At 35.6% G+C, this 72,089-nt stretch overlaps 2 protein-coding genes across 2 annotated transcripts; both read left to right on the top strand.

Annotated features, from left to right (window-relative positions):
* The first annotated feature begins 7,463 nt into the window (after positions 1-7,463).
* Positions 7,464-7,910, top strand: LOC140815594 (secreted RxLR effector protein 161-like). The gene has a single exon (XM_073174671.1). It carries the CDS (start codon positions 7,464-7,466, stop codon positions 7,908-7,910), a length of 447 nt encoding a protein of 148 aa, XP_073030772.1.
* An 8,726-nt stretch (positions 7,911-16,636) lies between these two features.
* Positions 16,637-59,541, top strand: LOC140815730 (DNA-directed RNA polymerase III subunit 1-like). Its single transcript, XM_073174788.1, has 29 exons — positions 16,637-16,945; positions 18,820-18,887; positions 19,329-19,405; positions 22,921-23,050; positions 24,022-24,171; positions 24,936-25,113; positions 27,177-27,352; positions 27,504-27,616; positions 32,278-32,377; positions 32,905-33,120; positions 33,192-33,340; positions 33,416-33,557; positions 33,637-33,782; positions 39,367-39,550; positions 43,359-43,554; positions 44,130-44,223; positions 45,150-45,384; positions 47,712-47,903; positions 48,462-48,560; positions 49,485-49,688; positions 49,801-50,106; positions 55,522-55,669; positions 55,757-55,908; positions 56,379-56,534; positions 56,614-56,727; positions 56,796-56,875; positions 57,134-57,338; positions 58,666-58,868; positions 59,050-59,541. The coding sequence occupies exons 3-29, from the start codon at positions 19,335-19,337 to the stop codon at positions 59,096-59,098; spliced, it is 4,188 nt and encodes a 1,395-aa protein (XP_073030889.1). The 5' UTR covers positions 16,637-16,945; positions 18,820-18,887; positions 19,329-19,334; the 3' UTR covers positions 59,099-59,541.
* The last annotated feature ends 12,548 nt before the right edge of the window (positions 59,542-72,089 follow it).

Genomic DNA, 72,089 nt, shown 5'->3' with positions numbered 1-72,089 from the left:
AACGGTCAGAAAAATAAGAGTAACGTAAACCTGTAATATTGGAATGATGTGTCACTATCAGCTGTAACTTCATTAATGTTGTCTTTGCTAGCACAACTTTGAATCTGTTCCTTGAAGAGTTACTGCTGGGTAATATTTTATGGCAACTGTTTTTTACCATCAGAACTTGTAGGACAAAAGGTTATCTTTCTCTTCTGGGATAGTGACTTAAATTCTTATCAATATTGAGACTTGTGCATAACATGGTTGACTTGTAGTGGTGCAAAGCCCTTTGAATGATCTGAACTTTTCAGAGAATGTTTTTTATTAAGTGAGCATTAATTGGCTCTTTAATGACTTTAACATAAGGTTCTTCGAACAACCAGTTGAGAATATTGAAATTCTTTTACTTTAAACGGTTGAGCTGATTGGCGGTCTAAACTCTTTAAACGGTTGAAGTTCCGTTCAAGCAATTTAAGTTCAAGCAGTTGAATCCTCACAGTGCCTAAAACATAAAAAATACAATAATCATATCAAGAAGTGGTAGAAACAGATTAACGGTGCTCGACCAAAACTTTCAAAAACGAAATAATTTATATACAAAATATTTTAAAACAAGCCCATTTACCTTAGACTGGAATAAAACGTGAAGAAATCGGAAACCATAGAATAATCATGCAAACGATACTTCGAAAACGCAGCAACACATCTACCGAAAAATCAGCCGCCTTATAAAATTCCTTACGCCTTATTGAACCGTTGGATGAGGCTCAAATGTTTACAGTACGTTCACAAGTATGTCAAATAAATTATGGATGGTGGAGATCGAGTTTGGAAGTTATTTTAACTTTCGTATGGACGAAAAATCATAGGTATGTTGTTCCCGTCTAAAATCTGAGCAGTTGTTTTGCGAAAGTTATAAACAAAACATTAACCGTTGGATTTTGCTGCAATTTGGGTATGTTATTTAAAACATATGAAAGCATATTCTAAATGGTTGAGATCAGATTCAGAGCATTTGGACTATAGAAATAATTTTCTGAATTTGGACAGATCTTTGATGGCTGCAGCAGAATTTTGGAGAGGAAATTTCGAAAAAATGGAGAGAAAACTCGAAAATTGATGTGTAAATTTTGAATGAAATCTTCTATTGTTTATAGAGGGGTGGTAAAAATCTTACCATAATTCGATTGATATCCTTCCATAATTTGGATATGCTCTTTCCATAAATTTCGAGATACTCCTTTCATAAAAATTGAGATGTTTCCTTGTTGCAAAAAACTTTCTTGTATGTAATATTTTCTTCCTATTAGGTGGATATCCAGCATTAATTTATCGTGTATCTTGTACTGTATTTCGAATTCCATGTATTTATTGGCTTGGAATTTCCGATACCGTGTATTATTTAATATTTTTGAATTTATTATTTTTACATTAATACCATAACTTGAAAGTAAATTCTTATACATGTCTATATTTAAAAATTTCCCTCCCAAAATTTTGGTTTCTCACAGGTACCTGTTATACATAAACATCGCAGCTGTTTCCTGAAACAGTCAGGTGTTGTTTTGATTTTGTCGATCACCAAAACTTCTTGGGTAATAATAATTTATTAACAATAAGTATAATAAATAATTACTAATAAGTATTACAGATGAATACTAATAAGGATTAAGGATGATATCAAATAAAGTATTCTATTGTTATTTAATGAATATTAATGATTATTATAAATGAACACTCATAAGTATAATGAAATAATACTGATAAGTATAATCAATTATTACCAATATTTATTATGGACTAATACTAATAAGATATCATCTTGTTATTTCATGATTGTCAAATAAGTCATTCAATGAATATAAAAAAGTATTGTAAATTAATATTGATGAGTACTTTATAAATCATTAATTTTATAAATGACAAAATAATTTGACGCATGTTAGTATTTAAAATGCCACATTAAATATCACCTGACAAAAATTAGGTACTTTATGTAGCAATTTAGGTATCCTTTTGTTGTTTCATGAACGCCAAATAAGTCATCAAATAAATAACAATAAGTATTGTGAATTAAACACCCTGATTATTTTATAAATGCCAATAATTTTGACAAATTTTAGAATTTAAAAAGTCACGTGAAGTGTTAGGATCGGTTGTGAGTGAAAAAGTGTTTAGCAGGGGGTTGAATAAACAATTTACAATGTTGCCACAGGTCTCCCTGAGGAATGTTGCTCTGACTAGGAGTTATATATTTAAAGGGCCTTAGCACTACCTCTCTTTCCTGGGAGCACTCTTGGAAAGTGTTGATTGCGTTACTAGATAATTATTACATAAAGCATTAAGTAAAGCCAAAATTTTGTTCAGTACACTGTATAATTTTAAATGATTGAGGAATAGCGACAACATATTTAATTATGAAAAATTATACATTAAGTGGATTTGAATCACATAATGTATATCAATTGTAATTAATAATATAAACATAATAAATTTTACCAACGTAGATTTTTGTTATATTTATATAACTAATTAAGTTAAAATATCAAAATTATATTTTTCTTAATTTACTCACATGAGTTAAAGAAAAATATATTTTGATAGTTTTATCACAAAGTTCCAGAAAAATTTTCTTGAATTAAAATTTTACCCCACATGCAAATTTTATGTCAATAGATTTTTAAAACATGATTTATATTGGTAAAACATGATATTACCTCAAAAGTTTAAAAATGATAAGTGTATTATATTTTATGTAGTTAGGCAACCTGTGAGTTTTTCTGATATGAAATGTGACATTCCCGAACTGAAGGGCGATAATATAAAATATGGAAAGAAATAATTCTTCTTCAATTAGAGTTGATGGATATCGATTATGCTATATGGAAAGACGAATCATATGTTATTACTGAAAACAACATTCCAGATTGTGAAGAACCAAAATTTTGCATTACAAAGAGACAAAGTACCAAGTTGATTTTAGTTTTGCATTGAAGATGGATTATGTCATGGAGGAGAATAAAATTACATGCAACTTTTGGTATGGAGGGGGAAGGCCTAAAGTCACATTGGTCCATAAATCACGCAACCTTTGGTATGGAGGGGGAATTCCAAGAGTCACATTGGTGATTAATGTCATAAATCATGCAACCTTTGGTATGGAGGAGGAAGACCTAAAGTCACATTGATGTCTATAAATAGTGGAAAATGAATGAGTGAAATCACACCAAAACAACATCAAAAATTCTCTCCAAAAGTTGTAATTTTCGATTACCAAAAATTCTGCCCAATTTCAGAAAGTTTTGCTAATTGTTTCACACGACCAAATCCGATCTCCACCGTTCAGAATGTACCTACACGTGTTTGGAGCAACATATCCAAAATTCAGATCGATCCAACGGTTCAATTAGGCGCAAATATTTTTGCAAAGTGATTGGTTTTTCAGTGTCAAGCTCCAACTTGTTCATTCCAAGAGTTTTGGAACAATCTTTCAAGTAAGTGGGTTTATATGTTTTAAGAGTATGTATGTTTTAAAATTTGATCGTCTACTGCATGTTGTGTATTAGTGATGATTTCGAAATTCTAAGTTGCTTCAAAATCGTTTCGTTCCGTCTGTTGTTTCGTTCATACCCTCTGCTTCGTTCTGTATTGGTGTCGCTCTGTTCGAACCAATCCGTCTCTGAATGATAAGTTATAAGTATAATCTGCTAATGATGCATAGGGAAAGACTGTGAGGGAAAAGGCCCCAGAGGGATCCTGTCTATGAGAGAAGACCCAGAGGGATCCTGGATGCGGGAAAGGCCCCAGAGGGAGCCCATTTACAAGAGAAGACCCCAGAGGGAGCCCAAGATCAAGGATAGCTCATTATCATTATAATCTGTTTGTCTGATAAGTTCTGTTATGAAATGTTCTGATTCGAAGTTCTGATTTGTCCTAAGTCTGATTTTTGTTCATCGAACTATGAAGCTCTGATTTATTCAATGTTTGAATTTTGTTCCTTCAACTTTGATATACTATGCTACGTAAAAAAATAATGTTTTAAAATTATTATGTATCAAATGTTTTCTGGTATTCGATCGGCCCCGCTTGCGGAGTGTTTCCCAAAACGCTCACCTCCCTTATGTCCATCTCCAGATGAGAATGAAGAACATGTAGAACATAAGGAGTAGGAGCAGTTCTGGGGCTGGTAAAGAATTAGAAGGAAGGAATTCAAGTTCTGGATGTTCAAGCCCATTAGTGTTCCTTTGTCTTTCTTAGTAATGTTTGTATTTTTCGCTTCTGCAACCTCTGTATTTTTCTTCATTTGTAAAGACAATGGAAAATTTATGAAATAGACTGGTATTTGGCTATTTGCTACGAGGCTTATTGTTATTTTATTAACAATGCCGGATGTCACCGACGCCGCGGTCCCGGGGCGTGACACAGATGATGTTGATCTTTATGAAAAATGGGAGCGATCTAATCGACTCTGCGTAATGTTCATAAAAACCAAAATCTCTGCTGGTATGCGTGGTTATGTTGATCAGCATATAATGTCAAAGAATTACTGAAGGCTATTGATGAACAGTTCCGGTCTTCATATAAGGCACTTGCAAGCACCTTAATTATGGAATTCTCTTCATTAAGGCTCACCAGTGTGAAGAATGTGCGAGAGCACATCATGAAAATGTGGGACATTGTGGCTCGACTAAAAACACTTGAAGTGGAAATGTCTGAAACTATTCTCGTGCACTACATTTTATGCACTCTTCCGCAATAATATGGACCCTTCAAAATTTCCTACAACACACATAAGCATAATTGATCAATCAATGAATTAACGGCCATGTGTGTTCAAGAGGAAAGAAGGTTGTTGATGGAAACAAGTGATAATGTATTTATGACTACACAAGGAAAATATAAAAAGCAAGCCAAATTCAAGGGAAAAAGGGAAGGAATAATTCCACCTCAACCTGACATCAAGAAAAAAATCCAAGTGTTTCTTCTGTAAAAAGACGGGACACATGAAGAAGGATTGCAATCAATTCAAGGATTGTCTTGAAAAGAAAGGTATTCCAATTTCATTTGTCTGTTATGAATCTAATATGATTGATATGATTTATAACACATGGTGGATTGATTCTGGTTCTAAAATCCAAGTTACAAATACCTTGCAGGGTATGCAAAGCCTAAGGAAACCTCAAGGAAATGAGCATAACATTTATTCAGGAAACAAGATGTCTTCGCATGTGGAGGTTATTGGGACTTGTTGCCTTATATTGGATAGTTGTTTTATTTAAAATTGAAAATACATTTTATGTTCTTAGTTTTCTAGGAATTTAATTTCAGTTTCAAAACTTGTACCTCTTGGTTGTTCCTTTCAGTTTTTGGATAAATCAATAAATTTGTTTATAAATCAAATCTTATTGGAAATAGTACAATGATTGATGGTCTTTTCTCTACAAAATAATAACACCACTATGCATATTCAAGGATGTATTAAAAGATGTGTTATAAATGAAGATTCCTCTTTACTATGACATCGGAAATTGGGACACATCTCCATAGAGAGAATTAAAAGATTAGTAAATGATGGAATACTCAATACTTTAGATTTTAATGATTTTGAGTCTTGTGTGGACTACATTAAAGGAAAGAAGAACAATAAGTCTAAAAAAATGCCAAGAAGAGTACATAAATATTAGAAATCATACATTCAGATACTTGTTGTCCAGATATGGACATGCAAAGTCCGAAATACTTCATCTCCTTCATTGATGATTATTCACGATACATGTATATCTACATGCTTCATAATAAAAACGAAGCACTTGAAGCCTTTAAGGTTTTTAAGGCTGAAGTGGAGAAACAATGTGATAAACAAATTAAGATCGTGAGAACCGATAGAGGTGGAGAATATTACGGTAAATACACTGAGAATGGACAAGCACCGTTTGTGAAGTTTCTCCAGGAACATGAGATTGTTTCCCGATATACTATGCCTGGTTCTTTGGACCAAAATGGCGTAGCTGAAAGGAGAAACCGAACATTTTTGGACATGGTAAGGAGCATGTTTAGTAGCTCCAAACTTCCTAAATCCTTGTGGAATGAAGCTCTTAAGACATTTGTGTATATATTAAGCCGAGTTCCAACTAAGACTGTCCCAAAGAAGTCATTTGAATTATTTAAAAGTTGGAAACCGAGTTTGCAACATGTACGCATTTGGGGTTGTCCTTCAGAAATAAGAGTTTACAACCCACATGAAAAGAAACTGAACGCAAGAACTATAAGTGGATATTTTATCGGGTATGCCAAAAAATCCAAAGGGTACAAATATTGTCCATCTCACAACACTAGAATTGTGGAATCAAGAAATGAAAAATTTCTTGAGAATGATTTGATTAGTGGGAGTGATTATTCAGAAGACATAGTTTTTGAGAAAAATCACATTAATTCACAACCCTCATATTCAAAAGATAGATTTATCGTTATTCACACCCCTAAAGACCAAACGGGTGTTAGACAACTGATTACTGAAGTTCCACAAATCGCTGATGAAAATCCTGTAGATCAAGTTGTTATGAAGAACAACAAGAACTTGTTGATCAACCAAACAACCTAAGGAGATATAATAGAATAAAAAGATCAGCTATATCAAATGATTATGTTGTGTAATTACAAGAATCAGACCTTACCATCAGAGCGGAAAATGATCCTGAAACATTGTTACAAGCTATGAGTTGTGATGAATCAAAATTATGGTTTAATGATATGAAAGAAGAGTTGAATTCTATGGCATTTAATGGAGTTTGAGATCTTGTTCAGTTGCTCGACGGTGTAAAATCCGTTGGATGTAAATGGATCTTCAAAACAAAGAAAGACTCATTAGGCAACATTGAAAGATATAAAACAAGAATCGTAGCTAAAGGATTCACTCAGCAGAAAGGAATCGGCTATAAGGAGACTTTTTCTCCTGTATCTAAGAAAGATTTTTTTCGTATCATTCTAGCATTAGTTGCACATTTTGATTTAGATTTACAACAAATGCATGTGAAAACGACATTTCTCAGTGAAGAATTAGAAGAAGAGGTTTATACGAAACAACTGAAGGATTCTTCTCTAGTAATGGTGAACATTTGGTATGTAAGCTTAAGAAATCTATATATGGATTGAAACAAGTTTCTCATCAATGGTATTTGAAATATCATGATGTTATCTCTTCATTCGAATTCGTAGAGAACATCATGGATCAATGTATATACCAGAAGGCCAGTGGGAGTAAGATTTGTTTCCTTATTCTATATGTAGATGATATATTACTTGCAACCAATGACAAGGGTTTTTTTACATGAGGTGAAACAATTTCTTTCTAAAAACTTTGATATGAATGGTATGGGCGATGCATCTTATGTCATTGGCATTAAGATACATAGAGACCGAATTAGAGATATTCTAGGTCTGTCACAAGAAATTATATCAACAAAGTTTTAGAGAGATTTCAAATGAAAGATTTTTCACCAAGTATAGCTCTCATTATGAAAGAAGATAAGTTCAATTTAAGCCAATACCCAAAGAATGATCTAGAGCGGGAACAAATGAAAAACATTCCTTATGCTTCTGCTGTCGGAAGCTTGATGTATGCTCAGGTTTACACTAGACCTGACATTGCATTTGTTGTTGGGATGTTGGGAAGATATCAGAGTAATCCATGTTTAGGACATTGGAAAGTTGTAAAGAAAGTGATGAGGTACCTTGAAGGAACCAAAGATTATATTCTTATGTTCAAACGAACTGAGAATTTGGAAGTAATTGGCTACTCTCATTCATACTATGCTGGCTGCATTGATTCACGAAAATCCACTTCAGGATATATTTTTATGCTAGCTGGTGGAGCTGTATCTTGGAGGAGTGCAAAGCAGGCTGACTGCTACTTCCACTATGGAAGCTGAGTTCGTAGCTTGTTTTGAGGCAACCTTACATGGTGTATGGTTGAAGAGTTTCATTTCGAGGCTTAGAATAATGGATTCTATATCTAGCCCATTAAGAATATATTGTGAATTCATCTACGGTTTTTATGGCTAAAAATAACAAAAGTGGTAGTCGAAGCATGCACATCGACATTAAGTATTTAGCCATACGAGAACTATGTTAAAGATAAGAAGTTACTTATTGAACATGCACTGAATTGATGATTGCGGATCCTTTGACTAAAGGCATGCCACCATTGAAATTCAAGGATCATACAGAAAAATGGAACTTGGTTCCTTTATGTAATTTTGTTGTAAGAAGAAAGTTAATGAAACTGTGATGTGATATTTTCTCATATTTATAGTGCACACATTCATTAATTTGAGAAATATCGATAAAGTTGGATCTCGAATAAACATATGGTTTATTCATTAAGTTATTTGAGAGATATAATACATTGTGATACATGGAAGATAATAATCGTTTTTATATGACATATCGTCTGGTAAATGAGATATATGTGTCAAGTGGGAGAATAATAATAATAATTTTTATTTACACACAGTCAATATGAAAAAAATTCACAATGACATTGTTCGTTAAAAACTTGAAAAACGTAATGTAAAAAAAGTGTATTTTATTATATCTTTTTAGTAAAATTATATTTTTTATAGATTTATAAAAACAAACTTATATAAAATTACAAAGACCAAAAATCTTAAAAGTTCTTTGCGAATTGAGAAACACATGACAGTTTTTCAAGAGTCCTAATAGACGAGACAAGAAATTCCTCTTTAAGAAATATGACACATATTAAAAGAAATAGACTGTAGGAATTGACGACATCCAAGAATCCTAGCATTTTTGACGAACAGTACATGCATCCTCAAATTTTAGACAATTGAGACGGCATGCGCCTCTTCTTTTGACATTCAGACTCCCGACTTTTCTCGTTGATGTTATGAGAAACGTCTATAAATAGAGGTTATTGAGGTACCTAAGCACAGATTTCATAAGAAATATACACCATCTACAGAGAGCGTGAAGTACTTAGAAGGCTTCAATTGGAGAAAAATCAGAAGAATTACAAATTATTCAATGACCGGAGGTAATGCTCGATCTATTTCCGAATATTGATTATCATGTTTATATATGTGCATAAACATGATTTTTGAGAAAAAATTCTGACATCCTCATCATTTGTTAGATCAATGATATTTGAGACATTTGTATTTGAGCTACTAGGTATTGAAGAAGCATCTATGTTCATTCGGCTTGATAAGTTAGCTGCACAAACTAATTTTAAAAAGAAATAAAACAAATAATAAATATTAGACAAAAATGAAAGAAAAGTATTTCATTTAATTATAAATGTAGCGACCCGTAACATGTCACCTACTTCAAATATGAATGGCATGCAGTATAACTTAATTAAAGCTTAAAACATGAAACTTAGATAGAGGAAACAAAAACAAGAATTAATCATTATACAAATCACGGACTCGAAAAAATAATAAACCCAAATATTATTCAATCATATCGAAAAGTAATGAAAATTGAAAACTGAAATAAACCTCCTCCTTTTATCACTGCTGGCTCATTGCTTTCCCCCACGGGGTTTGTTCAATCTAAGACCTGCCCTGTGTAATTGATGTCCAAGAACATAAAACCGAGGACGTGAGCGATAAATTGCCCTATATAAAAGTATGAGCATAAATTTCTATATGATACATGTATGCAGAGTGTATTGGATACCAAGGATCACGCCAAAAGCCAACATGCTTAGTTTAGACTCCGTATTGTCACACCAGTGGGTGGCTCCCACACCAATCCAGATTGAGGACAACAGATGCCCCTAACCACTGCAGTCAAACAAAGCAACTCCTGATGCCCGATCACCAGATGAAACAAAGGGTTGATTGACCCTCACCTACAGGGATATATCGATGGTATCATAAGTTCAAAGTGATATGCATGAAGCATAATAATCGTGACACAAGATATGCACTAGAATAGCATGCCAAGTAAAATGCATCACATAAAAATTCACAATCAGCCATTGTAACGTACCGTACTTTTACTACTCCAAATTTGCGGAAAAATTTAAAATTTATGTTAGTATGCGCAGTAGCGGCCCCAAGTGAGATCCAACAAATCCCTCGACACCAAGTAAGTATGTTGATGTGCAAGGAAAATATTTTAAATTTTTTTAGGTATGTTAAATGTCTTGTGACCAAACTACGTTTAGGATTGAAAAGAGTTAAATTATGAACAGCGACCAATCCGTCCGTTAAATTATGAACGTGTTTAGATTGTGATTGGAAAGCGTTAAATTATGAACGTGGACCAATCAGCCCGTTAAATTATGAACGGGGATCTCATGTATGTGGCAGTGGATACGTCCCTGTCATCCCTGTATTGTGGTTTAGTCTGATCAGGCGAATTATGTTATGTGTCATTTGCTTTGAAACATGCCTCTACGCAAAATTGACTTTTCTATCCTCGACAACAAGCACTTTATGGTCCTAGTTCTTTTTGAATTACTTCTTGGCATCCCTAGACCTCCTTCTCAAAAGATTTTTTCTTACCTTTATTGGGCTTGTTACTTTATGCAATAAAACGACATTTCTTGCCACATTTAAAACAAGTCTGAGCTTGGTCTTTTTATGATGAGATTTAATTATTTTTGACTTGTTCTTTCTCATAAAATTTCCAAAGTTCATAACAAAAAGAGACATGACATGACTATTTATCTTCTCAGCAGGATTTTTACTTGATGATTCTTCTCCAACGATTGAAACGACATTAGTAGCAGCTAGAGCTTTGGTTGGTTGTGGAGTAGGAGGATCTCCTCAATTCTGATGTCCAACTCGAAATCATAGATTTTAAGATCATCAAAGATATCATGCAGCTCGAGTTTGTTGAGATCTTTGGACTCCTTCATTGCTAATGTCTTGACGTTCATTTCCTTGGATAAAACTCTCTAAAACTTCAGAGAAAGTTCACAGTTAGAATACACTTTGCCAAGAGCAACAAGTTCAAAAAAAATATTACTATATCGTTCATCAAATTCATTTAATGTTTATCCATGTTTCATTTTAGCATTATCAAATTTTTTATATGAACAATGAGCTTATTCTCTTTAGTTTGATAATTTTCCTCGCACAACTGTGTTATTTTTCTCATACATCTTTAGCAGTGGAACACATTTTTATCTTGATAAGCATATTCTTATCCAAAGTTTTGTAAAGAGTATCATTATCCACAATGTCGAGGTTGGCCTTTTTCTTGTCCTCGATGGTCCACTCAAACCAATGCTTTTCCACCATTTGCTATCCACCCTCAGAGATAACAACAATATTAGCTTTGAGGATCTTCATGGGACCATCGGTGATGATATACCATATGTCATTATCTTGAGTAGCCAAATGTGCCTTCATAAGTATTTTTCAGTCATCATAATCTTCTTTAGAAAATATTTAAATTTTGTTAAATGAATCTATGCAATATATAGATAAAGGTCAAGAAAAATCGAGGATCTTCATGGGACCATCAAGGATGACATACCAAATGTCATCATCTTGAGCAGTCATATGTGTCTGCATACATAATTTTCAATCATCATAATATTTTTTAGAAAAAATTAGAATTTTGTTAAAAGAAGTTATTCAAATATATAGATGAAAGGAACCTTCTATAATACCACTTGTCAGGATTAGGGAAAAAGTATAGAGGTGGATGAGTGAATAGACTCTCAATATTTTGTAATAAACTTGAGCTGGCCTTAATAGATGTCAACTATTAATGAATTTTTCTCGACCAACTAGATTCACTTAATTTCTTGAAAATGATTTTTTCACAACGTCAAAATAGCGGGTTGGAACTACTGAACCAATGTGTTCACTTGGCTGAATCTTTTAACAAGTTAAATATATAAACAAATGCAGTAGATAGATAATAGAATGCTTAAAATAAATAACACAAGATATTATGGATTACAGAATCCAAAATACTTCTACTTCTCCCCTTTGTCCAATTAAATAAGGAATTTACTAGAAGACTCTAGTTTTACAATATTTTGTAACGTAACACTTCAGTTACGACTTTTCACTGCCTAAAATAAAACTCCAAGTTTCGTTTGAACCCTAGGTTCAACATTAGTACACCACTAAATACCTAAACTTAGATAGAACAACTTGAGTGGTTGTGTAGCACGAAGTGATCCTAGTTGATTGAATAATGCTTTAATCTGGTGCAAAGATGAAACATCTTGAGTGTTGTTGAGATTAGAGTGCTTGTGATCTTTGTTTTTCAGTAGTCCTTGATGAAGGTAAAACTTGTATTTTATAAATAGATGAACCTATCCAGTGTTCGGATTTCTTCAACGTACAACAAAGGACATTAGCATATATAAAAGCAACATGTCTTTTGTCTCATTTTCCTTCATAGGACGTGCAACGTCTGCTTTTTAAAATACTACTGAAATATTTTTTTTAAAGCTGTGACCTAAAATACGCATTCATAAACATATAAATAAGTTAATAATGCGTATTAAAATTCATCCAATCACTGAATAAAAATAATTACAGTTACAAAAAATCTTAAAATATAACTTCATCGGGGAGTTACTGCATAAAAATGAACACCATCGAATATCTATAATTCTGACAATCGCCAGATCATAAAAATCATGAACATGTGAAACTACTGTTTAAAACCCCTGACTCCTTATCATAATATGTGGAAGAAATGCAAGGTCCTCGGTTATCAAGTGCACCACCAGCTTCAGCTACTCAGTCTTCAGTACCTCCAGTCTCCACATCCTCATGATCACCTGTACCAATCACACTTAATGTAACGTACCGTACTTTTAAACTATTTTAAAATTTACGGAAAAATAAAATTTTTCTTAACTTAAATAATCACCTTTCAATTGCGATAAAATAAACTGTTCATTTAAAATATTAGAAATGAAAACATTCACAAACAAAGTTTGCCAAAAAGTTACTCGTTTAAACAACTGGAAATAGTCTCATAAAATCAGAGTATTTGATCATGCATAAAATTCTTAAAACATGGGCGGTCCTCGAGTTTAGCCTCCCGCGCAGTCCAAGCCGGCTCACTGGTCCCCACCCCTCATCTCCTCAAGATCATCCTCACCTGCATCGATCAAGTCTAGTAAGTCTAAAGACTCAACATGTATAAACTGGATATAAAGTAATACGTAATAAAACCACATGCATCTTTAAAGTAGAACGTACATAGTTAAACTTGAACGTAATAACATAACATAAACGTGCCATCATATCATAAAGCTTTTCGTAAACAAGGCATCCTACATACTTGAGCATACATAAAATCATCATTTTGCGTAGAGATATGTTTCAAAGCAAGTGACCCACACATAAATGTGCTTAATCAGACTAAACTGAAGTATTGGGCTGGCAGAGAAAATCCACTACCACATACATGAGATCCCTGGTCATGCTTTATCAGGTGGATTGGTCCCTGGTCATGCTTTACCGCTTTCCAATCCTGATCTAAACCCGATCATGCTTTACCGGGGTGGAGAGGTCCTCGGCCACGTTCACCGACTTCCGAACTCGTTCATAATTGGTCACAAGACATTTAGGATACCTCAAAAATAAAATATTTTATTTTGCACGTCGAACATACTTACATAGTGTTGAGGGGTCTGTTGGATCTCGTTTGGGGCTACTGCTGTCTGCTGCACATACTAATATGAGTTCAAACACTTATCTTTCATAACTTAGACGTATTAGTAGTGCTCACACCCAAAAATGACAATTCTCCTTATGACGTTCTAATTCTATCGGGACTCGACCTCGTTTAATCATCATACTAAACCATGACAACGAACCCCAAAACAATCCCTACATTTTTTTCCCAAACATGGAAGACACGGACCCCGTGTAGACATCCGGGCGCGGGTCCGGGTCTGGGTCTGTGTAGCCTCGGAAAACTCCACCTACGAGATGAACTAAGGTACGCACCCCGTGTCAGGGTCCGGGTCCAGGTCCGTGTAGACTCTGAAAATTCACACTTCAAAAGAAACAAGGACACAGACCTCGTGTCAGGGTCTGGCTGCGGGTCCGTGTACCTACTGGAATGGTAAACTAACGGAAATCACTGTACTTGTGGCTTAATCCTCCTAAATTGATCATACAGACCTTGAAACACCACATTGAGACCTATCCTAGGATGCTAGGACAATGTTTCAAACTCCCATGACGCCTCAAAACAATGATACAAAGCATATAACGCAACCCAAACTGTGAACACGACATTTTGACGCCAAGATGATTCCTACGACTTCTAATGCAACCAAGTGCCAATCGACATGAAACAAAGCACCAAAAATCATCCAACATCATACTCACAATACTTAGACGCAGCAGCGATCATCCAACGGTTCCCAACGAAGCCCGCAACAAATAAACTTCAAGAACACGTCAAGAACACATTTTCAGAAAATTGCAGTTTGAGCAGTCCCACAAAAGTGATCATAATTCAATCATTTCTTGTCCAAAAATTTCGAATTTACTGTCAAATCAAATGTATCGAAAAGTACTATGTTTTATATGTTGAAAGTTTTTCCAAAAAATCATCTGAATTTACACAGGAATTGAAATGACTGCAAACACGTTTTTAGATCTAAAATTTTCGATCCAAAATTTAACCCAAACATTTGTGCTCAAACTTTTCACATACATAGATTTTTACGCATAATAAACATCGCAACACATAGTATGACGATATGATGCAGAAACAAAAGATTATACATGCCTTTTGATTTTTAAAGTTACCGAAATGACGACACCGAAGCGGGAAGGATGCGAGGGTTGATCCGGGACGAACAGTGGCTTGATTTCTATGAAAAAAATCAACGAAGGATTGCTGGAAAATTGGAGAGGGAGGGGGCGGCTGCTCTTGCACTAAGAACCCTACGTTTTTGTTTTAACAAAATTTGAAATGAAAGGGTGTGAACTGTGTGTGTGCTGATGTGTGTGAAACGTGTGTGTGTGAATTAATGTAGAGGGAAATAGCTTAATTAAATAATTAATTGCCTAATTAGGGGATAATCATGCATGGGTAAATAACTAATAATAAAATAATACTAATTAAGCACATTATGCCCAATGACACGTACATAAAATATTTCTTTTAGGTAATTTTTTTTTAAATATTACCCAAACCCTCAAAAAAGTCCTCTGTTTTGTTAAAAATCGTTTACCGGATTACAATATAGCTTGATGCGTAAAAATACCTTAAAAGGGCTCATTTTGGAAAATTCTATATAAATTCGCCATGTATTAAATAATTGAAGGCAATTAATTAAATAAATTTTTTTCTTAACTGTCCCCGGTCTCCGTTCATCGTCCGCGTGTAAAGTACTACTAAAAACCAGTATAAAAGAAATCTAGTAACTCGTGAAATAAAAACATAAAATCATGCCCTAATAGTATTAAGGAGTTAAAAATAATAACTCAGACATTTTAATAAAACCCTAGATTTGCATGCAGTCTGGTTACGTCGTTCGAATTTCTAGACTTTACAGGATGCCACAATTAATGTTTCTTGATATCTATCCAAATATGGTAAATAATGACTCATGATAAAGTTGATTTATGAAAAAAAAAACTGACACACATCTTAATCTTACTAGAAGACATTTTTAAATCACTAAGAGATATCGACTAATGTGCATGATTAGTCCAACAATCTTCTGACAAGTCTAGCTGGTAGGTAGAAATAGCGATTTTTTTTGCAAGTGTACCGGCTAGAAACCAAATACAGCTTGAACAACATTCTAGTTTGAATTTTGGAAGCATCTTGAGTCTTATAATGATTGTATAACTTGTATTTAGAGCGTCTAGCTGGAAGTGTATGCAATCCAGCTAGAAACTTGCTCGATAGACAATAGTTAGAGGTACTACGTCATCTTGTTATAACTATGATATAAGTGATATAATGTATATATGCATTATTTTGTACACCATGATTATTGACGATAAGAGTGATTCATCAATCAATTGGTCAAACGGAGACTCTCTTCCATCGGCACGAATAGTCATTAGCTCTATCGAAGAATTTCGGGAGTACCTCTATGTGATAGAGAAATACATCAACAACTCCGAGATGACTTGGTTTAACACGTTCGGACTCATTAAAAATGCAATTAGTAGGAAATAAATTTATTATTAAGTATAAATATTTTAATTATGTTGTATTTTTTTACGATCTCAATGTAATGCTTTTATTATATAATGTTACACCTCTTTTTTTTTATATTCAAAATTATTGAATTTTCCATAATATTTTTATCAAATTATTTTTTCTTTGATAAAACTACCTCATACGTGAAAATTATAAATAAAGATATTAAATTAAAAAAATGTAGAATGATGTATGAATTGATATGCAAAAAATTGTTTTTTGAGTTTATGGTTGCGTGAAGAGCTTTATAAAAGTTGTACTTTTTTATTTTTAAGATAAGATGACCATTGATTAATAGATTTTACCTAGAATTTCGGTTACTTTAAGTTTATAAATAAAAGTTCAGGTTTTCAAGCAAAATTTGTTTAATATATTAGGGAAAATAAAATTTTTAAGCTGAATTAAATATATATTTTCGGTCAAAAATTGTATTTTTATATTTTGATCCAAAATAAATTCAAAAGATAAAAAGTAAAACCTTAAACCCTAAACCCTAAACCCTCTCGCCAATCCTAGAGCAAAATTGTTGAAATTTAGGTGGGTGAAATCTTCCCAATACTCTGCTTTTTGATTCTACACCAGTCCCTTCCCTTCCCTCGCCGCTGCCTGCGTCGCCTGAAATCGAAGCAAGACTGTCGCGCCCCGTACATTGCGAAATAGGCTGTTGTGGTTCTGGAGTTTTCGCCTTCGATTTCGATTATCCATCAAATCCTCACATCACGATATTGTCCAGGAACATCATTGGAACGCTTTCGAACTAATTCTCCGCATCAAAACGGTATAAAACAAGGATTCCGATTTTATTCTCATTTATTTACCGTCTTGATACAGTTTTGAACAATTAATTTATAAAAAATATTTTAGCCCCTTTCATTCCAATTCTCGTACTTGTAAACTTGTTAGACTATCGTAGGAATGCTGTAAAATATTTAAGTCGCGTCAATTAGGTACTGAATTGACTAAAAAAATTTACATATTGCACTACAAGCTGACCTCTTTCTAATTTTCTGGGCGGCGGGCATAAGTTAGTTTAAGGGCTTTTTGAGGTATAAAAATTTGAGCTTTGAGATATGTAAATTCATGTTTCATACTTTAGGCAATGTTCGGAACACTTTACGGTGTGTTTGGCAACCCGGATTTGAGAGGATTGGTAACCCGGATTTGAGAGGATTTCATGGGATTTGAATTTCAAAATCCTATTTTTACGGTTGGTGGGATTTGGATTTTAAAAACATACAATTACTTTTTTATCCAACACAGCATTCTCATCAATACATCATTCTCCACCAAAAGTTTCTACATAAATAGACTTTTTTTCTTTTTTAACTTTTTGTAGAAGTTGAAAGATTTTGTTTAAATTTTATAAGTTTCTTGTATTATTTACTTATTAATATAATAAAAATTATAGTAATTACCAAAGCTTTTTTTTACATTTAATAATTAATTTCATGTTAAAGTTTAAAGTTGTTTAATGATTTTTTAATTATTATTTTATGCGTGCTATGATTAATAAATAATAATTAATTTTTGAATTTACAAATACAAATAATAGAGAAGAATTATTAATTTCTAAACTTCTTTGGTTATTTATTTTTATATGATTTCTAAGGGTAGCTTTGTAAAATTTTAAAATTCCAAATTCGAATTCTTTTTTCTCCAAACAAGAAATTGAATTATAAATGCTATTTTTAAATTTTAAACCAAACACCAAATGAAATTTCAAATACTTGAATTTCCAAATCCAATTTCAAATCTAATGAAATCCTGATGGTCAAACACGCTGTTAGCTTTTGATATAAAACGGTTAAGTTTTTGACCCCCCGAAATCCCATAGTACAAACTGGCCGAGATTTTTGAGCATTTAAAATATAAATAATTCAGCTTTAAAAATATCATTTTTAATTTTTATAAATGTCCCTTTGTGTTTTCCGAAGCCCAATAAATTATTGGTTAGAGTTTTTGACACTGTAGGATCATTTATTTGGTAAATTTTGTACGGAGTTCGAACTATTTTTAGAAATCATGAAATTTATGTTTTGGGACTATTTTTAGGTATATTCTATATATTTAACTTTTGAAAATTTACTTTTAAGATTATTCAGTTATTTCATCGATAGAGTTAGAAATCGAAATAAATATTGGTTACCAGAAAACAGTAAGAAAATTTTAGAGTTAGAGTCTTCTGAATAGTTTGCTAAGTCTGCATTTTTATTGATATAGGTTACTTTGAAGAGATTTGAAGAATTTTGTGAAGTTTCAATACAATTTATGGCCAGAAACAAAAAACAGTTACTAATTTGCAAACCCGAAAAGTTTCTTTGTTCAAAAAGTTTCTTTGTCCTACTCCAATGTCAGACAATATATAAGCAACAAAACCTCAACTCTCTCCCACCCAGGGACTTGCGACTCTTCTCTTATTTTCCGCTTTCAATTATTTTTTGTGTAATTTTTCTAATAATTTTAAATTTAATTGCCATTTTCGTTTCTTTTTAGTTTTTCGTTCAAGATTTCGATTTGCAAGTTAGTAACTGTTTTTTGTTTCTGGCCATAAATTGACTTCAGTTTTATGTATCCTAGATGGTGCAGTTTTTTTTACCTTTTGTTTTCCCTCTAAAGAATTTTATTATCCATTGAGAATTGGGATTTATTCAGGTGATATTTCTTCTGCTGTTCACCGTTTTCGGGGAAAATTTGATATTATTCGTGGTAGGGGCTTAAAGGTACGACCTTTAATTTTTATTATATATATATATATGTGTGTGTGTGTGTGTGTGTATGTATAATATGTTTTTCAGGTGAGATGGAGATTCGTTTACATGTTATCTGGGTCACTTTTTAGTTTCAAATCGATTCTATTCACTATTGATACAGTGTCAATTTATCGGTCGCGTTATTTGCTGAATTATGGAGTTAGCTATTGGAATTCAGTCATAACTTCAGTTGTTTATCTATGGACTTGAACTTTCGGGGGATAAATTTTTCTTAGAAGACCTTCCGGATTTTCGCAACTTTTCTTTTCTACTCTTCTAAAAAGAAAAGAAGGAAATGTAGACTAACATATTTTTCATACATGTACATACATATCAAAGTGTATCATTATAATATCACATCTCTTGTGTGTGTTTTTACGTCGTTGTACAACTGATTAGTGGTGGTTACAGGAAGAGATGAGTAAAGCAGAAGGAACTATACGATTCACCAAGAAGCCATACATTGAAGATGTTGGCCCTCGAAGAATGTATGCACATTCTGTTTCTTGCATTTCATTAACTTTAAAACCAATGGAGTCTTTTCCTTTTACAAGTTATTTCCAAATTATTTACCGTCGATAATCTAGTGTTGTTGAATTATTATCTCTTCCCCAGTCTTGTGGAAGTATGGGCATTCTTACCATGCCAATTGTAGTTGATAATTATTATTTTTTTGGTAGGAAACAAGATTATATTAATAAAAGATTTTAATGACAAAAAACAGACACGAGGTCTACACATGATAAGTTTAAACCAGAACTATATTAACACACTATTAGACTCCAATCCCTGTGTAAATCTGTAATTGAAAAAGTTTAAACTCAACATTCTTCCAAATCCAGCATGGGACCCTAAATTTTATTTTGTCGCTGCAATCTTCAAGCTAGTCTTCTTGATTGTCAAAAATCCTCTTGAAAGGTCCTCTTCTATGGCTCAAGGTTCTTCAAGCTGAATGAACTTTCTTTTCTCACTTAAGCGGATACTAAAAGTAAAATCAATACCTATTCCACTCCAACAAAATTGACCAACAGATGCTGTAGACTGCCACAACCCTGAAAATTCTACCCTTCCTGCCTAGATCACGACCAAGATCTGCTGTGAATAAATCCCTAGTTGATCTCAGAGATATCCAAACCGGGTGCAATTCGGTCAATGCTTTGAACTAGAGAAAGCTCGTAAAAGGACAATGAACGAGCAATTGGTCCTGGGTCTACACCCCTTGCTGACACAACGCACACCAACTTGGACGAAGAGAACAAGTGGGACACCTCTTTTGCATCATCTTCCAAGTTGGTATTTTCCAAACACCACAGTCCACGAGAACAATTTGAACTTTGGATGGAATAAGCGCTTTTTTAATAGTCTGATAAAGAGGAAATGAGGGAAAGTATATCCAGAAAAAAAGACTCGAAAAAAGATTTCACTGAAAAAAGCCCGGAAGAATCCAAACCCACTTCCTAATGTCTTCAGCTCCTTCAATCAAACTTACCCTCTACAAGGACCCTTTAGTAGCTCAAATCGTTTACCTTCTCATCGCTCAAATCTCGACGAAAGTGCAAATTCCATGAAAGATTGGAAAAATTGGATGAAGGATCGGAAAGAAAAAAGTGAGAGATTAGTTGATTATGAGCCAAAGAAATATGAAAGTAATGTTGGAAAAAGTTCCTGAAAAGAGGAATCCCCCACCATCTGTCCTCCCAAAACCCGATCTTATTTCCCCTCTTACCACATCCCACACTGAGAAAAAAAGCCGGATAGATCTTCGAAATAAATTTCCAGAGACTCTTAAAAGTAGCAATCATCGCTAGACCCGCATCCCACCCATTATCATGTAATGTAACCCATATTTGCTAACAAAAATCTTCTTCCATAACGACTCCATCTCACTGAAGAATCCCCACCACCATTTTCTTAGCAGATTCCTCAGACAAATGTTACCAGTACCCAAGCCCTCTCGCTTCTTTGGTCTACAAACTTGGTCCCAAACGACCAAGTGACAATGGTGATTCCCAGCAGGTTCATCCCACAAAAAGTCCCTCATAATCTTCTCCATGTTGTCCGCTACGCCCCAGGATATCTTAAATAAAGGCATGAAATACATTGGTAAATTATTCAACACTGCACATATTAGAATCAATCTACCCCATGTAGATAGGAACACTTTCTTCCAACTCGCTAACTTCATGCACATCTTGAAAAGGACTTGCTTCCAGAAGAGATTTTTAATGGATTTCCCACCTCATGAATGATGAAACACCAGATATCTTATGGGCCAAGACTCTCTCACAACCAATTTCGCTAGCTAACCCTTCCATTTTCTCTTCTTCGTTATTAAGCCCCAATAAAGCGTTTTTTACCAGATTGACCTTTAACCCTGACATTTTACAAAAAGATTGTAAAATCTCCTCCAAAAAACTCAGATGGCTGTCATTCTTCACAAAGAACAAAGCAACAAACTGAATATGAGAGATCTCAGCCTCTTCTCTACCTACTTCCAAACCTCGCACTTTTTTCCAGATTGACATTTAACCCTGACATTTTACAAAAAAGATTGTAAAATCTCCTCCAAAAAACTCAAATGGCTATCATTCTTCACAAAGAACAAACTGAATATGGGAGATCTCAGCCTCTTCTCTACCTACTTCCAAATCATGAATAAGGTACACTGCCTTTGTTTTGTCGACTAATCTGCCCAACACATCTACTACCAAGTTAGACAGGAAAGGTAATTTTAGTTGAGAATTTAGTTGTATTAACCCATTTAAAACCTCTATTTTAAAATAGCCTTATTTAATAACAATTTTATAACTTAACCTTGTGTTATTTAAAATCTTAAAATTCCCATACTCTACCTTTTTTTCTCACTCAATTTAGTACTATAACTTATAATTTAATACTACGACTTAGTAGAAATAAATTTACTTTCTATATCTGGGTTTGACATGCAAGTATTTTTAATATAAAAATGGTCCATTTTTTATTTTATATTATTTTATTTCGATAAATATTAATTTATATTAGTGATAGTATTGATATAGAATGAATATTTGGTACGAATTAGTGTAATATTTGGTCAATGTAATATAAATGTATTAAATTCATTACGTTATAATAATAATAATAATTATTATTATTATAAAAGAGAGCCACGGTTAGTATTCTTATTGTTCATGATTATTTTAATTATTATTTCATTAATTTTTATAATATTATAAATATTATTATTTATTTTCTATTTACAAATTTAAAAATAAAAACAAGGAGAACAAGAAAGTTAGACTCTGCAGTCTGCTCTAACTATCTCATGTTGTAAAATGGGATTTGTTCATATTTTATTAGTATTATTATTTTTCAAAAAACGTCAACTTTTGTTATTTGACTACTAGTTTTAATGGAAAATTCCTATCTATCTGTAGATTTGCTTTAATATATATAAAAAATACTTTCAGATTTTAATCATGAACTTGTATTTTGCAATTTAATATGTTTTTTGTGTTTGTGTAGAAAGGTTTGAAAGAAGGCTAAATAAAACGAAAGGTTTTAAAAGTTATTTTGTAACTTAAAGCCATTTTTAAAAATTAAGTTTCTTGAAGGCCAAAATTCATTATGATAGTTTGTGAAAGGGCTTTTCAGAAAATCCCTCATTTTAATTTCAGATTTTCAGTGAGGATGTCTTCTTCCCTTTATTTGACAAATTATTGGATAAGTATTGAGATGCCTGCTATTTGATAGATGACACATTCTCTTTGACAGTCAGACAATTCAAAGAGTTTTAGGTGTCCTATTAATAAATTCTTAGTAACTAAATTTGAAGCATTTACATGGTTTTATTTAATGTGGACTAGAAAATTATTCACTTCTTTCACTTAAGAACATTTTGTAGCAAATGAGCTAATTATGGATTTATGACTTGAATGTCAATCTTATCTTACAGCAAGACATTTGAAATTTATCCGAGTTTGTGATTGTTCAGTTACTTAAGTTGTATTTGTCGTTCTTCCAGAGAAAGCATTCAGTTTTCTACATTCTCTAACACTGAAATATTAAAAGCTGCTGAAGTTGAAGTTTCTCTTGGCGTCTATTATGACTCTTATAGAAAGCCTATTGACAATGGCTTGTTAGATCCTCGAATGGTAACCACGCGACTCATTTTCTTTTTATATTGTTCTGTTGTTTTGTTATGTATGTTTCAAGTTTATTTCCTTTTTTACTGTTTGCCAATCTAAATCTTTGCTCAAGATGAAAATCTGAAGATTAGGTGGTTGATTTGTTTTCTTTATATTATGACCGACAGGGCGTTTGAAATTTGGATAATTGATTTTGAAACTTGTTTCTGAACGTTTAAGTTTAGGCACTTTGGTGAACCTCTTATTCTATTTCCTTTCTTGTTGGTACTTGGGCAGTGTTTTGTTTCTAATTTTTCAATTGCTCACTTTTTGGTTCTACTCCTTCCTTAGTGTTCCATTGTGGTGTGGTCTATGCTATATGTTTGTTTCCACCCCCCTCCTCCATTTTTTTAAAAATTTACTTTGGGCGGATCCCACATAATATTTTGGAATTTTGCTTCAAATAAATTAGTTTACTTTGTCATATTCAAAATGCTCTTGTTATGAGAGAAAGTTGCATTTTATCTTCTGATCAACAATATTCTATGATTGATGTTCCTCGCGAGGATGAAAACGATGTATCAAAGAACCATTTTCCTATTCTTCTGTGGGTCGCCTTCCAAACAGAATATGATTGAACAGTTCATTGTATTTTGCTTCAAAACTTTGATAATGGAAACTGGAAAGAAAAACATAATTTTAACTTTGACGGTGATTGGATTATTGAACTTTTGACTTGGCTCTACTCTCTTTTATATGCTGTATATGAATGTCAGGGTGATGGTAACCAGCTTACATGTTAATTTAAATAATACCACATGAGTTTTAACATTTTTACTGAAAATTCAAGAGTAGCCTTTTCTTTTGCAAATAAAAAAATCCGTAACCCTTCATAACCTAAAAAATAAGAAGTTAGTGCTTATTTTAACATGATGATTGGATTGATAACGGTGTGATAGTGTTAGATTTGTCTTAATTGACACCTTTTTGTGTTTCAGGGGCCTACAAACAAAAATGTCTCTTGTACAACTTGCAACGGGAAGCTTCATCATTGTCCTGGGCACTGTGGATACTTGGCTTTAGCTCTTCCTGTGTATAATGTTGGATATTTAAGTACAATAGTAGATATCCTTAAGTGTATCTGCAAGGTACCTAACTCACGCTATTTTTCCTTGTTTACTAAATTTAAAATGACAATTTTATGCTAATGGAATCTGAGTAAGTAGAAAATTGTGATGACTTTTATTTCAACGATTTGCATGCTTACATTAACTAGACTTAATCAAGGATACTGACAGCCCTCAGATCCTCGTTAGAACTTATGTGCTGAAATGAAAACATTACGCAAAAACTTCTATTGAGTACACTGCAATTTCTTTTGACAAGCTTACAAAGTTTCTCCTTGGCATAACAGTTTAAGCCCCTCAAAAGGTCACATTATATTTCTCAAATTTCATGCTAACAATTTAATATAACTTGAAGGAAAATCCTATTTTTGTTCTAGTTCAGTTACTGGAGCACTGAAACTCTAGCATGTTATAGTACTTGGGTCAGATGTATATGTTATGGAAATACACTTGTTAAGCATATGATGACACAGTTAAAAGTCTCCATTACAAAGTTCTTATTTTTGGATGTGTCATGGGGTATGTTACAACTCATCAGACAAGTGCTTTTTTTATCTTTCACAAATTACCTCAAAATACTTTATGTTTTTACTTGGATGCCGGACTCTGAAATTTGGATTTGATGATAGATTTTTTTTTTGACAATATTTTTATTTTTTGTCAACTCTCTTTCCCCCCATCATTCTAATCCATATTATTTTTTGACCTAGAGATTAATTTTTGTCCAATTTTACTAATTTTCTGTTGAAAGTTTATCATCTGGTTCACATCTTCTCTATGAATAGAAATGTTCCAGAATACTTCTTGAGGAAAGAGTCCGTCAAGAATTTCTGAGGAAAATGAGAAATCCACAATTAGATCTGTTGAAAAAGAATGAGTTACTGAAACAAGTAGTAAAGAAGTGCAATGCTCTGGCAGGGAGTAAGAAGGCTCATAAGTGCTCCAGATGTGGACATATAAATGGTCAGGCACCCAACCAATGGCAAAATATTGTTGTTGAATTCATAAATTGGATGATATAAGTCTATGCCATTGAATATGAATGTGGTAAATGAGTAAATGCTTCAGAGATCCAGGGAAATCAGTTATTACGACAGACCAGGTTTGGGATAAAGTAAAATTCAGGATGGCAATATGGGCAACCAGATTGAGAGAATTTAGTCATCTATGTATAAGTGATTTGGTTCGAGATTGGAAGTTTGTTTTGCAATATCATTAGTGTCAAGCTCATTTATATTAGGTTAAGTCCGTAGAGCAGTTAGTGCATTGAGGATTTCTTATCCTCATTTTATTGTAACTCAAGCATATTATTCTAATATAATAGTTTTCTATCAAAAAAAAAAAGCATAAAGACGAGCCATATGAATAGTCTTGAACCTTCTAAATGCCCCATTCTTGCTATTGACTACTAGTAGTGTCTGTCATATCGGATGCATAGGCATAGAGCCTACCTCCTTTCCTCGGAAACATGAACCGAAACTGAAATAGTTTTTCAAAAACGGAAACAAAAAATGAGGATTACAGTTGGATTCTAATTCCTAAAAATAATATAATGGAACCATGTGGAACCATTAAACCTGTAAATTATCTTTAAATAAGGTCTTGGCAACTTAATTTATATAATTAAATTACTTTATATAAATATAATTTTTAACTCCCTGTTATTATTTGTTTAAAAAATTAAAAGTGCAGAATATTTTGTTATGTAATTGTCAATTTATTAACTTTAATTAGTTTGATTACCATACAAATTTTAACGTTATTTTTTTCTAACCGTTAAAATTTAGAAAAATAAATATCAGTTTAAATTTGTTCAAATTGTATCCAAATCGGAACCAAAACCGCAAGGAACCTGAATTAAAATCGTATCCCAGTTGTTTGTTTCCGACTCCACATTTTATTGGAACGGAAACTTCTGTTTGGCTAACATAGGATCAATGTTGTAAATGGCGGGTGGCGGGCGGCCGGTGACAACCTACCGCCTCGGCCTAGGCGGTTGAATTTTTTTAAGTAATTTTTTTTATAGATAATCATATATAATCATGCAAATGACTATCAAGTAAGCGGCTATCAAGTCTACCCTTGAACTTCCATCAATAATCTCCAAAATAGGGATGACATTTTCCTCTTTTTTGAAAGATTTTTTAATGTCTTCTTTGGCTTGTTTAAAAGCACCCAATAAAAGGTCATTTAGGGCTTCTTGTCACCATCAACAAGACGTAATATGATGTTTCATCCTATAAACTCCTCCTTCAATAAGCCTCTTACACAACTTGCATGTTTTCCAATCCTTTTTCTCTTTATTATACAACGCCTCATATTCTCAAACAATATCACTAGACTTTGGCTTAAATTCCAACTCTGGTTGTTTATTAACTTTATCCTTTTCCGCCATTAATCTTCAACAATAAATCAATAATAATAGGGAATAAAAACAAATTTGATTTTTAAAAAAATCACAAAATCTGAATTATTATAAAAAGTATGTTAAATAATATATATACAATGCCTAACGTAAAGATTCTTGCTGATGGCGGCGGCAGCGACAGACAGTTTGTGTGGTGGACTTAGTGATTGATAGTGAGGAGTGAGAACCAAAAGTTTTAAAAAAAAGAAAGTGAGGTCTTATTTAAATAAATAGGGTTTTGAGTTTTAAAATTAATTTACTTTGAGTAGGTTTTTAAAATTTGTTGACTACAACTTGGCCCGCCTGCTCACCGCCTCCACCCACCTCGACCGCCTACGCACTGCCCTCGACCACCTGCCCACCGCCGTATAGTTTGGGTGGCCTAAAACAGCCACGCCATGCGTTGGCAGGACGGTCGAGGCCCGCCTATCGCCTCGGCGGCCGTCTCGACCGCCATTTAGAATACTGCATAGGATACAGTACCTTCTCTATTTCTCGTTTGCTGTTATTTGCACTTGTAGAATGAGTATGCCCTCAGTTTGTCTTATATTTGCTGCCGGACTTAGGATTATTACCACTACAACTTGATGCTGAAATTTCAACTATTTCTGTACTGTAGGCATGGTAAAAAGGGCACCCATGAGAATCCAACTTAATCGTGTGAAAGTTGACGGTTACATGGATGAATGCCAATCTGCTCTTTCCCACACCAAGGATTTCAAGGGAATTATAGATTTCTCTTACACACTTGATCCTAGAATAGTCCACCACCTACTGAATAATATGGTAGACGAGGTACTCTTTTATTATCTTGACTTGAAGAAGCACGGCAATAAGCTATAAGAACTTTTTGCTTTACTCTTTTCAGCATCATCATAAACTCACATCTGGTTTTATTTTCTCTCAGTTTCTGTAGTTCATGTTTGTCTTTTGGTTTTATCTTCAGGATTGTGAATTACTTTATCTAAATGATAGGCCAGAGAAACTTATGATCACCAATATTCTTGTGCCACCAATTGCCATACGCCCTTCTGTCTTTGTAGATGGTGGAATACTGAGGTCAACTCTTGCATTACTATACTTATCTCTCTTTCTGTTTATTCTGGTTAATTTTATGCTTGAGGGAGTTGAAATTGCAGCTTTTATTGTGATCTTGTTAGAAACTTGAAGATTGATTGCAGCTTGTTAGAAACTTGAACATTGATAGCAGCTTGAGCTTAACAAATGCACTAGTTAAAATAATAATGTACACACGAAATAAATGTTTGTCTTGCTCTCTAGAATTAACCAATGTTTTTTTTTCAAAAAACACCTCTATGGTCGTGGCGAGGGGGTTGGCTGACGAGAATCAAGAAATGATGTTATAGAAGTGGCTATTATATCCAACTCTCAGTTTGTCTTTGCAAACTTGATTATGTTGATAGCATCTTGTGAATTAGTTTCAATCGAAAGGGGGAAATCAAAATCTTGACAAAAAAGGATTCTCCACTACAAAGCCCTAAGCTTTGCTTTAATATTTTTACCCTCTCCGATCGATTTACTCAATGCTGCTAGGAGTTTTGCAGGCGAATCACTAACCACTCTTCAAATTGCAAGGTCACCTAGATTTCTGTTAACACTACCTTCAACATTCAATTTCGTAGAAAAATAGTTCTTGTGCATTTCTTTTGTTACAACCCTTTAAATAACCAGTCCATATGTACAACAGATTCCCTCCAATCAGGGATAATAAAATGATATCCTACCAAAAATAAATGATATTAAAATCTACAAGATTGATATCAATTATCAAATATTCACAATGATCACAAACATTATCTAAATCTACACGACCCCTTAAGCTTGGCGATAGATGTTGATGAGTCCAGGCTTGGCTACAAGATATTCATACGAGTATTCCGACAGCCCTTTTGTTAGCACATCATCCAGTTGATAAGTTGTAGGTAAATATTCCAACTTAATCATGCTTTTCTCCAGTTTTTCTTTGATGAAATATCTATCCACTTTGACATGCCTCGTTCTATCATGGTGAACAGGGTTACGAACGATGTTAAATGTTGTTTTATTGTCACAATAAAGTAGTATTGGCCATTATCCTCCATGTTTAGTTCATTAATCATTCTTCGTATTCAGATGAGTTCACACACTTCATGAGCCATTGCCTGAACTCAGCTTCAGCAATGATTCTTGCAACAACAGATTGTTTCTTAATGCGCAAGTTACCAAGTTTTCCAATACCGAGGTACAGTATCCAAATGTCGATTTCCTGCCATGAATGGATCCAACCCAATCTGCATCAGTGAATAGTTTTACTCCACGATCACCAGTTTTCTTAAAAAACAAGCCTTTTCCCGGAGATTGTTTCAAGAATTTCAGAATTCTGTTAGAAGCTCAAGTTGACCTTGGCATGGTGAATGCATATATTGATTCACTAAATTTACTGCAAAAGCAACATATGTGCAAGTGTGTGACGTCCGCCCACAAGACATAGCTTCTTTTATCCACCGGTTCCCCCGTTCTTTCCTTCTTTCCAAGTTCAAATGGTGTTTTACTTGGTGGTGGGTTTGCGACCAAGCATGCTTGTTTTCTTTAGGAGATCTAACGTACGCTTTCTTTGGGAGATAGAGATGCCCTCTTTGCTCCTAGCAATTCCCATTCCAATAAAGTATTTTAGCACGTCAAGGTCCTTGACTGCAAATCCCTTTGCCATTATCAACTCAATATCTTCTATCTTTTGTTGTCATTCCCAGTGACAATGATATCATCAACATACATGGTGAGGATAATGTTCTCTCGTTGTGAATGTTTGACAAAGAGTGTATGGTCGGTTGTCCTTGAATATACTCAAAATTCTCGATCACTTTAGAAAATCTGTCAAACCAGGTATACGGACATTTTTTCAACATGTATAGGGATTTTTAAGCCTGCAAACGCTTGAACTTCCTAATCTCTCCTCAAATCCCGGAGGTTGGTTCATGTAAACTTCTTCTTCAATCTCTCTTTATTGGAATTGAAACCAGAACAGGAAATTGGAAAAGACGGTCTTGGACTACTCAGTGGGCTAGTCTTGAAGTGAGGCTCCATTTGGAAGAGAAACAAGTCGGCACGGAGTTCAGCACTGCCAATCTTCTTCCCTGATGCCATTTCCTGAAAAATACAAGAATCAACAGAGAATTTAGTAGTGCAGGGGAGGTCGACATTAATCTTGCTAACAAACAATAAACTAAAAGTTATATCAGGGACGAAGAGCACAGATTGTAAGAAAATATCACGAGAAAGTTGTACAAACCAACACCCAAGATCTTTGAACTAGAACCTTTAGCAATTCGTACATAACGAGAGATCCCACACGGCTTGTAAGAGTTAAAAATTGAAAGACTACCCGTCATATGATCAGAGGTGCCCGAGTCAACAATCCATGTAGAAGACAAATCTCGATTCGAGGAAAATGCAAGGGGAAAATCACCTTGGTGTGCTGCATTACCCATACTCAGAAGTGTCATGGATGAGGCAGAATTTTGAGCAGAAATCTGGCCAAACAGGCGCTGAAGGGCATCAAGCTGCTGTTGGGTGAAAGGTTGCTGCGAGGCAGGGGAAGCAACATTGACAGTAGCGGAATTAGCACGACGTTCCCTATTTGGTTTCCAATATGCCGGTTTGCCATGAATGCGCCAACAAGTGTCCAAGGTATGGTTTGGTTTCTTGCACTTGTCACACCATAGACGACCATTCTGCACGTGCTGACTGTTTCTGAATGCAAAATGCAGCGAATGGCGCGCACCATCGTCGAGACTAGAGGGAAACGATGGTCGAGTGGACGCAAGGGCAGAAACATCACTGGTAAGGGGACAAGAAGAGCCCAACATCAACTTTCGGCGACTTTCCTCATGGCGGACCTCGGAGAAAGCTTCACGGAGTCCTGACAGCGGTTCATGAACTTCATCGAGAGATGGGTCAAGTCCGAGAAGGAACTTGAATACACGTTTGGTCTCCACAATCTCCTAGAATTTTGTTTCATCAGTTGCACATTTCTAGTCGTGTGATTCGAATTTTGAACAAATCGAGCTACTGCTAGAGTTTGGCGAGGGCGGTGAAGTAAGTTGTGACCGTGTCCTCACCCCGGCGGACATCATGAAGGCAGCTTTCAACACTGAATAATTCAGAAGTGTGTCACGGGAATAGTACGTATCCCGGACTCTATCCCATGTTTCTTTGACAGAATAGTAGATGAGGATATTTTCTCCAATGTCTTGGACCATGGAATTGATAAGCCAAGACATGAGCATGATATTCTCGGCGTTCCAAGATTTGAATTTGCCATCAGTAGTGGCTGGTCGTTTGGAGGAGCCAGAGATGAGATCTTTCTTTCCCTTGCCGCATATAAACATCATGACGGACCTGGACCGTTTCAGGTAATTCTGGCCATTGAGTTTGTGGCATGTAATGGATTGAAGCGAAGAGATCGGGAGTGGTTGGATGTGGTGGAGCCGATGGTTGTTTATCAGAATCCGACGACGAAGCCATATGGTCGTATTTTGTCATGGCGGCGGCTAGGGTTTATTCTTGAAGCTCTGATACCATGTAGATTGGTGTAAAATCTGTATAAGGAAGAGAATTCTCCTTCATTATTTACATGAAAGTACATGAAACAATATGAAATATATATAAAGAAAAGCCTAACAGCATATCCTTACAATATCCAATTTATCTGAGTTTAAAGTTCAAACTTAAAACAAATATCTTAATTATCTTATATAAGATCTTCAACAAGGTATATAGGGGTAGAGAGAACGCTTCGAATAAGACTAACGTGACTGCCTGATGATAGCATGTTTTTCTCCCTTCCTTCAAGTTTAGCTCGAAATATTTTTCTCCCATAGTATCTACAGCCAATGTTGAATAATATGCACACAAAATAAATGTTTTTATCTTCTTTAGTTTCATTATTCAATTGTTTTACACAAAATTGAAATTTACATAATGGGCTTTACTTCATGATTTGGTCGGGTTTAGCATGCTTGTCCTCTAAAAAGTTTAAAAAAATCCTGCATATGATTCCCATTCTGCCTACACTTGTCAATTTCCCTCTCTTGTGTGGCCTATTTATTTACTTCTTGTAAGCACGCTACCAGATATTCTTATGTTGCGTATAACATTTCAATGGACGAAAAGTTGTGTAACTTATTGATAAAAAACTTAACATTAAAGAAATGCTGCGAATGACCAGTGGAAAATTAAAATGCAAAAGGTATCATAAGGTTCGACTGATTTATAAAGTTGTGTTGGTTAGTTAGGACTGTTTTTTTCTCTTTCAAGAATGCAGTACAATTTAGTTCTTGAGTTGATCACCTGTTAACATATTTTGTTCAATTGTTCGTATGTAAGCATTTTCATGCTTATATGAACAATTTGCTACTGCTTGCGTTATAAATTTCAGGTCTTTAGTTTCCATCTATTGAATATCTGACGAATGAACAAACTGTAATACACCAAGTTCTGGAAAACATTTTCACGCTTTCTTGGTTATTCACTGGTACTCGGCTACTGAATTAGGATTTAATTAGTAGAATTCAGTTAATAGAAATAACTTACTTTCCCAAATGTTGTTGCTCAGCTAGGGTCAACTAGGCCTGCAATCCATGACTTAAATATGTCTATACCCTCCTCTTGAGAGAGAAATTATCCTGAAAACTATTCTAATTCTTTGATGGTTGGTGCAGCAATGAGAATGACATTACAGAGAGACTAAAACGCATTATCCAAGCCAATGCTAGACTTCGGCAAGAAATTGAGGAAACAAGCCTTTATAACAAAGACATGGTATACTTCGCTTTAATCACTTCTCTTTGATGTTCTGTTTAAAACCTAGTTCAGGAGTTGTGGTGGCTATTTTCTGGTATTTGTATGCTTTTGTTTTCTTTATTCAACCTGGCAATCTGTGGTCTTCAAATTTTAAGTTCTGAGTTCTTATAGATTTCTTATATAAAGCAGAGCAAATACGTGTTTAGATGTTTTTCTTAGTTGCTATTAGATAAGGCAGAACCCGTGGTTTAACCAAATACCTGGGTAATCGAGGCATTTTTTCATGAAACAGCACTGATAGTGCTGAGTTGATTTCTCAGAATTTTCTTAGTCACTAAGGAGATACCGGGAAGTGATGATTACAGAAACATGCGAAGAGATTTTTTGTTGAAATTCCAGTTTAGAATAGTTTTATTTCTCGACCAATTATTTTGTGGATGCATGGTGCAGTTAAGTATTTGCAGTTAAGTATTTTCTGCCTTACAAACTACCAAAAACATAACACCGTAATTTTAAATGTGTTATTTACAAAAATGTGGGGCTAGGCTAGTTGGGATGATCTACAAACGGAGGTAGCACAATATATTAATAGTGAAACCCGTGGAATGCCATCATGCATGGCTGCTACCAGGCCATTGAGTGGTTTTGTTCAGCGCCTTAATGGAAAACAAGGAAGGTTCCGTGGAAATTTGTCTGGGAAGCGTGTAGAATTTACTGGAAGGACTGTTATTTCTCCTGACCCAAACCTGAAAATTAACGAGGTTGGGCTTTCTACCTTTCTTTGAATAAATTTAGGCTCCTTCACTAGTACTTGACTTGCATTTGTGGACAGGTTGCTATTCCGAGCCTAATGGCTCAAATTCTAACTTATCCTGAGTGTGTTTCACACCATAATATAGAGAAATTGCGACAGTGTGTTCGTAATGGACCAAACAAATACCCAGGTGCAAAGTTTATTAAGCAGCCTAATGGTGATGAGATGTAAGTGTTTGCTTTTTGTTGCAATTTCAATATGGGTGGAAGTGATTCTCAACGAACAAGTTTGTTGTCTTGCAGATCCTTGAAGCATCATACCAGGAAGTATCATGCAGAGGAGTTGAAGTATGGTTACGTTGTCCATCGCCATCTTGAAGATGGAGATATTGTTTTATTTAATAGGCAACCAAGTTTGCATCGAATGTCAATTATGTGCCATAGGGTACCTACTATTATTCAATTTAAACGTTGAAATCAATTAGATGTCTTCATTTGCATTGTCTGATTCTTTTCATCTGTAGGCAAAGATAATGCCGTGGCGCACCCTGAGGTTCAATGAGTCAGTTTGTAACCCCTACAATGCTGATTTTGATGGTGATGAGATGAATATGCATGTACCACAGACAGAAGAAGCTCGGACTGAGGCTCTTACACTGATGGGGGTACATGCTGATTGATTTTACATTATTAGCTTAGCTGTGCTCGGTTAATCCCAGTTTGGACATGTAATACTAACATGGGACCTTGTAATTATGTGTCCAGTTAGTTATCTTGTCTAATTGTCCAATCTTGCTCATAAACAATCACATCATAATTTTGGTCTTGGATACATTAGAAACTATTGTTTAATGTGGAAACATCTTTAAATCATCGGATTTGTCATCTTTTACTGCTGTTTCCACAGCATGTCATGTAATCATAGCGGACAAAATTACAATTCCTTTTTACCCAATGGAATCTATTTTGCTGAGGCCATCGATTTAGATTCTTACTGGTTTTAATTCCGCTGTATCGGTAAATGTTTAACAGCGGAACTGGTGTCAGTTGCAGTGACATTTCTACTGTGCTGGTGGAATTTTTTCGTCTTGATAGAAAAGCTTAGGGCCATTTGGATTGATGAATTTGGAGATAAGGATTTCAAATCCATAAAAATAAATCCATTTGTGTTTGGATAATTTCATCTTGCAATAAAATTTAAGTCCTTAAATTTTTAGTTTTTGAATCATGGTATTGGATTTCAAATCCACGTCAACACCTACTTCGGGGGGAAAGGCATTCAAAATTCTGAGGAAGATCAGTCCAAAGGAAGTCACAAGATTTAGCAGCTCACCTGTTCAATCCATGAACGACATAGGAGCCGAGGAGCAAGATAAGAGAATCGATAACGACAGTGACAAGTCACAAATGCCTTCATATGGGAAAATTTACACTCGAAGATTGAATAAAGACACTACAGCAGTTAAGTCTGCCATTGACAAAGGCGGATTGCCAAGCTCAGATTTCTTGAATCTTGAGGAAGTTAGCAAGCTGGGAGAATTTGATATGGAAGACAAAGAAGAATGTTTGCTTAACGATTCTCAAGATGACTTGCTGGAGGAAGAATCCGAATCATCCGACACAGACAGCCTTGTTTCTGGAAAATCAGATGACTCAGTTCACACAGAAGGAGTGCTAGGGGATATTGAGGGGCTGTTTTCATCATCAAATGTTCCTCCAGCTAACACCGAGCCATTTCCACATGAAGATGCGACACCTTCAGCGGGACATGTATTTTCCGCGTTCCAATCATTGATTCTTAACCATTCCTTCAAACTTCACTCCATTTTTCCAGCGTCTTTTTCTGTCCTCGGGTTGTCTAGTGGTCTTTTAGGTGTTGGGGTAACGAGGGTAGATGAGAAGTCGAGTACCGAGGGGGGGATTTTTAAAGGGGCTGCAAAGGCTGTCAAATTGGTCACGGAGATTGAGGTTCAGGGAGGGAATTCGGAAGTAAATTGTCGGGGAGGCGTTAAGAAATCTACAGGTCTTTTGAGTAGAGAATGACAAAGATTGAGTTTTGGGGTTAACTACGAGAGAGGTTCGACATCGAAGGGTCCTAAAAAGTTATTATGAAAGTTTGCTCTTGGAACATAGGGGAGGGGGTGCAGCAAGAAAGAGAGAACTGGTACGAACTGTCATTCGAAAGAAAAAACCGGATATCGTAGAAATTTTAGAAACAAAGCAACAATTGATAGACAGAAGATTCGTTGCAAGTTTGTGGAAATCTAGATTCGTGGATTGGGTCAGTCTACCGTCAGTTGGGAGATCTGGAGGTATATTAGTGATGTGGGACCCTAGAGTAGTGGGGGTCAGCGGCAATTTGATAGGGGATTTTTCGTTGTCAATTGAAATAGGAGGGAGTGATCAGATCAAATGGTGGTCCTCAACCATATATGGACCGGTTCAATAACGACAGAGAATTATTTTGGGATGAAATAACATGGTTGCATTCTATCTGCGGAGACAAATGGTGCTTGGGAGGTGACTTTAATGTGGTTTGAAATACGGGCGAAAAGTTGAACAGCCTCTCCAACACCACGAGTATGGCATGTTTTGATAATTTGATTGGGGAGTTGAGATTACATGACCCACCATTGTTGAACGCGAAGTACACGTGGTCGAATTTCAGGGCTGAACCGATCTGTTGCCGACTTGATAGATATCTCTTTTTGAGGGGTTGGATGGACATTTTTCCAGACTACAGACAAACGGTACTACCCAGATTCACATGGGATCAGTGCCGAGTTTTGCTTGATACCGTTAAGTTGAGGTGGGGTCCTGCTCCGTTCAGATTTGAGAACACTTGGCTGTCCCATCATAAATTCAAAGATTTGGTTAGGTCATGGTGGATTATAGGGGTAACACTGGGGTGGGAAAGATATAAGTTCATGACGAAACTCAAAGGAACGAAAGTCGAAGTTTCTAAATGGAACAAAGAGGTTTTCGGAGATGTGTGTGTTAGATACACGAAGGTGGTTAATAGGATTAATCAGTTGGATAAGTTGGAGGCTGGGGGATCTTGGTCTGAAAATCTTCAGGAGGAAAGAAAGAATGTTAAGTCTGAACTGGAATTGTTGTTGTTTACAAGATTTCAGATGGATAGTCAAAAAGCGAAAATGAAGTGGCTGAGGGAAGGAGATCGGAACTCAAAATTTTCCATGCATTTCCCAATAATCGTAGGAACAGATCAATTATAGAAAAAATGGAGTTGGAAGATGGGTCTGTGGTTACGGAAGAGAGACAGGTCGAGGAGGACATTGCCAGTTTCTACAAAAATCTCTACAGGAAATCTGACGGGGAGGGTAGGGGTTTCGATGGATTGGAATGGAGTCCCTTAGCTACGACTGAAGCAAGGAGTTGGAGAATCCATTTTCTGAGGATGAGATTAAATCTGACGGGGAGGGTAGGGGTTTCGATGGATTGGAATGGAGTCCCTTAGCTACGACTGAAGCAGAGGAGTTGGAGAATCCATTTTCTGAGGATGAGATTAAAAAGGCTGTGTTCGGATGCGATGGGAACAAAGTGCCGGGGCCGGATGGGTTTACAATGGCCTTCTTTCAAAAGAACTGGGATACGGTTAAAGCAGATTTATTTAAGGTGTTTGCTGAATCTTTTGATAGTGGCATTGTTAATGCCATTACTAATGACACGTTTATCTGCCTAATCCCAAAGAAATAAGATGCAATCAAGGTAAAAGATTTTTGATCAATCAGCTTGGCAACGAGTCTGTAGAATATTTTGGATAAGGTTTTGGCGAACAGATTGAAGAATGTTTTGGGAAATACAATTGCAGAGAGTCAATGCGCTTTTATTAAAGGAAGACAAATTTTGGATTGCTGCCCGATAGCGAATGAGATAGTAGAGGAACATTGCCGGAAAAAAAAGGGAGTGGGTGTTTAAGCTTGACTTGGAAAAAGCATACGACAACTTTGATTGGAGATTTATTGATTTTGTGATGCAAAAGAAAGGGTTTGGGACAAGATGGAGGTCGTGGATCAATGGGTGTGTTTCGAATGTTTCTTTCTCGATATTAATCAACGGCAGACCTCGGGGAAAATTCAAGGGAGAGAGTGGAATTCGACAAGGGGATCCACTATCCCCCTTCCTCTTTAACCTTGTGATTGAGGGTTTGGGGCGGTTGGTTGATAGGGCCAAGACAGTGAATGAAATAAGAGGATGGGCAGTAGGGAGAGACAAAATTGAAATTTCACATTATCCAATTCGCAGATGACACGTTTTTTGTCCAGTCCGAAAGGCATCTAATGGCACTAGTGGAAATTCTCAACATTTTCAGTCTTAAATCGGGATTGAAAATCAATTTGGAAAAAAGTGTGGTCTTGAGATTAAATGTTTTAGATGAGGAAGTTGAGGGTATGACACTAGCAATTGGGTGCAAAAGAGAGAATTGGCCGATCAAGTACCTTGGGGCTCCGTTGGGTGGTGATCCGAAGACTGCTGAATTTTGGGAACCCGTGTTATCAAAAATGTCAAAGAAACTTGCGAGTTGGAAGAAGTCTTTTCTCTCAAGGGGAGGTCGTCTTATGTTGATTAAGGTTGTGTTAAGTGCGATGCCAACTTACTACATGTCTCTCTTTAGAGTGCCAATTAGGGTGGCAAGAAAAATGGAAAAATTGATGAGGGATTTCTTGTGGGACGGAGCAGATGGGGAATCACATTGCCATTTTGTTGGGTGGAAGCGAGTTTGTAAGCCAAAGGATAGGGGAGGTCTGAGGTTGGGGAATATTTGCTTGACAAACAGGGCACTTCTTGGGAAATAGTGGTGGTGATGGTCGTTGGAAAAAGGAATCATTGTGGAAAACAGTTATCAAGAGTATTTATGGTCAACAAGATAACGGTTGGGACGTAAAATTGGCAAAGAATACAACTTTTAAAAGCCCCTGGAAATTTATCTCTCGGTCTTACTCGACTTTTCATCTCTTGATTAGGGCGGTTTTAAAAGGGGGAATATAATTCGTTTTTGGGAAGACAGTTGGGGGGAGGGGTCTTGTCGTTCAAAGATCGATTTCCATCTCTGTTTCTCATTTCCACATCGATTAATAAACTGATCACCAGCTTTTTAGATGTAACTGATCTTGGAGATAATAATAACTTTCATTGGGATGTGCGTTTCAGGAGAGCCTTAAATGAGGAAGAGTTAGATGAATTAAGTGATCTTTTAGGGGTATTGGACACGGTTAGGTTGGAGAGGGGTACTGATGATTTTAGAGTGTGGATGGGGGACTCGTCGGGGTTTTTTCAGTTCGGTCCTTCTACGCTTCTTTTTTCCGGTTACAACTTTCCCTTTGTTTCCGTATCACAATAATATTTGGAAGATACCGGTCCCGTACAAGGTTCAAGTCTTCTCGTGGATAGTGGCGTTGGGGAAACTCCCAACTTGCGACTCGTTGCAAAAAAAAGTGGTCCAGCTGCGCATTATGCCCGCAATGGTGTAGTTTGTGCCGAAAACATGAAGAGAATCAGGACCATCTTCTGTTGCATTGTTCCTTTTCACGTGCAATTTGGACAAGAGTACTTCAAGAGTTGTGTTTCGAATGGACCTTTCCAAGAAAGGCTCGGGATTTATTTATCATGGAGGCTGTTTTCCCGAACGGCAGAAGGAATTAGAGCTTTTGGTATTTGGTTGTCCACGACATCTTTTGGTCGCTATGGTTGGAGAGGAACAGTAGAATATTTAAGGATTCGGCGGAGTCTTTGTAGGAAGTATGGGCAAAAATCAAATTCAGGGTCGCGATTTGGACCACAGTTCTGCCGGAGTTTAAACATTTATTTATGGCGGATTTGGTTAGGGATTGAAAGTTTGTATGCTGCTGATTTTAGTTTAAAAAACTTTGTTTTTCATTATGTAATCAAGTTCACAGGATTACTTCCCATTGTAATCCGACTTCTTATTTTAATAAAATTTAGTTTCGTATAAAAAAAAGATAAATCTTTGTGGAAACCTAGGAACCTTTGCTCGGTTAATATGATTCTGGTTTTTGAATTGTAGTGCGCGGGCCATTTGTCCGATTTTTGTATTATGAGTTTTAATTAAATATAATATCGTTTCTTATAAAAAAACCTAGGAACCTTTGCATGATGCTTTTTTTATTGATTGCTGCTTTTCAAATAGGTCCACAAGTATGATTGATCGTCATTTGACTTGGATCCTCGTTGACATTTTATTGGCCCTATTTTTTTGTTCATGTTTCAGGTGCAAATAATTTATGTACTCCAAAGAATGGGGAAATATTGGTAGCTTCGACACAGGATTTTTTAACATCATCATATCTTATAACAAGGAAAGACACATTTTACGATCGTGCTTCCTTTTCGCTTATGTGTTCGTTTATGGGTGATGCCATGGACCCTATTGATTTGCCGACTCCAGCTATAGTTAAGGTTTGTCTGTGTAGCTCTCTCACTATTATGCTTCTAATCGGTAGATTATCACTCCTAACTATTCTTCATATTGGAACTCGTGTACCTTTTATTTCTTGTCCTTTTATTTGACCTTCCCGCTCCTTTAACTTTCCCGTGCACTTTTCATTATTCATTTGCCTAACATTTTTATCTTGATTGATTTTCATTACGTGAGTTGTGGTCTTAAACAGTTTGTTTATTATCATTGCTTTTCTTCATCCTTGGGATTTGTTGGGTTTGAATATGCCTGAAACTTTTTATTTTATCGCCGATGATTATGTTTGCATGTTCTTATTTATCGGCAAGTCTCTTTTTTCTTGGTGAGAAATTGCGACTTTTCAGGAGCGACCTCTGAAGATAATTTTTTGTGATTCGGTTTAGGGTTATTTGATAATGCTTCAAGGATGTTTTTAATGTGGCAGATTGTGTGTTAAAGCAAGTAAATATCAGCTTAAATTGAGGATTATGTTCTTTTGGCTTGCCTAGGAAAGCTTGAAAAAGTCTTGCTTAAGTTTGAACTTAGAATAAAACTAAACCAGTAATAATGCGATCTTATAAATCAGCCTCTAAACTAGGAAATTAACACTATTTAATTCCTAGACTCATGTCTACTAGAAATATATAGAAATAAATTCCTAATAATCATATAATAATGTCTACTAGATATGGTTTCTACCTCGTGCTGGCAAGTGAATTACTTCAATTCCTAGCTTGCTCATCAATCTATGATACACAACTCTAGGAAGTCCCTTTTTGAGTATATCTCCCAGTTGATTGTTAGGCGACAGGAATGGGAAACAAATCAATCCTTTCTGAAGTTTCTCCCGCAACCTCAACATGTTTTGCACTATCATGATGTACAGGATTATGAGTGACATTGATGACCAGTTTATTATATCAACAGAGCTTTTAGGTACCTTCACTTGACCTGTGTAGTTCCTCCAAAATTATCGTGAGCTAGAGTTAGCTCACATGTTACTAGATGATAGATCTAAATTTGGCTTATGCTCTTGTTCACGAACATTTTATTTATTGCTTCTTGAAGTCACAAGATTCCTTCCTAAAAGGTGTGATACCTACATGTTGATCTTTTATCAACAACTAATCCTGCATAGCCTGCATGAGTATACGCTTCAAGAGACAACTCAATGCCTTTCCTAAACAAGATTCCTTTGCTTGGTGTACCCTTTAAATACAAATTTTATGTCCTCTTTGAGATGAATGTCTTTAGAATTATGCATCTATTGGCTTACTAAATAAGTCTCCCAACCAATCTTTCAAGGGATACGTCAATCATACGAAATCCAGTTTCCCAACCATAAAAGCATACACTCAATCATACGAAATCTAGTGTCTAAACTTTTAAAAACGAAACATAAATCTCTCATTAAAATAATCCTCAAAATCTTAATCAAAACTTTGATTATCAGAATATTGTGGAAAATGTAAGGTCTTCGGGAGTGTATTGCCATGCCCGATTCACTCAAGTGTCTGGGCCTCCTTAACATTATCTTCACCTGCGACCATTCAAACCTAGTGACTACTAACGACTCAGTACTTCCAAACCATATGTAACGAGTAATACATATACAGGCACATGCATCCTTAAAAGAATACTTTTAATAAAATAAGCTGACATAAAAACTCATAAACATATAGATATTTTCGTAAATCATTTAAGCGCATAATATCATAAAGCATTTCCTTATCGTAAATCATTTTAGTAAAGTTTGATCCTTGAAAGTGACTATCCTTTATCTTTTATCCTCTGTTCGATTGATCAATCTATAAACCAAGGTACCTAGCAACGAGGCGTCAGCAACTCTCGTCACTGGGCCGTGGCCTAAAATAAAGTAAGTTCACCACCCTTTCTTAAGACAGATCTCCTACAAATCCTCTGTGTCACAGTCAATTTACATCATTCAAAATATTTTTTTTCCTTTCCTTTTATTTATAAAATATCATATCCTCCAAAAATCGTAAAATAAGCATACTCAACTTTAACATTTATCGTAAAAATTCATAAATTCACCTTAATCATTTTCAAAATCTTTAACATGTATATGACCCATCGGGACACTGCCAGGGTATTCAAACTATCCGGGACGTAAAATGACCATTTTACCCCCGGACCCCGAACTTCTCGTCTTTGACTTTTCCTACGTTTTTTGACTTGAGCCTATCCCGAACCATTATATACCCTTATTTTTGACTTCTAATAATTTTTTTAAACGTAAACTCGTGCTCTTTGATTTATTCAACTTAATTGCTAAACCGTAATTCTGTTTCGTAACCCGATTTTACTCAAAACATAATAACTTTTTCCCAAACTCGAACCACGACTTACTAGACCCTCGTCCACCCTCATGAGCCACGGTCCAGCCCACACAAGACTATCGTCCAGCCTCTTCTCTCAGCCCTAGCCAAACCGCAACGGTTTCCCCACAATCGCGTGTCACGGCCCTCTTTTCAATGAGACACCTTCGACCAGCCACTAGCAAGACCAACTCTAGCCCCTTAGCCACCTTCTTAGGACCTTACTGGACCGCTCTTGCTCCAGCCTCCCGCGCACAGCCACCATGCGCAGCCTTTCTCCTTTCCTTTCCCCAAACCGTGCACCCTAGACCACAAACCGAGCCCTCACGCTTCCCTATCCTTCTACCCTTGTTTCCAGCCACGCTAGGACTCTCAAGGACCATGACTCGACCCAAAACAGTGCCTTGATCATGGTTGGAGAGCGTGCATGCAGCCCCTCCCTCACAAGTGCCAAAATCGAACCTCCCATGCAAATAATCTTAACCGAGGCTCGGCGCTTTCCCCTCTCATTCCAGCCCTCTTCTAATCTACGTGGGACTCCCTTTGGGACTTCTAAACATCATCTCCCTTCCCCTTAATGGCAGTGATTACCTATGAATCATAACGTGATTCAAACATGCATTAAAACTTCGAAACTTTAAAATAAATTATTCAAAACATTAATTAAACTTGATCATCATGTTTCTTCATTCAAAAGATCATAAACATGCATAATATGGTTTGAATGATTCAAAAAGAAAGGTTTAGAACGTTCCTTTGCGTTTAAAACACTCAAAATATGATTGTTGGTGTTGTGGAACGTCGGTGACGAACGGATGACGATTTCTACTCTTTTTTATAGTAAAAAACCCACCGAAAACCCACCTTGGGATGCAAGGGAGTTGGGTGATCATTGTTGGAAGGAAGAACGAGGAAGAAAATTGAAGAACGAAGGAGGAAAAAATTCAAAACTTCTCTTGCAAGCAAAGAAGGGTTCAGTTGCTGTTTTCCTTTCACGTAAATTTGTGTGTTTGTTTTTCGGTGTGCGCCGCAGTAGGGTTTAGTGTTTAATTATTAAAAAAAAGGCTTTCCAAATATATAATTAATGAGCTTAATTAATTAATTAGGTCCATTAAGATTAATAAAATTTATAAGCCTCAATTTAAAAGATTTAAAAACACTTATTTCCAAAAAAAATCCTTTATAAAATACATAATTTCCTAGCTATCACTATTTAATTTAAATTTGACCCTAAAAATATTAAAATTCTTAAATTATTTAAAATAAATGTTTTCTTAACTAAAAATAAAAATTTCGCTTTTAAATCTTTATATTTTAATCGTCTCTGGTTTTTCGTCCACGGCCAACCACCGAGCTGATATTTTTCTTGTATGTGAGAAATCTACTTGTGCAGCTAATATAGCTTCTTGCTGATGCTTAATATTTTTTATTTTCTATTGAATAAGTTATTAAGTAGCACTTTCTATCGCAGCCATTGGAGCTTTGGACAGGAAAACAATTATTTAGTATACTGCTGCGTCCACATGCAAAAATGAGAGTATATGTAAATTTTACTGTTGCAGAAAAGAATTGCCAAAAATCTGCTGAGACAATGTGCCCAAAGGATGGGTTTGTTTGCATTCGTAACAGTGAGCTAATCAGTGGCCAACTTGGAAAAGTTACACTGGGTAAGCCTCCTTTCTCTGACTTCTTTTCCCAGTCTTGATTGGTTGTATATCTTTAAGCTAAAATTTTATCAAATATCTTGTCTAAAAAATTCTAATTGTTATCCTAAAAAATATCTAAGTTGATTTTGTATAAACATGATATATTAGTTTCAGGTTTTCAAACCCATTAATTTCATTTTAGTATAAAATTTGATTTTATAAATATAATACAATTTTGTAAAAAAATTATGACTTATCTAATAATTTTAGAAACATGCTGTTATTTATAAATAAAAAAAAAGGAGACATGCTGTTAAAATAATGCACTAGTTCTTCAAAATTATAATTAAGTGAAGTTAATCATTGGAGGTAATCTGGGTAAAAAATCAAGAAATTTTAAATTTGATTTTCTTGGTGCAGGAAATTGAAGAAGGGTTTGAAAGACAAATTAAAATTATTTGGGTTTTTGGATTTGAAAATCTTTTTAATTTATTCTAGTAACTTTCCTGAATCAATCTATCTTTGGAGAACCTTTCTAGATTTTGGCTTGTGAATATTAAGCTAAGTTTCTGATTCTTATTGTTGTATGAGATCAGGCAATGGGAATAAGGATGGTCTTTATTCTGTTCTTCTTAGGGATTATGAAGCACATGCTGCTGCTGCTTGCATGAATCGGTTGGCAAAGTTAAGGTGTGACCAAGTAGCTATAATTAACGAATTTTCTATTCAATTGTGTATAGGTTTTCTCCGCAAATTTTTTAAGTTGTTGAACTTATGCTTATAAGCTTTGATTATATACTGTTTTTCTTGTATGTCACGGTGCCCAGTTACTTTTAATGAATTATTCCAAATTTTGTTTTAGTTTGTTTATAGTTTTTATGTAAGGATATCAGCCTGTCATTTAAGTCCTGTAAGGTACCACGTTGTCAAATTTGTAAACTATGGGTTGGGGGCATACTTCTATATCAAATTCAACTCCTTTTACTTTTTCTCCTAAAAAGGATTGAAAATCATTCATGAGTTGGGGTTGTTTTACATCATTTGAGTTCCATTTCATCTTTATTTTCTACTTAACAACAAGACATGAGTAGGGATAGCTTTGTACTAGGGAAATCTTATGTTAATTCTTTAGGAACTAGGTGCTTCAAATTACATAGCCTTTTCAGAACAAACTTTTTCAAGTTTTGAAATGCTTTTTCGAATTACAAAGTTAGGAAACTTTATTTATTGGCAGTGGATCATTTATAAAACAATGATCCTACAACTTTCTGAATGCGTTCATAATCTGTTTGATGTAATTTCGGTAAGGATACATATTGATTCTAAATTATCTGTGGAAACTCTTGGTTTCGTTGATGTTGCGAACAAATAAAAAAATCTAGAGTGTAGATGGAAAATAGCAATCCGCGTGTGCTCACAGTATTTGACAGATGAAAACTTTTTTAACTAGGGGTTGAAATTAGCCTTTTTTGTGTGGAAATAAGCCTTTTGGTCCTGGATGTTAATGATTTATGTGATGGCAGTCGAAATTTTTGGTAATTTTTATTTCTTTTAGGCTCTTGTTAACTCACTATTAATGAAGTTTCTTAGGTTTAAACTCTGTCTTGCTGTTACAGTGCTCGATGGATCGGAGATCATGGATTTTCTATAGGTATTAATGATGTCCAACCCGAGGACCTCTTGAACAAGAAAAAGAAGGATACAATTCATGAGCAGTATGGCAAGTGTACGGAGTACATCAATACTTATAAATCTGGAAAACTGGTCCCTCTACCTGGCTGTAATAAAGCTCAGACACTTGAAGCCAATATAACTGCAGTCCTAAATAACATACGAGAATCTACTGCAAAAGTAAGTGGTTCTATCTTTTGTTTGTTTGATTACTGTTGGCTTTTAATGATTATATTTACAGTTTCTAAAAATTTTAAAAATCGCTACACATGTTCTTTTAACTCTAGCCTTGGTCTGGGGGCGGACAACTTCACCTTGGCTTTTTTTAAAGAGTGCTTGGATATTATTAAAGAAGATTTAATGAAGGTTATCAATGAGTTTTTTGAAAGCGGAATCATAAATGGTGTAACCAATGAAACGTACATTTGTTTGATCTGAAAGAAAAATGAATCGATCGAAGTTAAGGATTTCAGTCTGATTAGCGTTACAACAAGTTTGTATAAGATAATAGAAAAAGTTTTAATAGCAAGGATTAAGAATGTGATGGCAGAGACAATATCCGAATCTCAGATTGCGTTTGTTAAGAAAGAGGTTCATATTAGGTTTTTGGTGAAAGTTGTGAGATCATTTTGCAATATGTCTGCCTGGATTAAAAATCAATTGGGAAAATAGTGCTTTGTTGGGTATCCATTGTGAAGAAGAAGTTGAACTGTTAGCACTGCAAATTGGATTTGGTAAAGAGAAGTTGATTAAGAAAGGAGTGCCTATCGGTGGAAATCCATTACAAGCCTCGTTCTGGGAACCCATTCTGTCTAAGATGTCGAAAAAATTGGCAAATTGGAAGAAATCTTTTCTGTCAAGAGGGAGAAGACTAACTTTGATAACATCAGTTTTAAATGCACTCCCAATTTATTACATGTCTCTTTTTAGGATGCCAAGAGGTATATCGGACGTGATGGAGAAAATTTGAAGGAATTTTTTATGGGATGCAGCTGATGGTCAAGTACATAGTCACTTGGTTGCCTAGGAACATGTGTGCAAACCTAAAGAAAAAGGCGGATTGGGTATTAGGAATATTATTTTGAGAAACAAGGCTATGTTGGGGAAATGGTGGTGGAGGTTTTATGTGGAAAATGGGACGTTGTGGAAGATCGTAGTGAGTAAATATGAGTTACAAGAGAATGGGTGAGATGCAGGTTTAGCAAGAAACGTGACATTCAGATGCCCATGGAAAGTTATTTCCCGACCATACCCGACTTTTCAACATTTAGTTACGATTAAGGTTAGACAAGGTAACAAGGCTAGATTCTAGGAAGATATTTGGTGGAGGGATTCTTCCTTTAAAGACCTTTATCCAGCATTATTCAGCTATCTGCGGTTCATAATATGCCTATATCACACTTTGTTCAATTTGACAATTCCTCGTCTTCCCAATCATGGGATTTGCATTTTCGAAGAGTTGTGAGAGACGAGGAATTTTTAGAGTTGTCTGAGTAATTAGGTTTGTTAGATAGGATTAAGTTGTTTGAAGGGGTAGATGACTATCGAGTGGGGATCCTTTTGGTCTTTTCTCAGTCAAATCTTTCTTTGAGTCTTTTTTAACGCAAAGTCACTTTCCCGTTTTTCCTTATTCCCATGTTATTTGGAAGGTCCCAGTCCCACTTCCAACAAAGATTCAGGTATTTTCGTGGACAATGATTCTGGATAAGCTGCCGACCTCGGAGATGATGCAAAAAAAGTGGCCCTCAATTGCTATGAGTCCCAATTGGTGTGCGTTGTAGTAATGATACGGGAGCATAGGATCATATGCTAATTCATTGTTCATTCACGAGCGGCTTGTGGGCTAGAGCTTTGAAAGAACTGGACTTGGTTTGGGTGGTGCTAAGTCAACGAATGATCTATTCACTATGGATCTAGGACAACTAATTGTTAGGAGAGGAATAATTTTTTGGCAAGTGGTGGTTCAAGGCATACGTTGGACAGTGTGGCTAGAAAGAAATCGAAGAATTTTTGAAGATACGGAAGACAATAGTGACGAGTGCTGGGATAAAATCAATATCAAAGTTGTTATGTGGAGATTTCAATGATTGATCTTGTCTTTCGACCTATCAAAAGTCGGACAGACAATTACATATATAAGCACAATCTCGCTTTGAGATGACACACTCTAAAATTCCCATGTCTTTCTTGGTTGGACCAAGGCGATGACACTCATTGTGAAGTTAAGAATGTGTCGATCTCAGATATATTGAGAGATTAAACTTATGTGTATCATTGATAGAGCATTGATATTATGTAGTTTATGTTGAAAATGGACCATTAGTCACTGATTGTAATGAACTCTTATTATTTTATTAATAAAATATCGTTTCTTATAACTTTTTTTTTGTTGATAAAATGTGTATTTATAGTATCTTTAGAAATTTCTTCAGTCATTAGTTTCACCTTCTTTATTACATTTTAGACTAATATACTAATTGGACATGGTAAATTTTTGTTTGTGATAGGTTTGTATGGATAATCTGAATTGGAGGAACAGCCCCTTAATCATGTCACAGTGTGGTTCCAAAGGATCTCCCATTAACATTTGCCAGATGATTGCATGTGTCGGTCAACAATCTGTTGGTGGTCGTCGAGCTCCAAATGGATTCATTGATCGAACGCTGCCTCATTTTGAAAGAGAAGCGAAGGACCCAGATGTATACCGTCGTATTCGATAATTATTATTTTTATAATTTTGGTTTGTGGGATACTAGATTACCTTTGATTTTATTTTTATAGTTCTTTTAAAATAACTGGTAGGGTGCCTGAAATTGTTTTGTGAATGGAATGCAGACATACGATGAGGCCATATAACTTGATCTCCATTGTAATAAAAAACCAAGGAAATCCTAAAAGATGAATTGCCTACGGAAATTTCAGGGCATTTAACTTGACCACCATTATAAACAGAAACCAGAGAAATCCTAAGACAGGTTGCCCCAGGAAATTTCAAGCAGTAGTATAAGCCTGATGACATTTCAAGATAACATGGATCAGTGTACATCCACATTGCCATGATTAAATAAAACACATGCTTAATCTTTCAAATAAGATAAAAGTAGTGTTTATCATTAAATTATATATGCCTCCCACTGAGCTAAGGTTTACAATTGATTGCTGTCTGTAAATAAGTTATCACCATTTCGTGAGTTCAACTCAAATTTAAAAAAAGAATGTGTGCAAGACCTAACATCGATTTTGCGTTTTTAATGCAGGCTAAAGGCTTTGTTCAGAATTCGTTTTATTCTGGATTAACTGCTACAGAATTTTTTTTCCACACCATGGGAGGGAGAGAAGGTCTCGTAGATACTGCGGTAGGGATAAATTTTTTATTTTCTAATTATGGAAACGAAAGATAACAAATTGAAAATTTTCCTCTACGAGTGTGTCCCCAATGATCTCTGCAAGCTTTTAGAATTCCATCAGGGATAAAAGTTAAAATACAGTTGACTTATTTGGCACTTCTATTTTCTGCATCTTTCTTTAAAGTTGACCATAGCCCAGCTACATTGTTAATTCTTGCACTCTGCAAAATATGTTGGTCTCCGGTTCACAAAAAGTGTAATATATTGGGATTGAGATGATTTGGGCTCGGTTTTTTGACCATGAGAATACTATAATATCATGCGTAAACTTGGTCATACAAAATGTGTGTTTTGCTAGGCAATTTTGTTGTTTCCTAAATCCTGCCATCCATGTTATTTTCCTTTGGTGACCTTGGTGTGTTTGGTCAGAGAAACTGCATGAGGTGAGAAATTGGATGGAGGGTACTTACCTAACTTTCTGTTGGTTGGAAACTTAGATGGTGAGATGTATAAATGAAGTGAGGTGGTATTTCCTTAATTTTGAGTTGTAGTAGTGAAATAAAGATATCTTATTTTAGTTGTAGTCATCATCTCTTTATAAATGTGAAATATTGTAACAAATATGGTAGGAACTATCCGTTTTAACTATTTACAGTCCAATCACACATCGTAATCTCAACAATATCAAATATGGTTCCTGGATGTATTCTTTGATTTTTTGCACCTCCTAAATTTGAATGTAACTGTTCAATTTAAAACACAATAAAATATCGGAGAAAAATTTGCATGATGTTGTGTTCTAAAGTATAAGAGAAATAGAGGCAGGCATACATATTATGTCAAGAAGCAACGCACCTTTTTCATGCTTGAGTGATGTTATCTTTCTAAGCGGCCGTTGTTAATCCAGCTCAAAGACTATTATTATTCTTGCAGGTTAAAACTGCTGAAACGGGGTACTTGTCGCGTAGACTAATGAAATCTATGGAGGACCTATCTGTTCACTATGACAATTCCGTTAGAAATTCAAGTTCTTGCATTGTTCAGTTTATATATGGAGGTGATGGTATGGATCCTGCACAGATGGAAGGGAAAAGTGGACTTTCATTGAACTTTGAAAGATTACTTATGAAAGTGAAGGTCTTGGAACCTGCCGTTTTTCTCCTTGTCTATTGAGGATTTTTTTAGTCACCAACTAGCAACAATGTCCTCACTTATATTTATTTGTCCTTTTCCATTATTAACTTGACAGGCCACCTGCCCTGCATTAGGGCAGCAAATTTTATCTACTCAAGATATTAAGAATATGATAGAGGAAATAACTGATGAAAGACTCTCAAAATTCAATGTCACTAAAGGGGGGTGCTCACTGGATTTGCCGCCTCAAAAAGGATGCTTGGAGACTTTTTCTGTGCTGTTATCGAAGTTTATCCAAGAGAATTCAGGAAAATCAACTCTTGCCCTGAAACTGCATGAAGGACAAGATTCCAGAGAGTATCAAGTTCATTTAGAAACTGTTGCTGCAAACACTGTAGGGATCACTAGGCAGCAACTACAGGTAATTTTATTTTCTGCTTCTCGATTCCTTCGACTAGAGGTGATTCTCACCTTTGTTTTGAATTCTCCTAAGTGTTTTTTTGGATTATATTGGAAACTTAGTTGAAACATAGTAGCGCATTATTTACACTTTCAAACTTATATGTGTGTATGGCTAAATTATTATTTTTTATAATTGTTTCTATTTAGTCAATATACCAAATAATTAAGCTTTGCAAGGGAGATGAGATTTGTAGAGTTGATGTGACTGTTTATGTACAACATTTTGGTTTATGGTTGGGAAAAAACATGGAAGTGCTTGATTGGGTTCTTAGAGAAGTATTCTAGGTCTGTTTGGCTATTTCAGAAGCTAGAGCAACCATAATCTGTAGTGGCATCATTAAGCAAGATTGGAAAATTATGGTTTACTAAAATTGGACCTTTTGAGTCTGGTGATGTTTTCTCTGACCTTTTGAACAACGAACTCTTTTGACATTATTTGGAATTGTTTAGTGCTCGACATAAAACAAGTTTTGAAAAATATGGTGTTGAGAATTATTATTCTTAATATATATATATATATATATAGCCAAATTTTATTAGTTTAAAAATAAAGAGTACAAGAAACTTATTTACACTTGAACAAGGACTCTTATCCTACTAGAGATCTAATCAATTACAAATAATTATCTATACCATCTAATATCTATCTAAATATTCGAGCTTCACCACTCTCCCTCAAGCTGGGTTGTAGATGTTGATCATAAATAGTTAGCTTGGAACTCAAGTCCTCAAAGGTCGGTGTGTGAAGTGCCTTTGTCAATATATCTGCAGTTTGCATGTGAGTGGGGATGTAGCTGAGATAAATGACTTTGCTCTCGGTCTTCTCACCTATAAAATGTCGATCGACTCGATCATGATTGTCACACCTTACTTTCATGGTCGTCCATCCCTAATCTTTAATTCAGCGAGTAGTCTTTTTCAGCCACATACCTTCGCTTGTCCCACGAGCCAGAGCTTGAAATTCTGCGTGCCACCACATATTGCTTCTAGCATCTCCGAGTTACTTAATTCTCCACAAAAATGTATAATACCCTGATGTAGAATGCCTTTCAGTGTGAGTTCCAGCCCAATCAGCATCGTTATACACTTTAATCTATCGTGTCTGGATTTTTTTGAGGTATCTATGAACTCGGTATACAACATCCATCTGTGTTTTTCCAGGTCTATTAATAAACCTACTGATTGATGTCAGGGCGTGTGTTAGTTTTCCAACTAACCTTTGATATCTCCTTTGTCAACCATAGGGAGGTCACTGTCTACGTCAAACTTAACATTTTCATCCATTGGCGTTTCTACTGGTTTGCTTCCCAACATTTCGGTTTCCTTGAAGACGTCTAGCACATATTTCCTTTGAGATATTGAAATCCCTTGAGATGATCTTTTCATTTCCATTCCCAGAAAGTATTTGAGAACCCCAAGGTCCTTCATTTCAGTTTCCCTTGAGAGTAAGGCCTTTACACTCGCCATTTCCTCAATGTGATCTCCCGTAAGAACAATATCATCAACATAAACAATGAGGACTGGGATATTTCCTTCTCCGAAGTGTTTGCTGAATAAAGTGTGTTCCAATTGACCCTGTGTGTATCCATTTATTTTTAGAACATTTGAGAAACGATGGAACCATACTTGAGGTGATTGCTTTAGGCCATACAACCAGGTGGGATATCCATGTAAATCTTTTCTTCCATATCATCATTGAGTAAGACGTTTTTAACAAGTTGATACAATGGACAATCCAGGTTTGCAACAATCTTTAGAAGAACTCGAATGGTATTATGGTTGGCCACAAGAGCAAAAGTCTTTTGGTAGTCTATGTCGTGTGATTGTGTATATCCATTTGCTACCAATCGAGCTTTGAGCCATTCGATAGCCCCATCAGCTTTGTGCTTTAATGAGAAGATCCATTTACACTCAACTGTAGCTTTTCTATGAGAGAGTTCCCTAAGAATCCAAGTATTGTTTTACTCAAGTGCCCATATTCCTTCAAAGGTAATAGCCTTCTAGTTAGGAACTTGGTGAGCAACTTCTATGGTTGATGAAATCTGAACCTGGTCTAATCTGGATACAAACACTCGATATGCAGGTGATAATTTCTCAAGAGAAACAAATTTACATATAGGATGTTGTGTCATGACCGAACACCTTTTCCTAGTGCGATAAACATATCATCATCATCATCAATCAATGATAATCATCATAATTTAAATTACTCATACCTTGTTTATCATCAATGAACGTTGGCTCAGTGGTCGAGTTAGCGCTCTATTGTATCTGTGTGGGGTGCTGTTGAGTATCCTTATGGTGCAGCTTCCTACTCGCATGGACTTGTGGTGGCCGATTTGCTGACTCGGTGATGGTGTGCGTAGTTTTGGCTCCGGTGAAGTGGTAGGGGCATCTAATGTTACCGTAGGTTGCAGTTGTGGTAAGGCAGATGTCTCAAGTTCCCAAGGATGAGATTCACTGAGTGCTAGCTCCCTTTTAATCATATAATTGGGATAAAAGGGCTCATGTTCGAAAAATGTGAAATCCATGGAAGAATAAAATTTATTGGTGATGGAAGAGTAGCACCTTTTTGATTTGCAGAATAGCCATGGAAAATGCACACCTGATAATGCGGGGATCAAATTTACAACGGTTATGAGGATGTACGTGCAAAAACACCGAGCAACCAAAAATTTTGAGAGGGTTATCATGAAACAATGTGAAGTAGGGAAATAGGCTTGGAGAGACTGAATGGGAGCCTTATACTGGAGGAAACGAGAGAGCATTCTGTTGATCAGATAAGTGGAGAGTAGGATAACATCCCCCAAAAATGTTTGGAACATTGTGAGTAAAAAGTAAGGATCTGGCCACCTCAAGTGAAGATGAACAGAGTTAAAGTAGTCCCGGTTGTTTAAATATTTGAAGTTTTTTTTTCTCAATATACTATGAATTAATGACTTACTAATGGATTTTAGATGATTATAGGTTCTTGTTATGTGTAATATTATAGATTTATTGTATAAATCATTGTATATATATATTGAATTTTAAAATTTATGCCAAATACGCTTTAATTCGACAAAGTGTGCGATTTGCCTTGCGCTGTAAGCTCTAGGGTACCATAGCGCTTTAGTGCACCTTGCGCTCTAAATAACTATGTTTTATATTAAAGGGACCCTAAATGTCATTATGAATCAATGAAAAAGGCTGTGATGGTTTATACAGTTGTGGTGAGAAAGAAGTCCATGTGTGTTTAGACAATTGACACATATCACAATTAAAAACTTGGAACTTTTATTACTAAATATTAAAGGAAATAGTTTCTCAAGATGCGAAAAATTTGGGTGCCATACACGATAATGCATGGGACAAAACTTTGAGGAGCAGAATGTAAACTTGGGAGAAAGTTCCATTTGCGATTCTGACGGAGCAGGAAGTCGTAAACAGGCAGTAAGAATTGGACAACCTCAAATTCCCAGCATGTATGTTGATGATCCTGAATCAATTATCTAGACATTGGAAAGAACTGTCTGGGAGTGTAACGCAGAGGGGATAATCCCTTTGTGGACTGCACTCTAAGTGCCAATTAGCTCGTTGCTAAACGGTTGCTGATCCTATTTACTGTCAGCTGTTGAAGCAGAATTTACCTGTCGATCACGGGCAAGCTTCTGATCTGCAGCCTTGCCGTGGATTCCAACATGTATCCAAGTATGTGTGGATTTCTTGCCCTTAGGCACCAAAAATGCCCCTCTCGCATGCTGTTGGAGGCATCCGAATATGGAGGAGTGTTCCGAGCTGGGAAATCAGAGTGATCAGCAGTGGGCAGCTTAACTAGTAGGGTGTGATGGGAGGCCAGAGCAAAACCCTCCAATTGCACAGCCGTAGGGGATTGGCCGAGCATTAGTTTCTGCCGGCTTTCTTCATGGTGGGTCTGGGAGAACGCCTCGCGTAGTGTGGGCAGTGGTTTCAAGGCAAGAATACACCTTCTCACTTCATCAAATTGGGTATTGGGGCCCATTAAATTGAAAGATGTTCTCAATGATGGCCCAAAAACTTGTCCCATCAGCCGGGCACTTCCAGTTTTGCGTTTCAAACAAATCAAGTTGCTGCTAGTTTTTGTCAAGGCTCGTGAAATATTGTGTGACAGAGCCATCGACCTGTTTTAATTCATGGAAACGACTCTCGATCTCGAACAGTTAAACAACATTCTCTTTACATGAATAAGTCTCTCGAGTAGCGTCCTTGATGTCCTTGGCCGTGGGATAGAGCAGAAAGTTATCTCCAATCTCAGTTGTCATAGAGTTGATCAACCACATCACCGTATTGTTCTTTGATCTCTAGGATTTGAAAGTTTTATCATCTTTGGCCGGACAGCGAGTAACACCGGAGAGAAAATCATCCTTGCCCTTGCCACAAACAAACATCATAACCGATTGGGACGGATGTAGATAATTATGCCCATTGAGTTTATGATTTGTGATGAGAATGGATGTACTGTCAGACAGAATGGAAGAAGTGGGCGATGGTCGTGGAGGGGGGGCTTCTGGTGCTGAGGCGGTGAGGCCATACTGTACTTACTCATGGACCGATGAAGGTCCCTGATACCATGTAGAGAGAAAACCCATGGGTTGGGAAGAGTCGAATTTTATTAGGTTAGAAATAAAGAGTAAAAAATATTCCTAATTCACTTGAACAAGGATTCCTAGTTCACTTGTACAAGGACTCTTATACTACCAGAGACCTAATCAAGTACGCATATTGATCCGTCTTGTCTATCTGAATATTTGAGCTTCAGCAATTTATATATGTATGTATGTATGTATGTACTGTTCTTTCTATAATTTTCAGTAATCTTTCTTCTTTTTTAAATTTTCACTGGGCTGAAAGAAATTTAATTTTATTGGCTTTTCTGTTTATTCGTACTATTGAATCAGTCAAGCCCTTCAATCATGTGCTAGCCCTAGTCATAACAAATCGATCATGGATATTCTCATGTGACATGACAGTATGGTTAGTTCTGTTGAAGCCTTCTGCCCACATACTGAAAATGCTGCTTAATTAAACAAAGAAAAAACTAAATATATCTCCCAGTTTATTGTCATAATTCTTTGATGACTAATTACTTGGTGTCCTTGTCGTCATGTTTAATTTATTTTCGAAATATCTTAATGTTTAAATTGAGCACTGTGCAATGATGAAGGTTTGCTTTTTCTGTACTGTTTTTGTTTATTTCCTATTCTCTGATGAGAGCAAGTAAAAAGGATTCAATCGTGCAGTGTAACCCCTTTATTATCTTCTGGTTCTGGTTAACCGAACTTATGGTTGTGATGATTCCATATTTGTGCATTTATTCGTCTGTACAGATCTAAGATAATTTTCCATAAATTTTTAGGTATTCTTAGAAACATGTATCTCTCGTTACCATTCGAAGAAAATTGAATCTGGGACAGCAATTGGCGCAATTGGAGCACAGAGTCTAGGAGAACCGGGAACGCAGATGACATTGAAAACTTTCCACTTTGCTGGAGTTGCCAGCATGAGTATCCTTCTCTGATAAAATATGCTTAAATAACATTATCTTCCTTTTTATTGTTTTTTCAATTAGTTTAATCTTAATTTTACGATAGATGTTACCCTTGGGGTTCCTAGGATATTGGAAGTAACTAATGCTGCTAAAACGATCAGCACTCCAATTATATCTGCAAGACTTGAGTATGTGGACAACGAGATAAGTGCAAGAATAGTAAAAGGTCGTATTGAGAAAACACTCTTAGAGCAGGTAATCTTCATCCATATTAATTGAGGATTATGCGGTCGCACATAATGGAGATTCTGGGAGAATTTAGGGGAAAATGCATGGGGAATTTTTTGTAACACTGCTAAGTAATTGGGACATGGCATTTGAATTGTTGTCTTTAGGCGGTGATTTTGTATGGTAAAGGTCCTGTTGCAGGTTATGTCTGCATCATGTTGTCATTGCCTTTATAACTTCAATTATTTATCAGATTTTAGGCACATGCGTTTAGAGTTTTTGTCTCTATTATGATAATAGTTGGCTTAAAATTTGTGTAATGCCAGTTTGCTATCATTGATCATCAAATGCTTTTTGAACAGTCAGGTTTTTCTCGACTTTAGTGTCCGTTGAAATTCGGCTCGTGCAACTCAAGAGAATTTTCCTTGCTTTGTGGTTTTATGTGATTGCGAAGTATCAAGTTGGTCCATTGACGAATTTATATCTGTACTCCGTAGGTAGCTAGAAGTATTAAGACGTCTCAAGCATCAAGGAAGGCATCCGTAGTTATAATACTTGATGTGAAAAGATTACAGGATTCACAACTATCTATTGATGCATATACAGTAAAAGAATCAATTCTGCGTACCCCAAAAATGAAATTGAAGGAGCAGGTATGAATGTGCCTCAGCTATCCATCCTTTTGTTTGTGTTTGTATAGAAGCTTTGCTTTTACTGATACTAATGCTGCAGCAAGTTAAGGTCTTGAATCCCAAGAAACTGGAAGTGGTTCTGCAAGCTGATAGAAGTACACTTCAATTTGAACTCCGAGGGCTTCTGAAAAAGCTCTCCAAAGTAGTTGTGAAGGTGAGATTTTGAATTTTCATTCTGAATAATCCTCCGAAATGCTAATGTGTATTGCTGTTTTATGTCAGGGAATCAATTCCGTTGAACGTGCTATAATAAAGAAAACCGTGGAAAATGGAAAGGAAACTTTTGATTTGCTTGTAGAAGGGTATGTTTCTTGATGTTTAATTTGTAATTTTCCTTTTATAGGCTCAAAAATTATGATGAAAATATGTTATTATTCTGTTTGGATGCTTTCATTATTCAACATTCATTTTATGTTCCATTAGTGTTCCAGGCACCAGTTGCCATACATACATGTATATATAGCATGTACAACTAAAAGTGCATTCATGGCATACAGCATTCAATATAGTGTTATTTAGATTATGTTGGTAAGTTGTTTTGCTATTGTTTTGATGTACAGGACTGGACTGCTATCTGTCATGGGCACTCAAGGAGTTAATGGGTGTAAAACTACGAGTAATCACATTATTGAGGTATGGAAGACACTTGGAATCGAAGCTGCAAGAAAATCGATTATTGATGAGATGCAGTTAACCATGTCAAGTCATGGAATAACCATAGACACACGTCACATGATGCTTTTGGCTGATTTAATGACATCCAAGGTAATTTCATTTTTCAGAATTTGATATTTGCTGGTATATGGTCTTTGAGACTGCAGTTGTCCAACTATGACCTTACTGCATGGCATCAATGCGGACAACTACTACCTAGTTGACCATCGTTGTCAACTAAAATTTCTATTCAATAAGTTTCGCATTTTCTTTCAATTATATGCTCGTATTGGGCGAAGCTAACTTGTATACAATTTGTATGATTCATTTCATTACGAAGCAAGCTCACGTTATCATGAAATTTATTTGTACATCCTAATATGCATGTGTGAGGAGAAAAGCTGGAGTTTTGACCAAGAGGATAGAGTGAGAAAGTTGTCATATCACATAATCAATGAGCATCTAAATTATCTGTTTTTTTAGAATCTTTCCAAGTTATGCAAATGTCAACCATGAAATATGGCAACCTTAAGTAAACTGCGTAGGCAATGAGTCGGGATGTTGTGGGCTCTCAAGCATATTGGGCCTAGAAAGAATAGTGGGCTGAAAACGAAATTAACGTACTAGAAGTAGGAACTGGAGGAGGGAAAATAAAAGGGGGAGAGTTGGTTGGGGGAGATTCATTCAAGCACATTTTCAGAAATTGGCTAGCGGTTTCAATGGTAAGAGAATATTGTATGCTTTTTTATTTCCATGGCTGTGTAGAAATACTCAGATTGTTGAATCCATTTGTTCTCTTCTACATTCTGTTACTATATGTAACACCATTTGACTTAAATGAAATTACAAAACCATAACCGAATAGATTGGAGAAAGGAATTCATTTTAATAAAAATTCGGAAAGATTTTCCCTATAAAAGTAATTTGTCACTTTGGCTCGTCTTCCACAATAATTTGAACTAAACTCAAAACATGAAAGTTATAGTCTTGTATTTTATCTTTCTAATGGAAGCGGTCTCATATCATTAGGATCAAAATACAAATTGTTATACTAAAAATCACAACTACTGCCACAATTTTCATATCGTTTTTGCGCTTCCATTACATATTTGGCTCAAGATCGACCTTCTATTCTACTCATCCCTTCTCATCTCTGTTCCATTCTATCACATTAATTACCATTCATACCATAATGTAAAGCCATAAACCATCATCCTATAATGCTATAAATCATTAATAAAAGAAGAGCAACGATCGGCTATTAATAAATACTGTGATTTTTAGTTGTCTGGGAAATTAGTTTGCAGAACAGGCCGCCCTTTACTAGGTTTATTAGGTTTCGTTGAATACAAAGAATATTCTGACTGATAATTCCACAACTTTGGATTTTTAAACTTCATATTTTCACTTGATCAATCATGCATGATTTTCTTTTCAGGGTGAAGTCTTGGGAATAACAAGACATGGGGTGCAGAAAATGAAAGACAGTATACTAATGCTGGCTTCATTTGAAAGGACCGCAGATCTCCTTTTTAATGCTTCTGTGAATGGGAGGGTGGATAGGATTGAAGGAGTTAGTGAATGCATCATTGTGGGAACACCACCACAAGTTGGCACAGGAATGTTCAAAGTTAGGCAAAGGTATGCCTTCCAATGGGTTTGACAGTCATATGATGAACTAATTATCGATGCATCAAACATACAATGACATCTATGTTGATTGATTGACTTTTACCTAGTTGTGTACTTATTAATGTCAATAATTCTACTCATTTGTTGAGAACAAGCATATGATATCATTTTATTCTTGTTTCCTATGCAGTGTGCAGCCTGTGGAGTTAAGTTGTGGTTCTGATCCTATTATTGGCTAAATCGTCGAGCAGAATACTTGCGATGAGTTTATAACAATATATAGTTCTACAAAGTGATGCGTTCTGATAGTTCTTTATAAGAGGCACCGTGTATTCAGCGGTCAACATTTCTCACTGACCATAGCCAATCCCTTCCTACATCATCGGTTCTTGTAGGATGCACATGCTGCAGTTTGTCATTTTTGTAGAGTCCCCCACCTGAATGTCAAATAAATGAATCTGAAGGCTTGTAGCATTTGCCACAAGATGCATTTTAGCCTTGTTTTGGAGGTCTGAAGAGACTTCACCATGCATTCCCGGGGCCGTGTAGGTATGAGGGCTGATGTACATTTTCAATAAGATGAATAATTTTTCTTTCTACCAATGTTCGTGTAAAGTACCAGTTTTGTCCCGCATTGATGAACAATCATGTAACACCGAAAACCCGAACACACTAACCACATGCATGAATGAAAATTTATTTGAAATTATTTAAATGAATGATCTAGAAGCATGTTTAAGTATTTGAATGATTTAATTATTACTTAATCGAATGTTATGAATGTGAATTGTCTGTAGTCTAATACGCGATTTACGGTAAAGACGAGAGAACCGGAGATGATTTTGATAAAGTTTCTACTTTTAAAAGTTATAAATAGAAACTCTAAGTCTAAATTAGGAAGGCCGCAATATATTTATAATAAGAGACGAACTTAATCGATAACGAACTTTTATTAGGAAGTAAGATGTTAGAAACGAGTGGCACCAAATATCTTCTTAATGTTGTTGGGACTTTTTAATGGACAAATTAAGTATTTTATTAATTCTTTAATTAGGCCTAGATTAGTAAGGAATTAATTAATTAGGGCCATTAAGTAAACTAAAGCCCATTAAGAACTAATTAAATAGAATCCTATTCTATCACAAATCATAATTCATGCCACTCACCTTGTAGCACACACAAAAACACACACTAGGACTCCTAGAGGTGGTCGAACCATAGGGGAGAGGAAGAAAGGAAAAATTCGCACCCCGTTCGTCTCTCGTAGCTTGTAAGAATAAAGGATCAAGCCATGTTTTCAAACTTTTTTTCAAGCACTATTCAATCCAGATCATTGCATGTATGCTGATATGTGAAAAATTTATAAAAGTGATTGTTTTTAAACTCATGCATGTGTATATCATGTTTCCATAAAAGACTATTGATGTTTATGAAAATTGTTGAGGGGAGGATGCAAACCAATGTATTCAAGGGCTGGTCTAGATGTTAGGAAGATGATTGAAGGGACAAAAAGGTGAACCAAACAGCCGCAAGGGGGCTGTGGTCCCTACACGCCAATCGCGTGCAGGCCGAGGGGAGGGGGGCACAGTTTTGGGGGATCAAACGGCAGGGGGGTTGCATGGGACCCTAGCTGTGGTCTTGAAGGGAGGATAAGGGTCTTAGAAAGGTCTAGGGAAGGTTCGGTTGGGGTTCGGTTGGGGATGGTTGAGCGATGTAGCTGAAACACCGCAAACATGCACATGTTGTGCTGTTTTGGTGCGTGGGGATTCTTAGGGCTAGGGGGTTGGTTTAAGGGCTGGTCCAGGGGCTAGGGACGTGCCTTAGGGACCTAGTGAGGGGCTGGTATGGGCCAAGGGGCGAGCCAATGGTTGGGACAGCAGGTGGTGCGCGAGGAAGCCAAGGTGAGCATGAGGATGTGTTTTACGTGTTGCCGGTGCGTGAGCTTCAGGACCTTGAGCATCGGGTCTGTGTCTAAAAGGGCCTGACCATGGTCTTATTTAGTGTCTAAGGAAGGGGTCTAGGGATTAGTTCGAGGTCGTTTCGAGTCGTGGTCCGTTCGGGGTCGTAAATTGCCCGAACATGTCAAAATAGGAGCGAAGTGAGCCTAGGTTAAATTCTAAATCCATGTTTTCAGTTTTGGATTGGGCTTGAGGACTTCAAGAAACTTAAATCGTGCCTTAGGATATTATTAAAGGTCTGGTCTCGGGTTGCTTTGAGTCGTAAGGGTAGTTTGGTCATTTGTTTAACCGAAAACGCAAAAACGGTGGCAAACGAGCCTTCCGGTGAGTGAATTGAGTCGTTTTTGAAACTTAGGTCCTAAGATTGAATTTCCAACAAGCTACTAGATATTTTTGGGGGGTTTTCAAAGTCTTAAAAATCGAGTCGTCTCCTTGAGTCAAAGTTTAAGGTCGTCCGTGTATGTATAGCGTTGAATCTTGTGCGGTCGGTTCGAGGAAAGTCGAGGACAGTTTGCAACTTCCTAAAACAATTTCAAATCATGATAAATGTTATTTTTAGAATTTTTAAAGTATATGTAGGATATAGCTATTTTTAAAAGTTTTTACGTATTTTGCACATATATGCTATTTTTAGCAATCTAGACATATATGAATGATATAAAGCATCTTTTTGGAAATTTTTAAAGAATATGGAAAGTTATGAATGTTTAATGAAATGATAAAGTAAAAGAAAATATTTTTTTGAGGAATGTGAATTAATTGTGAATAAAAAGTAGTTAGGGATCCGTTGAAAACGAAAACGGTGAACTTGCAATAAAAAGGGAGTAAAACGTTGAAAATGAGGGCAGAAATCTCAATGATAATTGATATGTTGAGAAAGTGAACGGTGAAGTTATTTTTATGATAGTCGGTGGGATCGTCGAAAAATTGGACGTTGAAACCAGCGGCCTAGTACTATGATTTATAGATTGATCAATCGAATGAATGTTGTAACTTTCGAGGATCGGACTTCACATAAAAAAGAATAATTTTAAATGAAAAATGTTCATATCTACACATGATTTCAAAAGTTTCATGTTTGCTTGAAAGAGACTATTTTTAGTAAAGATAATTTTTATGTATGTACTTGCTAAGTTAGGTTTGAGCAAGCTGAGTCATTAGACTCACTAGGTTTTAATGGTTGCAGGTGATGATGATATTGAGAGAGACGCTGACGCTTGAGTGAATCAAGTCCAGCAGTACACTCTCTAGGGACTTTATTTTTCGCATTAGCTTGATAGTCAAAGTTTTAAAGATGTTGTTAATGGTTTTATTAGAGATTTTTATGCCTTATTTTGAAGTTAGTATGGTCATGTTAAAGTAACGATTTAGAGATTTTTATGCACTGGAGATTTTAAATGTTAAACTATTTTATTTTATGAAAATATTAAGTTATTTTAAATGATGGAATTCGAAATCAAGTATGAAAAAAAATTTATAGTACTTTAAGTTTAAAAACGAGGAGTGGACGTTTCAAATAATCTGACAGTTTTGAGCATATAACCAGTTTGACAGCATTTTTTTTTTTTGAAAAACGCCACAAAATGTTGGAATAGTGGTGTTGCATGATTTTTGTCAAGCTTTAATTATAAGTAGAATATGATCCTGGATTGAAAATTTCTTTTCATACTAAATATTGTAGTTAAAATAATCTTAATTTTAATTAGATAATCAAGTGATGATTTTGGCAAAAAAATAATTAAAATTTTTGTGTTGCCAAAGCATGTTCTTGTTCAACTCACTTGATGAATTATTTGAACAAAAGCGAAGAAAAGATTCTGAAGATATAATTTCAAAACGATCCATATTTTTCCTCAAGAAATAAAAAAATTTGAAAATAAAACATGTTCTCAGACATGATTAATGTTCAAATGAAAAGAGAATCTGTCCTCGGATGTCGACGTCTTCTTCTAATTGAAATCTCATGCTTTCGTATATAGCCTGAAGTTTCTCTATTCTTTTCTCATTCTCAAGTGTTCCAAAGTCCCCAACAACAATGTTCAAGCCATCTTTTGAACCTTAACCTCATAAACTTCTTCGTGTTGAACGTTGTCAAGCCAGAAATAAAGTGTAGGATTATTTTTATTCGAACCATCGGCGTTGAGGCTCTGATCGTCGATTTTTAATTTTCAACTTGTGTGAAACATCTCTTACCTCTTACTTTAAATAAATAATACTAGAATTTTTTTTTTCATTATCTTCATAAAGACTGAACCATATCGAAATATAAATCCATATTTAAAAAAAAAAATAGAATTTGCGATAAAAATCCATAAATCGTCAATCATAAAATCATACGTCAATCATATGAAATCCATCATCTAAACTTTCAAAAATGAAACATAAATCTCTCTTTAAAATAATCCTCAAAATCTTAATCAAAACTTTGATTATCATAATATTGCGGAAAATGTAAGGTCTTCGGGAGTGTACTGCCATGCCTGATCCACTCAAGCGTCCGAGCTTCTTTCAACGTCATCGTCACTTACAACCATTCAAATCTAGCTAGTCTAACGGCTCAGCACATCCAAACCATACGTAACAAATAATATTTAGTGAAGTTTGATCCTTGAAAGTAACATAAAAACTCGTAACATAAAAACTCAGTAACAAAAACTCTTTAAAATAAGTTTACATAAAAACTCATAACATTTAAACATTTTTGTAAATCGTTTAAGCACATAATATCATAAATCATTTCCTCATCATAAATCATTTTAGTGAAGTTTGATCCTTGAAAGTGACTAACCTTTATCCTCTGTTCGATTAATCAATCTATAAACCATGGTACCTGACGGCGGAATGTTAGCAATTCTCGCACTCGGTCGTGGCCTAAAATAAAGTAATTTCACTACCCTTCTTAAGACGGATCTCCCACAAATCCTCTAACTCACGGTCAATTCAAATTCTTCAAAATATTTTTGTTTTCCTTTTATAACATATCATATCCTAAAAAAATCGTAAAATAAGTACTTTCGGGAAAATCGCTCAACTGTAATATTTAATCGTAAAAATATTATAAATTCACCATAATCATTTTAAAAATCAATTGACATATATTATGACCCCTCGGGACACTACCAAGATATTATAACTACCCGGGGACGTAAAATGATTATTTTACCCCTGGACCCGAACTTCCCATTTTTGACTTTTTCCTACGTTTCTTGACTCGAGCCTATCCAAACCATTATATAACCTTATTTTTTACTTCTACTAATTTTATTAAACGTAAACTCACGCCCTTATATTTATTCAACTTAATCGCTAAAACGAAATTCCAGTGGTAGCCCGAACACTCCCAGTACATTCGAACTATCTGGGGACGTAAAATGATCATTTTAATCTTGGACCCAAACTAACTGTTTTTGAAACATCTACTTATTTAAAATGCGAAGATATATTTTTTTAAAGTCTCGCATTAAACAATTCCATTAAAATATTTTGCATGCATGCGCTCCACTGAAAATATATCATTTAAAAATAATCGTAAATATTTGACAGTAAAACTAGAGCAATTTAAAATGGCCAAGCTCATCCAAAAAAATATACGTAAACATAAACGAGTAAAAATCCTGAAAATCAGCAGTGTATAAAACCCATTGTATAAAAATGCTCATGCTCTCTCAAAACCCATAAAAACATCATGTGCGGAAGAAATGTGGCCCTCAGGTCATGCACAAGAAACTAACAATCAACATGAAACTGATTGTTAGTGATAGTGAATCTGAGAAAACACCATCTCCGAAAATTACGAAGAAGCCAAGGTCTTAGAAGACCAAATCAGTTGCTGTTGAATTCATTCCAGCTGAAAGGTTGATGCCAAGTGGAGCTGAACCACCTCTAACTTCTATACCTATTCAGGCAGTTCCAATTGCACAATCCACTGAAGAGACTCAATAGGAGAAACCAATTGATCCTCCATTGAAGATAGTAACCAAATCTGGTGAAAAGATGAAACTGTTGGAGTGCGAGCACCACTTATTACTGTCATTAGGCCAACTGTACTGCCAATTTCTTGACCTAAAGGCGTGTTGATATGTGACAAGGTGGATGCGACTACCTCTGGGCTGAGTATCTCTCATGCCCTAACTGGTCCGAAAGGTAAGGGCAATATGATTGAAGTTCCCAGGCCAACCAACCCGATTCAGACTCATATTTATCTCATTTGGAACGAAATAAATGAGTTTGCTGAATTGAAGTTGGAACGTTTTGATGAATGGGTCATATTCCGGACTGAAGTGTTTACCAGAAGATTGAAGAAGAAATTAGTCTTAAAGGAATTCATCGCTCTGGAAACATTAGTTCTAAAGATAATAAAAGCTGTCACTATTGCTCAGGTACTGGAGATGAGACCTTATTTCTTTGATCTGATGCGCGTGAAGAAGCTGGCTGAAGTAAAAGTTCAGCTGAAGTTGAATTATGATTCGATCAATCCAATTGCTTACAATGACATAGCAATTTTCCAACAGCTGGACTCAGATCTATTATCTTTGCAAATGAAGATCAAAGCGTGAGAAATGGAACAATTGTATATACCAGTTGATTCCAAAATCCCAACATCCGTGGAGCAGGCTTAGCCATCTGGAGCTCAATAAGAGGCATTCAAGGAAGCAGTTGCTGGACAGAGCTCTGAGCCGATGATTGTGATTATCCCTCATGGTGATCAACAATCATCATCCTCTGCTCCTCCAAAATATCCTCCAGTCAGTCTTCAACTGTACACAGACGCTGAGTTGTCACTGGCAAATGTTGACGAAGTTATCCAATCAGTTGCCACTGACATCCAGCTGAATTTTGAAACTGCTCAACCAGCTGAGACAGTTGAAGACCAGAAGTTATTAGAACAACTAGCATCGAAGGATATGTTGGAAAATATTGAAGATATGGTTCGGTCAACTGCCATGACTGACCAACAAAATAAAGCTAAAACGGCCCAGTTTCACTCTGAATCAGAAGCCGGTTCACAAGTGCCAACTGATGTGCCATCCAGTCCACTGCTATTCAGCCTTCTACCTCAGTTCAAGATCCTCAGACGGAAGCAGCTGAAGAAATTGCTACAGAACTAGACCAAACTGAGACTAAATCACCACATTTAGCCATGGTGATTTTCAGTTAAGAAGACAAGGAAAAAGCACCAGCTACATCTGAAAACTTGTCTCTTGAAATACCGATGGCTATTTACCTCATGCTTGAAGAAATTCAGTCCAGTTTGCAAAATCTTATTTCAATTGTCTCCGATATGAAGTCAACTCAACTGTTGCACACACTCAAGATTGATTCTATGAAGGAGAATACAATGAAGAACCTCAAGCAGGTTACAAATAATATCAATTCACTATTTCTCCTCGTAGATCAACTGAAGAAGACAGAGTGACAGTTCCAGCTCTCTTCCAAACTCAAGACATTCTTGTTAAACGAAATGAATGCGTACAAACAAGTATGGCAAGGTGCATGGATTTGATGCAGAAACAGATGTTGAATTCCATATCACAAGTCAGCTCTGAAGTTCGTCTTCTATCGACTCGTGTTGGTGTTGACAAAAAGAGGGAAGAGGAGCAGCAGAAGCAAATAAAGAAAAGACCAAGTCAACCAACTAATCAAGAACCTGCTAACAAAAGAGCAAAAAGAATAAAGAGTAGTAAAGATCAATTGAAGACATTCTTTATTCTTTTATTCTTTGATTTGTACGAATCTGTATAGTGGAAGAGCATTTTTCACAAAGTTCAGTTAGAAGACAATTATTTTATTCTTTGTACGAATCTGTACAATGAAAGATTATTTATCTACAAAGTTCAATTCATATAAGTTCTTGAATTCTATTTTTGTCAAACACCAAAAAAAAGAAATTTTTGTTATCCGAATTTCAAGGTTTGACAAATTAAGTGAATGAAATTTGCAAAACTGATCAACTCAACCAAACTTACTCAAACCGAAATCACCCGAAATGAAGTTGCCCGAACTGATAATTATTGTGTTAAATAATCGAAGGCAATCGAACTGATCAAAGCCAACTGAATCTATAAAGATAACTGAACTATCAATTATGAGAGATCAGTTATCCAGTCATCTCAGCTAATCGGCTATATACTCAACTAATAATCAGTTGAACACGTCACCAGCTGAAGCGTAGCCAAATAACCGACAATTTGTACAAAGCAAACTGTAACTTGTAGTTAGAGTACTGCATATCAGAATGTTGCAGTGTAATATTATCAAAAGAATGTTGATATGTTCAGAAAGGACAAATCAACGGATATAAATCCTTCAAATACAATCAATATTGCCGTTGGATACAAAGCATATAAATAGCCGAGGAGTTCAGCTGAGAAATAACTTTTGCGCATATTCATTCTAAGTGAATTTTTGAATTCAAGCTTTCAAAGATCAGTTACTAAAAAGCTTACACTTATCAGATATATTCATAGCTTCCAGGCTATCTTTCGAGAAAAAGTATTAGTACATCTATTTGTTGTATTCCATCTTTTGAGATCAGTTGTGCTAAGAAAAGAATATCATTTGTTTACTGATAAATTTGTAAAGATACTAAGAGTTTCAGTTTGTCAGTGTTTAAGACCAAATTGAAGTGGGTTATTAGAGTTTTTGTAATTAATCAAAGTCTTTTAGTGAATTTCTATTCTTGTGATAGAAGGGGTGATGTAGGAGCATTTGAAGTCTCCGAACACCCATAAAATATCGATGTTCGTTATTTAAATTATTTTTGAGTATTCAATATGTCAGTAAGTTTGTTTCCGCACATATTAGTTAACTGATTGACATCGACAACAATAATCTTGAATTTAGTTTATCACTAAACTAATTCATCCCATCGAAAAGATTTGAAAATCTTAAAGTGTTTATTTATCCCCCTCCCCCTCCCTCTAAACACTTTCACCCTTATATTCGATCCTAGCATATACTTTTGCGATCTAGCTTAAATCCTGCATAATCTATATCTGAATATCCAATTAAATTGTAAGAAGAGTCTTTAGCATGCCATAAGCCCACATTTTTATGTGGTTTTAATATATTTCAATATACATTTGGCAGCTAAGAAAGGAATTGTCTAGGATCAGTTTGAAATCTAGCACACAAGCATACAACAAACATAATATCAAGAAGGTTAAAATTTAGGTATAATAATGAACATATTAAACCTCTGTAGAGTGTCATCTTAACTGATATTCCCCCCCCCCCCCCCCCATCATTTTTGGCTGGTTTAATCGAAGAACTTATGGGATTGGATGCTGCGGAACATGTTTTCATGCCAAAATTCTTAAGTAGTTTCTTCGTATATAGTTTCCAGTTGCTTCACTTGCAGACTGAGAAAGAATGTCAGTTCACCCATCATACTCATCTCAAATTTGTCATGCATCAGTTTAGCAAACTCCTCGCACAGTTTGGAGTTAGTTAACCCAAAAATACTATCATCAACGTAAATTTGAACAAGTAGAATATGATCTTTCTTCTTGAATTTGAACAGTATCTTGTCAACTATTCCTATAGTAAAATCATGATAAATTAAAATTTTTTATAAGGTTTTCTACCAAGCTATGGGAGCTTGTTTATGACCATATAAAGCTTTGTTAAGGTGATAAACATGGTCAGGAAATAAATTATTTATGAAACCTGATGGTTGTTCTACATAAACTTTTTTTTGTAATTGACCATTCAAGAGTGCACTCTTTACATCCATTTGACAGACCATGAAATTCTTGAAGAATGAGTAGGCAATGAATATTATGATATCTTCCAGTCGATCAAATAGAGCATACGTTTCATCATAGTCAATTCTTTCTTCTTTCCTATAGCCTTTTGAAACTAGCATCGCATTGTTTCAAACAACTGAACCATCTTCGTTCAATTTGTTCTTGTACACCCATTTTACCTGTAATAGATTTTGAAAGAGGTCTTGGAACTAATGTCCAGACATTGTTATGCGTAAACGGATTTAACTCCTCTTGCATAGCATTTACCCAACTAGGATCAATTAGAGCTGATACGATTATTCAATCACAAAAAGCAAACGCGCTCTGAAACAGATTCATATCCTCGATTCGATGAAACAAAGAACGTTGTGTTGTCCCGATATTTTGAAACAAGTAACGATTTTGTGATATTCAACTCTAAGCTATGAACTCAGCAACAAATATTCACGACTGAAATAATTGAGAATCAGATAAACCTTCAAAGAACTCGTCTTTGACAATCCGTATGGGATCAATCGAAAAACACCACAAAGAATAAATCCTTGATAAGTTCGATTTTTAAGAACAAAGAAAAAGCCTTGAAATGTTTGAGAGAAAACTCAAAATATTTTTGATAAACTGAAGATAATTGTTTGATAATCATCAAAATCCGTGCATATATTGTTTACAAATCTAAGAGATAGCAAATAATAAGTTCCCAAATAATTTAAGAGTCTAAATTAGGTAAAGATAAATTTTCCCGCAATGTGGCGCGCTCCAGCGGTAAGGCTGGGGCGCTAGAGCGGTAAGATTTCACTGCTCGAGCGCTGAGGGTTCTGAAACTCGACAGTGACTGTGATTCTCGAACGCAATATTATACCGCCCTAGCGTGGAGCTCTCGTGTGTAGAGTCTTGATTCGGCATCTTCTTCATAATTTAGTACTTGAATAACATTGAAATGTCTCCCAACTTCATTGTTATGCATGCCGAATTCTTCCAAGCTTGGAATCTTGCTTGTACGATCTTGACAACACAGCTGTCTGGATCTCATCACAAGATTTAGCACGACATGCTGATCAGATTCATATCAGAGCCTCATCAGTTTTATTCAGTTATAATTGAGATAGTTAAACTGAGTGAATGAATAAGTTAAACATTTGTTTTCTTGTTTTACCCAATCAGATAGGTTACGTATTACCAAATCATGTGGATGCTTTTTTCTCCATCTGTAGTTTGAGTTTGTCAAATTGTTCTACGTAACTGGTTCAGCTTGCAACTGACCAGTTTCTTCTGCTTCAATTGGAATGACTTCAGTTTGGGTTTGGATATCATCTTGATGTTCCTCAAACTGATAATCAGGAACCACTTCGTATCCAACTGGTTGATCCACCACTTCGGGTACTGGCATTTGAAGGAAGTTTCTGACAGTGTCTACTTCATATTCACTGTGATCCTCCAAAATGATATATGTTAAGCGATTGGTTAGTTCAACTGGATCAGTTGGCTTTTCAGTTAATACAGTTTCATCAAAAACGACATGTATTGTTTCTTAAGCATTAAATGTACGCATATTAAATATTCTATAAGCTTTACTTACTGAAAAATAACCAAGAAATATTATCTCATCAGATTTAACATCAAAAGCAGTTAAGTGGTTTTTACCATTAATGTGAATGAAGCATTTACACCCAAATATTTTGAAGTATGAAACCACACTTTTCTTTCCATTCCAGATTTCATAAGGTTTTTTGGAATGATTCTTATTAATCATCGATCTATTCTGAGTGTAACATGTTTTGTTTACTACTTCTGCCCAAAACCTTTGAGAGATACTAGATACATCAAACATAGTTCTAGCTGCCTTTTTAAGAGTACGATTTTTGCGTTCAGCTACACCATTCTGTTGTGGTGTTCTTGCAGCTGAGAACTCATATATGATCCCCAAATGTTCAAGAAATTGAGAGATAATTTGATAGACAAATTCATTTCTGTGGTTGAATCTTATTCTCTCAATCCCAACTGATCTCTCATTTAAAAGTCTTTTGAAAAATTTTATCAGCTATGAAGCAGTTTGCTCTTTATATTTAAGAAAATTTACCCACGAAAATCTAGAGAAATCATCAACAAAATAGTGATTGTAATAGTCATTCAGATAGTTCTTCTTGTTAAAACTGGACCGTTTAGGTGACTAGCTGTTTGAATCAGTTGAACTCTTTTGACTATATCCAATCCAATGTCTTTTAGCCTTGTTCAATTTTTCAATTGATTATTCAACCGGCCTTGGCTCAGATTGTTCATGTACCATAACTGATTTAACAAAGTGAATGTATTTCCTTTTGCCTTTATTCAGTTATGGCTTTGTACTGCTTGACGAGGATTCACTCTGGCTATTGAAGCCTAAACCAGTTTTCTCTCCATCTGTAAACCTTGCATTTCAGTCAGTGTAACTGATGACTTGTTCATGCATCAGATCAGTTAGTCTCAAGTTTTTAGACTTTAACTGCTGAATCACAGACTGGTTCTCATTATTTTCAGCTGTCAGCTCAGCAATATCTTTTTTAAGATTCAACAGATCAACTGATTGTGAACAATCAGTTTCAGTTTTGTCATCTTCTGGATTAGTTTTCGTAGATTTAGCTTTCTCAAAGGAGAGAGCAAGCTTACGGTACTCATTTACCATGTCATGCAAGGTTGAAATAAGTTATTCACGTGTAAAATCAGTTGAACTAAAATCAAACACCTGCTCGCTGCTGGATTCCAGTTCAGGATCATTGGCCATTAGGCATTTCACCTCTTCTTCATCACTAAAATTGCTCGAGTTCTCAGATTCTAATTCATCATTGTCGGTTTCTGCCCATTTGAATTTTCTTACTTCAGCCACTAAGGCTCTGTGCTTCTTCTTAGATTATTTCTTTTCATCCTTAGATCTTTTTCTGTGCTCAAAGGGCTTCTTTTCCTTTTCAACTGATCCCATGATATCCTTATTTGGCTTGGGACAGTCAGCTAAGAAATGACCAGTTTTGCCACAGTTGTAGCACGTGTTTGGTTCGTCCTTGTATTCATTCATGTGGTATTTCTTCTAGAATGATCATTGGTTATTCCTCATAAACCTTCCGAAATTTGTGATGAACAATGACATCGCATCGTTGTTCAGCTATTCAGTAGTCTTCTCAACTGAAAATGTTGGCTCCAGTTTCAGAGCATCGTGGGCATTTGTGACTGTTGGAACTGATGGTTCGCCCTCTCTTGTTTGCTGATCGAGCAAAACTTGCACTGTAAAATTCTTAGTAAGAATTAATAATATCTAGGCTCGAAATAGTATACGAGATTACGGGTACGTTCCTCTAGAGAGTGTATTTCACAATTTTTATTCTCAGTTATTAAATCTTTAGCAACGATAATTTGGATAAATGTTTACTACTATAATGATTAAATAAAAACTCAATGAAATGGTTCAATGATTAAATGATGAAATAAATAAGTTAAAATGATTGATTAAAATTGAATAAGAAATGAATTTGTTGGGAATCTCGGTTCACCTACTC

The sequence above is a fragment of the Primulina eburnea genome, chromosome 15 (assembly GCF_022965805.1).
Source record: "Primulina eburnea isolate SZY01 chromosome 15, ASM2296580v1, whole genome shotgun sequence".
In the NCBI taxonomy this organism is placed as follows: Eukaryota; Viridiplantae; Streptophyta; class Magnoliopsida; order Lamiales; family Gesneriaceae; genus Primulina; species Primulina eburnea.
This window is presented reverse-complemented; position numbering and strand designations above follow the sequence as displayed.

What these genes read in the sequence shown, in the direction of transcription:
- LOC140815594 (XM_073174671.1), top strand. Translation starts at nt 7,464, where the DNA reads ATGAAAGATTTTTCACCAAGTATAGCTCTCATTATGAAAGAAGATAAG.
- LOC140815730 (XM_073174788.1), top strand. Translation starts at nt 19,335, where the DNA reads ATGAGTAAAGCAGAAGGAACTATACGATTCACCAAGAAGCCATACATT. An exon ending in CAGCCTAATGGTGATGAGAT is followed by an intron (nt 33,341 to 33,415) that starts GTAAGTGTTTGC and finishes GTTGTCTTGCAG; the next exon opens with ATCCTTGAAGCATCATACCA. An exon ending in GAGAAGCGAAGGACCCAGAT is followed by an intron (nt 47,904 to 48,461) that starts GTATACCGTCGT and finishes TTTTTAATGCAG; the next exon opens with GCTAAAGGCTTTGTTCAGAA.